At 39.8% G+C, this 67,897-nt stretch overlaps 1 long non-coding RNA gene across 1 annotated transcript; it reads right to left on the reverse strand.

Moving 5' to 3' along the window:
* Positions 1-21,103: 21,103 nt before the first annotated feature.
* Positions 21,104-57,242, reverse strand: LOC102552513 (uncharacterized). Its single transcript, XR_597398.4, has 4 exons — positions 56,566-57,242; positions 48,247-48,343; positions 47,221-47,473; positions 21,104-21,430 (listed from the first exon to the last, which is right to left on the reverse strand). It is a non-coding gene; the product is annotated as an uncharacterized LOC102552513 (long non-coding RNA).
* Between the last annotated feature and the right edge of the window lie 10,655 nt (positions 57,243-67,897).

Raw genomic sequence — 67,897 nt, forward strand, 5'->3', positions numbered from 1 at the left:
TTCTTAAACAAAGATTTATAATGCGCTTGTAAGATGCTTTGAAATTGAGGAAACAATACATTACAGAGATCGTACTGCATTCATTGCAGAGATGTGGGACATTTAACATATGCAAATTGATATATGCCATACACTATATAAACTGAACCGAAGACAAGAAGCACATAGCTGCCCAGGACTGATAGCACACACTTGTAGTATTGGCATTTAGGGACAGAAACCAGGGCATCAGGAGTCACAGGCATCTTTGGCAGCATGGAGAATTGGAGGACGATCAGAGATGTATGGGACCTCTCTCTCAGAAACAGCCAAAAACAATGGGAAATCAGAGTTATGTAATTGTCTTAGTGGATGCAGGAAAAGCCTCTGACCACCCCTACCTTAAAAACCATCAGTGATAAAAATACTGAAAACAAATACAAGTTTCATTCATACCGACATGACTAAGGTTACGGGTGTCAGGTGGACAGTTATGGTAATACTGAGTGGGAAGGGCAGAAGCGTCATTTCTAAACTCCCCTCCATGCAGCAGCGTTGTCCACTAACACAACTCTAGCAGATGAGCTTGTGGCCCCAAACCCTCCTAACGCTCGAAGCCCAACACTCACTCAAAGCTTATGTACTTCTACCAGCGTTTTTGTGAACTGTTGAACTTGTCGTATCTTTGTGGTCTTCGTGATTTCTTACCCTTCCGGATGTCAGCCACCTTTTGCTCGTGACCTCCGATGGAGCTTTAAACATCATTGACTTTATGCTTGTTTCTCTTTCTGCTTTCTGAGAGAATGCAAGTGTTGACTCTTCAGCCCTCCACAGTGTTTGACCCAACACTGACTGCTGGATTCCTCTCCTGTGCTATATGCTGGGCTACTTCTGGTCTGACTTCACTCTCTTGGTTGGAACAAATTGTCTTCATTACTCTGAATGAGTATCAATTTCCCACAGGTAGTGTACTGTTCTGCTAAATTTTAGTATTCTGTATTATCCTTCATTTGAACTTAGACTATAGTTAGAACTCTAGTGAACTGTCTTGTATCATTATCTAATTACATATTATCTAATTATGATCATATATAAGCATATAATTATAGATTTATATAATTATGGAATCATTATATGTTGCCTATGTATTAATCACTTCCCTGGTGCTGTGATAAAATAATATAACCAGAAGCAGCTTACAGAAGAAACGGTTTATTTTGACTTTTGGTTTGAAAGCTGAGAGATCCTTCTTCAATCACAAACACAAAGCAGACAGCGACAACTAGAAGTAGCTTGAGGCAATGAAGTCCTCAGAGCCCACCCTCGTAGGCATACTTCCTCCAGTAAGGACACACCTAGTTTCTGAAAAAGTACTACTAAGAATGGACCAAGTGTTCCCATACCAGTCTCTAGGGGACATTCCTATTCAATCTCCCACAGCTATTTTCAAAGAAAAAAAGAAATGAGTATTCTCAATAAGCTTTATACACTAGCCCATTGTATATTTAGGAGTGGTGTGTGCGTACATGTGCGTGCGTGCGTGCGTGTGCGTGCGTGCGTGCGTGCATGTGCGTATGCGTGTGCGTGCGTGTGTGCGTGCGTGTGTGCGTGTGTGTGTGTGTGTGTTATATTTTTGATAGTGACCACTTATAATTAGCCATGCTTTCCTAAGTTTGATTTTTAAGTCTGTCAGACACTCTGCTACTTTAAAATCCTTAATCCCCTGTAGCATATCACACACCGCGATATTTTGTGGTAAATGACACACATGTGGAAGTTATGTAGATTCGAAAAGCTGGAACCAGAGTATTACAAGAAACTGCTTCAAGGAAGGTTAGGATACTAAAATGCTACCAAGTGTTTGCAAAGCCTAGAGTTTTCTGGGGATATTGACTTAGGTGATTCATACAGACTTGTTTATCGGAGGCGTTCTTACAGCCTCACTAATCACAGGTATCTTCCAGGTCTCTGAAAGCTGGACAGCCTTTCCTGTAGAATTACTAGTGCAGAGAGTTTTATAGCAAAGGCTGTTAAATTGGCACCAGGTTATTATTTTCTGACGGTGTATTAAGATTCATTAATTGCTTTTATTTGGCAGAAAGTCATTGTTTTTAGTTGGTGACTGGCTTCCTGCATTGATTGGCAGCCGCATTGCTATGGCAACACAGAAACTAGGGTGCTTCCAGCCAGGGGAACTTCATTTTGTGTAGAAGACCTTGTCACAAGGTTTATCAAGCTGAAATTTTCAAAAAAGAAAACACACTCAGAAAATGTAGTTGAAAAGCGACTAAAACTTATTGAACGATCACCTATTAGCTGGAAAACCGCATTCACGGTGGGTTAGATTACAGCGAATATACACGTCATGAGTCCCGATTATTCTTTGTTTTAACACAGAAGCTTAGGCATGCTCTGGGTAAATAAATGAGAACAACTCTTTTGATGGTACTCCTCCATTTCAATCTGTAAATATGAAGCGTCTTTAATCCGAGGGAATAGAATACATTCTATTCGTCTCTTGTGAAGAAAGCATGGAAAGAAGCCAAGGAGCTGATGTAGGCCACTTTGAGCAGTAGGCAGATATTTAGTGCTTTCAAACACAATTAGTGAGGATGGCATACAGAAGCTGCATAAAAATGCAAGATGGCAGCGAATAAGGAATGAAGGGAAATGCTAATGATCTGCCTATCTCTTGCTCTTGCTCTGAAGCAAGCTTCTGAGAGAAGCTATGATGTGCATACAGAGAAGCTGAGAGGAGGTGCCCACTGTTTTTTCCTATAGCTGTTTAAAATTCTCATTAGAGAACACTTTGCATATAGACAAACAGCCACCTGTTCTCTGGAAAGTCCCCCAGTCCATTATCGCAAGAACTACATAGTAGAAATATAAATAGATAATTCTCTCTCTCTCTGTCTCTCTCTGTCTCTCTCTGTCTCTCTCTGTCTCTCTCTCTCTCTCTCTCTCTTTCTCTCTCTCTTTCTCTGTGTGTGTGTGTGAGTGTGTGTATGTGTACCACCTTAAGAACATATTATATGTATTACCATTATTTTAAAAAGTTTATATATATACGTGTGCGTGCGTATGTGCATGTGTGCATGCGTGTGTATGTGTTTGTGTCCACAGAAACCACAAGAGGCCTTTGGGACACTGGAAACTGAACTCCAGTCCTCTGCTAGAGAAGTAAACACTCAACTACTGAGCTGTTTCTCCATCTAGAAAATAATCACAATTATTTTAACATTCACTGTACAGCTGCTCTAAGACCACTGAATATGTGGACAAGAAAGAGAGACTTAAAAAATAATCACAATGAATCTGTGTTTAAGGATAGTTAATTTGGAGAGAGATGGCTCAGCAGTTAAGAGCACTGACTGCTCTTCCAGAGGTTCTGAATTCAATTTCCTGCCACCACATGGTGGCTTACAACCATCTGTCATGGGATCTGCTTCTCTCTTTTGGCATGTCTGAAGACAGCAACAGTGTACTCACATACATAAAATAAATAAATAAATCTTAAAAAAACAGAAAATGCTCACAGGCCTGGCTACAAGCTAATTTTTTAAAAAATAAATATAAAGGATAGGTAATTTGAAGGAAAGATGTAATGTTAAGAAATATAATGGGATGTCCAGTCTCTTATGGAACATAGAAACCATCTTATAATAAACAGAGCTTTGGGAAGCATTCGTGAAGTTATTGTATGTGTATAACATAAGTGAGTTTTTCATGGAGAAATCAGTGAAATTTGGTGACTTCTCAGTATTCATCAATGACCCAGAAGCAACAACAAGGAGGCTGCTGTCTGAAATATCCTTTTCAGTACAGTCTAGATAGAAAATGTTTGAATTCCTGTATGGCCATATACTGTGCTCAGTTATAATAGTGGTAAATATTCCTATATCTGAAAATGTCTAAAATTAGGAATATTCTAGACAATAGGGCTCTTCAAGTTCCTTTAGAATTATTTGGAAAATGCTCACTAGTGGAGATATGTATACACACACACACACACACACACACACACACACACACACACACACATTTCCAAACCTCCATTTCCCTCTCCCTTTTTCTTTAGAGTAGGGGACCTCAAACCCCCATCTCCATCTCTGTATCAGCCGTTCACTCTGGCACATCAAGTTACATGAGGACTAAGTGCATCCTCTCCCATTGAGGTGGACAAGGCCCCCGCTAGGGGAAATAGATTCAAAGGCAGGCAACGGAGTCTGAGTTAGAGACATCCCATCTCCAATTGTTAGGGGACTCACATAAAGAGCAACCTGCAAATTTGCTGTATATATGTAGGGGGCCCAGGTCTAGTCCATGCATGCTATTTGGTTGGTGGTTCATCTCTCTGTGAGGCCCCATTGGCCCAGGTTCCTTGGTTCTGTAGGTCTTCTTTTGGTGTCCATACCCAAAAGAGGTTCTACTATATACCACAAGGACACATGCTCAACTCTGTTCATAGCAACTTTTTAGTAATAGCCAGAAACTGGAAACAAGTCAGATGTTTCTAACTGAAGAATGGATAAAAAAATGCAGTACATCTACGCAATGGATTTAGCTAATAAAAACAAAGACATCATAAAATGTGCAGCCGAATGGATGGAACTAGAAAATATCATCCTGAGTGAGGTAACCGAGACTCAGAAAGACATGCATGATATGTACTCACTTATAAGTGGGTATTAGACATAAAGTACAGGATAACCACGCTACAACAGACCCAAAGAAGCAAAGTAACAAGGGTATTTATCTCTCTTGGGCATGAAAAACAGACAGACCAACAACGCTTGGATGATCTTCTATGACACTGGGTCTTCAGTGTAGAGAGAACAGCTTGCACATTATATAAATACATTGCTTGTCAATTAAAAAGCCTATGGCTATTGGTTTAGGCAGGACATAGAAGGTAGAACATTGGTAGGAGAAAGAATTCTGGGAGAAAAGGAGGTCGGGAAATTTGCTGGGATGATGTGATGAGCTGGATGCATGATACCTGAGCGCAGGTAGCCAATCATGTGGCAGAAAGTAGGCTCAAGTAAATGGTATATTTTAAGTTATGTCTAGTCAGAGAATAGCCTAGCTATATGGTCAATGTATTTGTAAATATATTTTGAGTATGAATCTTATTTCTGGAAGCAAGGGGTTGGGAGTAAAAACCAGGGCCTGACTTCATCGCTTCAGGGAAAGCAAGCTAAGGAATGATTAAGTACTACAGAACCCATTTGACTTCAGTGTCACCTTGACCTTGCTAGATAGTCAGAAGAGCATCCTACTGAACACAAAATGACTTCTACCTTACTTCTCTTTCATTGGATTGCACTGGTTATATCTTCCAGAGAAAGTCTTGGTTATAGACTTCTAAGCAGTTTTTGAGAGCTTTACTGGTTATGCAGATAACATTCAGATATTTAAATTCACCCATCCTTGGATGAATCAAGCTAGCTGGTGTTCACTAGATCCTATTACTACCCTTCCAGTCACAGGATAGATTCCTTCCCGGAACCACAGAGATCCAACAGTTGGGACATACTCCAAAGGGAAGTAGATTTGAGGGAGGCAGTTGGCATTATACATCAAGAAGCTTAACCCTTGCAATCCTGTTAGGCATTTTTCTGGAGGACAAATTTTCTACATGTTTTGTAAGATGGGAAAAGAAGGGCTGGAGAGATGGCTCAGCGGTTAAGAGCACCCGACTGCTCTTCCAGAGATCATGAGTTCAATTCCCAGCAACCACATGGTGGCTCACAACCATCTGTAAAGAGATCCGATGCCCTCTTCTGGTGTATCTGAAGACAGCTACAGTGTACTTATATATAATAAATGAATAAATCTTTAAAAAAAAAAAAGATGGGAAAAGAAATACAGTTATATCTTATATTTCTCTTTTTTAAAGAGTGAATCTGTACTGAGTTTAAACTAAAGGGTTTTTTTTTTATCATGAATCTTTATTTTTCTGACCTAAGTCCTGTCTTATTAAATTCCTCTTGTATGGTTTCATACACAATTACTTATTTGAAAGCCAAACTTCACACTTTGCCAAAGACATTAGTTTTGGCAACAGACAGTCTTTTATTGGCTGCTTTCCTTCCCAATAACAACAAATAAATGAAGGAGGGAAAAGGGACTTGAGGAGACCTGGGGTGGAACAAAACATTAAGACTCTCTCCAAGCAAGTCCCTACAAAACACAGACAGGTTGTTTCATGCTAATGCTTATTTGGAGGCCCAGAGTTCTACAATTTTGTCTTGATTTCCTTCCAGAGGAAGTTGGCAGAATCCAAAAATTATTTTCCAAAATTCTGCCTGCTTAAACAAAAATGCCATTTTCATGTAACAAACATAAATCAAATGTCCCACTTAGCATTGAAACAAATACTGTTAAAGGGTTTCATTGACAAAAGGGTTCTACAAACTGAAAAACACTAGTAACCTTATTACATATTTTCAAAACCATATGACTTGTGAAATGTAGTAAGTAAATTTATTCCTGAGGGACAAAAAACTTTAAGCCACATGCATACTGCTTATGAAGGAATGATTATGTTTATGTCGAACCGTGGCACCATAAAATCATGGTGTCAACTTTCGACTTTCAAATTAAAGAGGCAATATTAACATACTTACTAAAGATCATGGGATTAAGTATCAAAACCATTTACCTCATTGATATAATAAGCAAAACATCTATAATATGTTAACAATGCTATCTAAATAGGTTTGTTTCCAAAAGACATTCCAAGACAATATGCTTTGTTTCTGGAAGAATTTATCAAGAGATAACAAATTGTATATTGTACGTTATATATTACACACTGCATATTGATATTGGATATTGAAACAATGTGGTTTTAGTTTAATATACTGTCCAGAGAAGGTCATAAAATAAGTAGAGAGAATATCTTATGTCTGTGTGGATGTGTCACCTGTCAATAATGAATCAGATGGCAATGACTTAGGCACTAAATAGAAAGTGGGACACTTAGGAGGAGGGAGAATTCTAGAATAGAGCCTGGTAGGAGATCTTCCTGCGAAGATATGAGGAAACAGTTGCATGGTTCCTAAGCACAGGTAACCAGTCATGTGGCAGAATGTAGGTTAAAATGAATTGGTTATCTTACGCTATGACTCTAGTCAGAGAATCTAGGCGTATGGCCAAGGAATTTGTAGATATTTTTTGAGTGTCTTATTTCTGGGAGCATAGGGCTGAGAGGAAGAATGTTAACAAAGCACCTTCAATAATGAATTTCTTCTCTATATTGAATATCTGGTTCCATTCTTTCCTAGCTACACTTCTTGATATTTTGTCAATATCTACTTGATTCTGAGAAAAGTCACCAAACTTACTTTCTAACATTCTAGAACTACAGAGAACATTCTGGAAGTCACAAAATTGGATCTGAGATAGAAAGGTGACTGGAGAAAGTGGAAGGAGAAGAAACTACAGTCAGGATGTAACATATAAAAGAAGAATAAGTTCAAAAAAAGATAGGTAACATACGCATGTATACTTCTTATCATTTAAAGATGTATTTGAAATTGACAAATTAAACGTTAGTTGATCTTAAATAAATGTATAGAAGAAATCAAACAATCTTAAAGATATTGTATTAAAATTCAATGCTACTATTTCTATTTGGATGCTGTAAGAAAATGACAACAACTAGAAAATGAACAACAATACCAACCAACCAGAGCTCCTAGGGACTAAACCACCATCCAAAGACTACACATGAGTAGACCCATGTCTCCACAGCATATGTAGCAGAGGATAGCCTTGTTGGGCACCAATGGGAGGAGAAGTCCTTGATCCAGCCAAGGCTGGACCCCCACCCCAGTGTAGGGAAATGTCAGAGCAGAGAGGTGGGAAGGGATGGGAGGCTGGGTGGGGGAACACCCTCATAGAAGAAGCTGGAAGTGGGAGGGGATGGGGGCTTAGGGGCAGGAAACTGGGAAAGGGAATAACATTTGAAATGCAAATAAAAATATCCAATAAAAATATATATAGTTAATGAATGAATAAAGAAAAAGAAAAAATATTTCATTTTTCTCTTTAAAATTTTTAATCTACATTTTCATATTTTTCAGCACCTTCTCAAAATTGACCCTATAATTGGTCATAAAACACGCCTCATCAGATAGATACAGGAAGATTGAATAATTCCATGCGTCCTATCAGATCACCATAGACTAAGGCTAGACTTCAATAACAACAACAAAAAAAAAACCCCATGAAATCTGAACAACTCTTTACTCAATGATTACTTGGTCAGAGAAGAAATAAAAAGAAATTAAAGACCTTTTAGAATTTAATGAAAATGATGAGACAGCATACCCAAACTTATGGGACACAATGAAAGCAATGCTAAGAAGAAAACTTATAGCACTAAGTGCCCTGGTAAAGAAATTGGAGAGATTCTATGCTAGCATCTTAACAATTCATTTGAGAGCTCTCCAGCAAAAAGAAGCAAACACACCCAAGAAGATTAGGAGGCAGGAAATAGTCAAACTCAAGGCCACAATCAACTGAAAAGAAGCAAAGAGAATGATGCAAAGAATCAACAAAACCAAAAGCTGGTTCTTTGAGAAAATCAAGAACATAGATAAAGCCCTAGGCAAACTAACTAAAGGGTACAGAGAAAGGATTCAAATTAACAAATTCGGAAGTGAAAAGGGAAACGTGACAACAGAAACTGAGGCAATTCAAATCCTACTACAAAAGCCTATACTCAATAAATTTGGAAAATCTAGATGAAATAGATGATTTTCTAGGTACCATGTACCAGAGCTAAATCAGGAGTAGGTAAATTATCTAAGCAGTCCCATATCCCTTTAGAAAATAGAAGTCATTAAAAACCTCCCAACCAAAAAATAGCCCAGGGCCAGATGGCTTTAGTGCAGAATTCTGTCAGACCTCCAAAGAAGACCTAATACCAACACTCCTCAAAATTTTTCATAAAATACAAAAGAAGGAACACTCTGATACCTAAACCACACAAAAAAACAACAAAAATCAAAACCTCACAACTATTTTGCTTATGAATATCAATGTAAAAATACTCAATAAAATTCTAGCAAACTGTATCCAAGAACACATCAGAACCATCATTTACCGTGGTCAAGTAGGCTTCATCCCAGGTATGCAAGGTTGGTTCAATATACAAAAATTCATTAACATAATCCACTATATAAACAAACTCAAAAAAATTACATGATCATTTCATTAGATGCTGAAAAAGCATGTGACAAACAACACCACCCCTTCATATTAAAAGTACTGGAGAAATCAGGAATTTAAGGCCTAGACTTAAACATAATAAAAGCAAGATACAGCAAACCAACAGCCAATATCAAATTAAATGGAGAGATACTTGAAGCAATCCCACTAAAATCAGGGCAAGACAAGGGTGCCCACTCTCCCTGTATCCATTCAATGTAGTAATTGAAGTTCTAACTAAAGCAATAAGACAACAAAAGGAGATCAAGGGGATACAAATTGACAAAGAAAAGCTAAGGTATCATTATTTGCAGATGATATGATAGCATACATAAGCAACCCCAAAAATTCTATCAGAGAACTTCTACAGCTGATGAACAACTTTAGAGAATTCACAAGAGGACTCTTGAGTGGCCACAAAGCACTTAAAGAAGTGCTCAAAGTTCTTAGTGATCAGAGAAATGCAAACCATATTGACCCTGAGACTCCTCATTGTACCAATCAGAATGGCTAAGATCAAAAACTCAGGTGACAGCAGATGCTGGCAAGAATGTGGAGAAAGAGGAACACTCCTCCATTGCTGGTGGTGTTGCAAACTGGTGCAACCACTCGGGAAATCAATCTGGTGGTTCCTCAGAAAATTGGAAATAGATCTAAAATGAAGACCCAGCTATACCACTCTTGGGCATATGCCCAAAAGATGCTACACCATAGCAAAGGGCGGTGCTCCACTTAACATTAAAATTGAATAAAATTATAATAAAACTTGGAGGTATCTTTGAAATAAATATTGAATTCTGACTTTAAGTAATTTGATTTCATTGATATGAGCATTAGCTCTCTTACTACGTGTGCAGGATTTGTTGGTTCACATGGAGAAGATATAAACAACAACAGTGAAGGAGATCCACACATTTTACCTCATTTCTCAGACATTCCATGTTGGATCATGTGGATGCCCCTAATATGTCATCTCTTAAAATTTTTGCATTTGGGCCATGAAGATGGTTTCCCAATATTTTTTTTTTCGGAGCTGGGGACCGAACCCAGGGCCTTGCGATTGCTAGGCAAGCGCTCTACCACTGAGCTAAATCCCCAACCCCATGAAGATGGTTTCATTTGGAAAATACTTACCTTGAACCTACAAGGGCATAAATGTGATGTCCAGCACCCATGTAAAAAAGTGTCTTATTAGAATTAGGAGACTGAGACAGGCAGATCTGTAGGGTTTGTGGTCAGTAAGCCTATGTGCTGAGTTTCAAGAGAGTTAGAGGCTTTGTCCCAAATAGACAAATATCATCAACATGGACAGTGTCTGAAAATTGGCATGTGGGGCTGTCTTCTGCTGCATACACATATATGTACATATACTAGCACACATATGCAGGCTATATACACATGTGAACTTGCAAACACCACACACACACACACACACACACACACACACACACACACCATTAAATTCCTTAAGATTGAGCTTTAAATAGCATTATGAGGAGATAGATACAGTGGATGTATTTTCCAAGTCTTCACATTGATGTAGCAACAAGAAACCTTCTAAACTCATGCAATGATATCTACAATTCTCTGTTGTAGATGTCAAGTACGAGTCTCCTATTTTAAGCTGGGTAACCATCTGTACTGTGTGATTAACGACAGTTATCAGCAACATGTCCCTATGTTATACTGCAGCACGGCATATGACTGTGAAGAATGTGTTATCTATTATCATTCAGAGAACAAACTCTGGCATGGTGGCATGAATAACATTCCTTTATCAGATGCTAATTCAACTTGCAAGTCTTATGAAACTGTTGTGCTGGGTTTCGTAATGATATACAAGGGTTCTCTTTCCTGCAAGTCCTCACCAGAATCGGTTGCCATTATTCTTTTTCATGATAGCCAGTCTTCCTAGGATGACAGACAATCAAAGAGCCCATGAGATCGTTACTCGCCTTGGCTTTAAGGTGCATTTCCTCATGATCACTGAAATTGAACTTTTTCCATGTGCCCCTTTAGACGTGATACCATCTTTGGAAAATGACCACTCAGTACCTTTCCTCCCACTACGTAATGGTACTTACTTTCTAATACTGAATTGAGCCCTTCAGGAACTTTGCAAATTAACTTCTTAGCTGACCTATTATTTGAAAATACTCTTCCTATAGGTTGTTCTCTTTTCACCGGAAATTGTCTGTTTGACATTCTGATGTGTTAGAGGACTGATTTGATCTTCTTTAATTCTATTTTGTTATAGCAGTTCAGACAAGTCAGAGATTGTTCTGTTAGATGAAATAAAGCAGTCTCGGAACACTAAGCATTGTATGATGCCACTTGTAGGTGAAATGTAAGAAATTGACCTCTTAAAAGTTCAGGGGTAGAATGGTGGTTATTGGAGGCTGGGAGGAAACAGCATAGTAGATGTGAAAGGTTGGTTACTGTCACCGTAAGGTGGGAAGGTTGGTTAAGCTATAGCTAGTCAGGAATAAAAGTCCTGCTGTGGCATTTATTATAATGGTGACTACGAAGGCCAGCAGTGCACTGCTTATCCCAGAATGAAGAACAAGAGGATCTTGAATGTTTGCACTATGAACAGATAACATATGTTATATAGAGCCATCTGAAATATATATCTTATTTATTATTTGTATATATTATATACTTATTTGTACATATATTCTAACACATACATATGTTAGGTACTCTTTGTATCATGTTGAATATGTTTCATATTGAATGAATTAATATATATCTCTATATAAAATCTTCTTATGTATCAGTTAAAATAAGTTAAGTTTTCCTTCCCACAAGCTGGTGCATTTACCAGTCCTTAACCACAGATTCACAGGCCAGACTGTGGCTTTTCTTCTAAGGTGACATCAGTAGCCACAATTTTGAGTAGTTTGATCTGATGATTAAAGACTGCTTAATGCATGCCTCTGAATTGTTCGCTTTCGGAGTAAGAGCCTACAGTGCATAAACACGAGCTTTGTTTACAGTAACAATACTTTACAAGAGGATTGGTGGCAGGAAGTTACAGATAGTGTGCCTATTTTTGACCTTCTTTAGATCTCTGTCCCCTCTCTCCATACACTTAGATGACACTCTTGGATTCAGTGCTGGTTCTCAGCATTCAAATGACAGGCAGAGAGACAGGTCGGGCACGATCGCACTGCAAGGTGTGAATACTACTGAAAAGTCTACTAGAACATCTTTGGCTTGTGGGCAGCTGAGAGCACGTTTCACAAATGCCTGGCACGGACCGGCACACCTCATCTCCTTGCTCCATTGTGCTTTCTTATCATGTCCTGGCAGAAAGAAGAGATGGAATTCTTTTGAATGAAGGCCCTGGACTGTGAAATTTGTAATATATGGAATCCAGGTTTGCTTTGGTGCGGTAGTCGATTGCAGGGGCCAAGCATCAGTGATGTGCTGCTGGTTTGCGAGCATAGGCTCAGGCTGCAGGGCAGATGCAGGACTTAGTCTGGCATGGTAGGCATTTTCCCCATCGTTTTCGTTTATTCACGTGTCGGGCACAACTTCTTGCTGCTCAATAATAATCTTACAAACTCACAAGTTTGTAAAAGAATAGGTCTCTGAGGCTTCAATTCAAAAGTGGTAGAGCAAGGAAGGAAATGGCACATCCATAATCCGTTCTGTATTAGATCTCCAAATAATATAATAATAGGGATTAAAGATAGGAAATTAGCAAGTTCCACATTTATTTTTTTTAAAAAGAGACCACTGGGAAACATTGCAGACACTATCTTTTAGAGAGTATTTGAGATTGGATATTAGCTTTTAAAGGTGCAGTGGCCCTCGCAAATACATGACCTTGCAAAGACTTGCTTTTGGTGGGTTATGATTTTTTTAAAGGGTTTTAAATAAAAGTCTTCAGATGTCAGCATCCAAATGGATTATCTCTCTTTTTTAACTTTTGGGGTGATTTTTGCTCCTGCTTTGCTTTCATACATACACACATATATACACATACATACATATTTGTATGTGTATATATGTGTGTGTGCATGTTCATGTATGTGCATGCATGCATGTGTTCTTGCATATGTGCGTGCATGCTTCTGTGTGTATGTGCCTCTGTATGCTTGTGTGTGTGATGTGTATACACATGTGTGTATTTGTATGCACGTGTATGGGTGAATATGTGTATAATATTCAAAGAGGGAAGAATTAAATGCATTGCTGCAGAATTTTACAGGAGCCCACAGTTAAGAGACTAAATGTCTAAAGAGATTATAGACTTAATTTTTTTAAAAAAGATTTTGGTGCTTCTAACATTGTATTCTGTTCTGATATTGGCATGATTTAGAAGAGAGGTTAGAGATCAAAGTGGTAGGTTTATGTGTCAAAGTTGACAAAGGAGAAATCATGCTGGTTAGTTCCCGCCAACTTGGCAGAAACCGAGACCTAACCTGGGAAGAGGAAATTTCAGTGGAAGAATTGCTTCCATCAGATTAGCTTGCAGACAAGTACTTAAGGCATTTTCTTAATTGCTCATTGATATAGAAGGGCCCTGACCACTGTGGGTAATGACACACCTGGGCAGGTAGGCCTAGGCTATATTTTAAGGGTAGCTGAGTAAGCCGGGGAAGCAGACCAGTAACAGCTTTTCCCTTTAGTTTCTACTTCAGTTCCTGACTCCAGATTCCTATTCTTACCCTGATTTCCTTCCCTGGCTCCCTTCACTGATGTACTGTAACCTGTGCCATGAAATATAATCTTTCCTCTCCACCCTAACAAAGAGGATAGAGTTGCAGTGAAAGCCGAGGAGGGTGGAAATTTAATTTAAATATGTGATAAAACATTAGAAACCTTGACTCAACATAATGTGTGTTACATTTGGCATTATTTCATATTAAAGATGTTTAATCAGCAAATGTAAGAGGCACACCAAGAATGCAGGGTAAGCAGAAGATACTTTGTAACATATGGATATCAACAATTTTATGCAAATGAAGAGAAATATTAGATGAAAGCTAAGTCGAGAATAAGATGACAAAGTTATGGACGTCTAAAATGATTATACTCACTGAGTACACTAAAATGAGGTATGTATGTACGGAAATCACTTCTATACTTTTTACTGCTTATTCTCTGAATTTTATTCTCCATTATAATTAGAAAAATATAAAAGATAGTAAAGTTGTGTGTCTTTCCATAAACAAAAAATAGTGGCAAATGATAATTTTCCAAGAAGCTAATACATAAAGATCATTCATTTTTATAATTAAAAATATATTTCCTCCATGCAGTAAGGAAAATAAAATTGTTCCCAGCCAATCACGAATAGAAATAATACATATATAATGTGACTGTCTAAACACTTTGGGTAGTAAGCATATGGAGATGTTTAAATTGAATATGATCAATGTCATATGATTTATAAGAAGCAATCTCTTATTTAATTTTAGCTCATTATTTCATCGTGACACTTTTACTTAATTATATTTTGTATAATTATAGTTCAAGCTTCAAGAGTGCTGAACCTCGAAAAGAACACAGAGGTTAAACTGAAAAGAACATTTTGTTTTGAATGATTTATTTGCAACAAGCAAGCAAATCCTTTCTGTCAGTACTTGTTGGGAAGTTTGATGTATTTCTGGCTTCTAAGTTTTTATTTTAAGCTGAAAGAAATATGCTGTGAGTTATTATAGCACACATAAATTCCTTTTGGCAGGTCTATTAAACAGGCATTTTCTATACTCATTGTATCACCAGTTTAAACTTCATGTTATAAAGAAATAATATGTAAAATAATTATGAGTTGTACTAAAGACAATTAAACCCAGGAGGTTTTTTTCTATCTTTGTGAGGATATTTTTACTTATTAATGTTTTTCCATCTCAATCCATTTCTATAGACAGAATTTTCTGCTTCTGACACACCTAGATTTAGAAACAAATTTACATTTTGGATTGGTATGTTGTTCCCAAGGAAAAATGTTTTCCTAAGAATATGTTTATGTGAAACTCGCTTAAAGAGAGTGACAGGCTAGTGGGTAGGTATGTATCAAAATGTTAATTAAGACTGTGGTTTCTGTGATGCTTCTCTTTCTTGTCACAGTGGCTCTGGGACCTATGAGAACAACTAGCACTAACTCTTTAAATATTTACTGAACTGGGAAAGAGTAAAATTGCTAGTGGCAGATAGGGATTTATTCACTCACCCAAGAAATAAATACTGAGCAAAGGCAACCTGCCAGTCATTGGGCTAATGTGAGCCTTCTTAAGTTTGCTTTGTTAGCACTTTTGTATCGAATCTCCGATGAAACTTTAAAAGCCTTCTCTGTGTAAGATGTGCTGTAGTTAGTTTTCTAGTCACTGTGATAAATTATCTGACAGAAGAGGCTTAGAGGAAGGAAGATTTATCCTGCCTCACACCTGAGCAGTGAAGAAGGCAAGGGATGGGAGCAGTGTGGGGTAGCAGGAGCATGAGATGGCTGGTGACTTCTGTTTACATTAACACAATAGGGCAACTCTGGCTGGGATGAGGGGTAAAATGTGTCTGGTATGATGTCATTTATTTCTTCTAGTGACGCTCTGCCTTTTAAGGTTTCCAAACCAGTACCACCAACTTGATACCAAATGTTCAAACACACAAGCCTGTGAGGGATGCATTTCATATCCATACTGTAACAGGAAACAAAGCTAAGAACTCACCAATCTATTTCAGATTTCCCACCCATGCATTTGGATAAATTAATATCATCAATTTCCTGGACCTTTCAGGAAACAACCTTCCTCCTTCATCAATAAATCTGAAAACTATTGGAGACAGACAGTAGCAGTTTTCTTTTAATTCTTGACTCTGTAAGGTCATGCCCAGATCTTTCAAAGTGATTATATCTAATTCAATGAACAACCTAGGTCACAACTTAGTGATATAACCAATGTTCCCAATATGAGCTGTTATGAGAAACATGGCTGCCTACTGAATGGATGAGAATGACTATGTTGCCACAAAAAATAAGACTATTTATGGGAGCTATTGGAGTGGCCAATCTGGGAGATGAAATTGAACATTTTATTTCCATTTAGGAAGGTATTGGATGACTAGGAGTTACATAGAGGGGTGTGGGAATACACGGTGATTATGGCTGAAGAACAAAATACTCAAAGGAGGAAATGTGGAGACAAAGTGTGGAGCAGAGCCTGAAGAAATGGCCATCCAGAGACTGTCCCACCTAGGGATCCATCTCACATACACTCACCAAACCCAGACAATATTGCGGATGCCAAGAATGTTTGAGAAAACACTAAAGCAGCTGAAGGGGTTTGCAACCACACAGGAGGAACAACAATATCAACCAGAACCCCCCCCCCCCCGCCCCCAGAGCTCCTAGGACTAAACCACCAACCAAAGAGTACGCATGTTGCGATCCATGGCTCCAGCTACATATGTAGCAGAGGATGGGCCTTGTTGGGCATCACTTGGTCCTGGGAAGGCATGGTGCCCCAGTGTAGGGGAAAGCCAGGGCAGGGAGGTGGGAGTGGGTGAGTGGGTAGGTAGGGGAGCACCCTCATAGAAGCAGGGTGAGGGAGGATGGGATGGGGGTTTCTGGAGAGGAAACCGGGAAGGGGATAACATTTGAAATGTAAATAAATAAAAGGTCCAATAAAAAGAAAAGATAAAATCAAGTTACAAAGCAAAGGGCAAATCCTAAGAAGGTTTAACCCACCCACCCTCCTCATCGCCTGGGGAAAATATGAAAGGGCATTTTAGGTGCAAAAGATAAATCAGTTAGAATTCAGTTTGGAGGAGTTCTCTGGAGAGTTGAACCCTTGATTAGGATTGAATCATGAGTTACCAGGAAAGAGTAATTGGCTGTTCAATCAGTGAGACTGAAAGATTTTCAAGCGTAAAAACTGGAGGTAACGTGACAGAAAATCTTAGAGCTTTTCCAAATGGAAAGGGTTTTCTGTAGACAGTCAAGTCTAAGACAAACAGCAGGGAGGAGGTTTGGAGACCCTTGACTTCTAGCAGTATTTAAAAGGCTATGTTGGAGAGTACGACTAAAGAAAACCTTTTAAAGATTTTTCCCCATAACTTTATAAACTCGTTGAACTGTAGGTAGCCTAGTTTGTACCCAGTAAATAAAAATCCCTCTGTAAGAACCTTCTGTGAGTTTCTCTCCTCACTCAGGTTTTGTCTGTGCCTCCTTTCCTATCCTCTGGTGATTAGTCATTATACTTTAGGACTGACCAGTTTTTGTTCCCCTAACAAAGGTGCAGCCTCCGTTCCTTGCACACAGAGTTGAATCCTTCTGTCATTCTTCTTGGTACAAATCAGGTATAGACTTCAGCTTTAACCCCAAGCAACTTTCATTTTCTAGTTAGAGATGGGTATAATTAATTGCACACTATCTACCAAGTCCCAGCTTTGTCAGGGGCCTGACAGAGTTCAAGGAAACCCAGCTCACAATTTTATACAGCCACAGGCAACACTTATAGTTGAAGAAAATGGCAAAGGGAGCTGAGTTCCAGACTTCCAGATCCACATGGTCTCTCTGTGGCATATCGGAGGGAGAGGCAAAATAATGAATTAAAGTTATGCTTAGCAATTAGTGTTTCAAGATTTTTTTCAGAAGTAATCTAGTTAGATAATGACTATACATTAATCACCAATCTGATATTTTTAAATTACTTAAAACTCTTAAAAAGTGCCTGTATACTTCCATAAACTGCAATATGTCACCTCTTTCCTAGTAATGCTATTACAATAATCATCCTATTTCATTAAGTACAAGTACACATTATTTTTTTTTAATCCCCTAGGTATTAAGAGGTACTAGCTTGTTTGGCCAGTAAAGTTGTGTACTTTCGAAAGATCCAACAAAACCGAATAAAAGCACAAGCTTATGTTGTATCTGTTGCTGAATACATGGCTGTTTTTTTTTTAAATTAAATCAATGTTAAATTAGCCAGTTTCTTTAAAAATTTCCTACATTACATGAGCCTGTTGAATATGTAAAACCACCAGATTCAATATAGTTAGCACTCCGGCAGGCTGGGATGTTCGTAGCCTTAGTGTTTGGAAATTCCAAGAATGTCTAACTTACAGAAGCACTTACCATTAAATAAATATTTATTCTTTCACACTCTGGGGCACATACATGCATAGATGATTCACTTTGATCCCATTCGTCTCCTTATCCTCTTTTATCTCCTAGCCCTCCCTGCCTCATCTCTTCTTCATACTACTATGACCTCCTCCTCCTGTTCCACCTCTTTCTGTGTGAGATCCCTGCTGTATTCCATTAGAGTCAACTACAAGAACACGAGACAGGCACCTTATCAGAGGCTATGCCACTAAAGACCATTGCTCTTCCAGGAACTACTCATTGCTGACCACTTCTTGGGGAGGGGTGGGACCTGGTGAGACCCTCCTCTCTCTATGACTGAATGTTGGTGAATCCAATCTTTCAAGGGTCTTGTTTAGGTAACACTGCCACTGTGAGTTCACAAACGCAGCAGTCACAGCCTTTCCAGAAGATGACATTTATTTTAGAGTTTCATCTTTACACATCTTAACTAAATTAGGTCAGAGTTTATTTAATGGAAGAGATTCCTTAGTACTATGAAGAGGTAGAAAACACCCATACTCACACTCACAGACACATTAAATGTATGTGTACTGATACTGGTAGATATATAGATAAACTGATACTGGTATATATATATGTATATATATATATATATATATATATACAACACACACACATATATATACATATATACACATATACATATATACGTATTTATGTATATACATATATACCTCAATGTATCATGCATTGTTAATATATATCAACATATATGTGTGTGTATATTATATAGATTCAATTATTAAAATTTAGTCTTATATCAAGCATAAATAGAAGAACAAAATTGGCTAGTTAATACCAATCTATTCCCTTGTGTGTGTTCATGTGGCTATGCATGGGTACATGTATGTGCGTATGCATGAAGGTCAGAGAGCAAGACCTGCTGTAGTTCCTCAGATGCTTCAGGGATCTGCTGGTCTCTACTTTTCCAGTGCTAGGATTACAAAGGCAGTCACACCTGGCTCTTTTTCCTCTGTGGGTCCTGTGCATTGAACTCAGAGTCTCCTGCTTTCTTAGCAAGCATTTTACTAATTGAGTCATCTCCCCAATTCCCAAATATTTTTATTTTAGTAGCTATAAATGCCCAGTTGATTTGAGTTCAAAATACCTAATTAGATAGGCAGGAAAACTGGCCAACTAAGAGTGGTCTCTGCCATCTTGTACCCAGTGGAAATATGATCTCTATGACCCATGAGGTCATTATAGAAATCCTCACATGGTCAGATCATGAAACCAATAGAAATAAGCAGCAGTAGTCCTTATCACTCAAAAGGAACTTTTATCTTTATGTGCTACAAAAATGGGAGCCTGGAACACAGACAAAAGATAGGACACCAGGTAGGAGTGGCTAAATAAAGGGTCCCTAGAAGCTCCATTACCTGGGAGTAAGCTAGAATCAAAATGGGAGATCTGATTCTATCATAGCTCCAGGGCCAAACTGTGAGATCAGTGTATAGGAGACCAAGGAGGTGTTTTTAAATTCAGGTTACAACTGTAGCTGAAGTGTCGAAGATCTGTGAATGACATTTCCTTAGACTTTCACAGGAAATAACAAGCAGATTGAATGTGGGCGATTTATACCTTGGGTTGTTGTATCATCTCATATATTATATTATGTCATTAGCTATTTATGTCTGCCATGGGCTCAGGGGTTAGTTTCCCAATAGACTAGTAGAACAGTAGGTAACTAATTAGTTGTAACAAGTTACTGCAAAGTCTGGTTTCTGAAGACAACATGCGTTTGTTACTTTATAGTTCTGGAGGTCAGGCTTCTGAAAAGGACCCCCATTTGGCTGGTGCAGGCTGGTCTGTGTTCCTGTTGGAGGCTCTATGACATAATTGATTTAATTTCTTCTTCCTCTCTAGTAGCCACCTGCATTCTCTGGATTGTGGCCTAATTGCTAGAGAGGTTCAAACATTCTTGCTCTAAATCAACGATTCAAAAGACTTGATGCTGAGTTTCCCATAGAACCTCATCTGTGGGGGCTGCCATGTCTGTCCTCTGAGGAGAAGGTTGATCCTTATAACATATGATCTTTTCAAGAAGCAAAGAATATGACTCCCAGACAAGTAGGAAACAAACAGGAGTTAAAGTTTTAAAGAACTCAATGATTAATATGGGAACCATCAAATTAAATCCAAATTAAAAAATTGGATTTGCATAAACCTAAATTCTCTGTAGAGACAATTCATTTGCATTGCTATAAAAAGCATTGATGTCAGAGTTTGTATCTTTTAAAATATTATTATTGGCTGTGTGTGTTGTGTATATGTGTGCATGTTCACAGATGTGCTCATCATGTGCATGTGGCCCCTTGCATGAATGGAAGTTAGAGGACAGCTTTCAGGATTCAGGTCTCTCTATTTGCCACGTGGGTCCTGCAGATTGGCCTCAGGTCATCTGACTTGGCGGCAACCTTTATTTCCAACTCAGTCATCTCGCCAGCCTGTATATGAGTTTTGGAGTGTTTCCTTTTTTTTTCTTTTAACTTTATTACTTTGACATTTTATCTAACTGTGAAGTTCCTTGCCTGCATATGTTTTAAAAGATCCTTGGGCCATAAGGTTCTCAGTAGGTGCCTGATCCTATTAGCTGCCATTAAATTGATTTAGCTTCTCTTGTTCTTCCCTATCAAATTAACTATTGAGTCGAAGTAGTGCTGACATCTACTTACCTTTGTAGCTTCGCATAACTAAGCGCAGGAATAATGCTTGGTGTGTTTAAAGGAACAACTGAAACGCATCACCAAAGCCATCGATATGAGAGTAAACGCAAAATAGGGCCTTTGCCGTCTTTAACCAAAGTGTCTGCTTTTCTTATAAAAATTGGGAGAGAATTGGATTGTACCAAGTGACCTATGGATCTGTGCATTCCGATAAATGTCAATGCCTAGTAGATGAGATCATGTTCTTCCATTGGGTCTCTCTATTATCACCAAAGGTAAACTTGGGTCTCGAATTGCACATCAGCCGCATTCCAGATGAGTCTTTCCAGGTGGTTAGTGTGTCCTCTGTATTTTATGCACGCATGAAATCACTTCTTTTTGTATATCTGTTTCAGCGGAGTTTGCCAACAAAGAAGCAGTATGCAGCACAGCTCCCTGGTACCTGGGAAGTAGAAAAGGATGAAGAATAAGCTACGTACTGTCGCATGGACTTCAGTTTAATGTCTGTTCCCTAACTTCTGCTACATGGAGTCAGATCTCTTTTATACTGGTGTCTCTGTATGTTTAACACAGTTGTGTCTCTGTTTTAATTATTTCGTGTATTTCTTTTTCCTCATGCATTTCTCACGTTCATTTCATCCTAACCTCAAAAAATGTAAGATCCATTCATTTCACATTTTGAGCAGGTATAACTCAGTAGATACTACAGTGTACGTAATGAATTAAGAAATTATCCTATTACTACTACAGCTACTACTGCTAGTGTTGCTGCTGCTAATAATAATAATAATAATAATGATAATAATAATATGCTAGTAATAATAATAAAATAATTGTTATCATTGACATTGGAGATGGGTTTGTTTACTATTTAAAAAGGAAGGATGAAATAGTTTGGGGTACATTCTGGTCTCACGGGAGACAAAACTGTATGTAGGAACAGAAGTTGAGTGGGCACGATGGTAACAGGAGAAGAGGGAAAGTTCTCATTTGGGGTTGAGTGATTTCTAAAGAGTGCCATTTAGTTTCTGATAAAATATAAAACAATTGAGAAAAAAAACCCAGGGAACCAGTAACTTTCTACGGGTGGCAAGTCAACTGTTAAAGTTAATAATTTGGCTTGAAACTTTGAGAGAGCATTCTGAATGCGAGTCAACATAAAATGAGTCCCGTTCTTTGGGCAGTCCACCTCTGATCAGAGGACCGCACCTTTCTTTCCCTGCAGCCTAGCAGAGACAGCCTTCCATGAAACCTCCCTTTCCCCTATGTCTTCAGGCATAGTTTAAGTGTAAATCAGCAGAGCTCACACCCTTCCAGGTTTTTCATCTCAACTCCCAAGCCTCCCCTGGCACCTCAAACGTCCAGGTTACTGGGGAAGGATTCTCTGGGTCATCCCTCATGCTGTGAGGGATGGGACTCTCCGTCAAAACTTTATCACTGTTAGTTTATCCCCTGCTTACCAATGATGGAAACTCTTGATGTCCTACTTAAAGAATGGCAATATCAAAGTCACCTACTGTCTTTATTTCTGAGATATACTAATTTCTTCCCATTTACTAGATTTTCCTTTCTGCCTGTCTTCTCTACCAGATCTTAATATGAACCCCTCCCTCCACCCCACCCCACCCCAATTTTAAATACCATCTTAATACGATGTTCCAGACATTTCTGGTATTCCATCTCTTTCCTAGACACACAGATGGTATTTTGCACTTGAAACTTTCATTTGGAGTTGCACAGATATCCCTCTTGCCCATCACACCTTCCTCACCAAGTCTCCTTTATCTCCAATCTCAAGAAACACTGGTAGTATTCACTTTGCTTTTTCTTTGCAGAGCAGGGCTCCTCTGTAATACTAATTTTCTAACCCGAATACCCTGTCCGATATCTTTCCAACTTGTATATCTCACTTCTCTTCTTTCCTTCCTTCCTTCCTTCCTTCCTTCCTTCCTTCCTTCCTTCCTTCCTTCTTTCCTTCTCTCTCTCTCTCTCTCTCCCTCCCTCCCTCTCTCTCCCTCCCTCCCTCTCCTCTCTCTCTTTCTTTCTTTTTCTTGAGTTATTTTGTTGTTGTTTATTTGGTTTTTTTTGATGACCCAGAACTGTATGACCCTTGTGCCAAAGACCAAAGGGGTGCCAAGACACTGGCTGTAGACCCAGTCTCATTGTAGAGCTTCCAAACCATGACTGTGGACCACACAACACTGACATCAGTCAGCACTTCCTTCACGGATCTTGGCTCTTCTTCCCCAAAGGCTTGTTGGTCCTGAGTCAGTACCACCATTTCTTCCTTCTGTTCATTGTTCTATGGCATCCTAGTCATCTACTGCAAAGGTCATCTTCATGCCAGTTGTCCAGAACTGGTCTGTCTTTGGAGTGATATTAATTTAAAGGGGCTGGAGAGATGACTCTGTCTGGAAGCACTAGCTGCTCCCCCAAAGGACCTGGGTTCAGATCCCAGCACCCAGCATCTTTTAAACTGTCTGTAACTCTAGCTCCAGGAGATATGCATATGCATATATGCAAAATAGCCATATACAAAATAAAATAAGTAAATCTTTAAAAAATAAAAATGTTTTTAAATAGATATATAAACTTTTTTCTGAGTATTGTTTGTTTCCAGATTTTCTCTCAGCTAGTAATGCAGTCCATTTATTTTCTAAATATTATATTGTAGCAGTTTTTGATTACACATTATAGATTTTAAATTTCTAAAACTTCAATATAAGTTTATATTGAAACTTCAATATACAATTAATATTTTATATAATTGAAGCAAAATATAGCACATGGAAATATAAGTGCTACGCTATGGATAAAGCCCCACAGTAAGTTCCTTGTGTAACACTTTGGCTCCCACAGTGATGGCAGTGAGGGATCCTGTAGCCCTTTAAGAGATGAGTAGGAAGTCTGCCCAGTGGAGACAAGATCTCCACAGAGACTGTGGGCTCCTAGTCCCTTCCTCTCTTTCTGGTCTGGTTTGGAAAGTAAGTAACTCTCTTGGACATGTATTTCCTACTACCACCATCTTTTGCCCTCCTCAGAACTGAACTGATGCAGATGCCAAGCCTTTGTTTCTTCAACCATGAGGCAAAACTCAGGAACTTTCCTCAGACATTTCAGTACATTAACATGAAGCTGGCTAGTGAGACACAGCCGTGTACAACGAATGGAAAGCGAAAGCTCAGGGGTGCCCTCTCACTAAAAGTCAAACATTATCAGCAAACTTTAAGTGTGTTTTTTAACACATGCACAAACTGACACATGCAAACACACACACACATGTTCTCATATACACAGATACCCACATAGACACACACACAGTTGCATACACACACGCAAAACTTTACCGTCTATGTTTTCTTTTTTAAAATAAATATTTATTCAAATTGATTCATCTAGTTGGTGTATGTGCCACAAATTCTTTCCTGTTATGTGTGACATTGTTAGACTATTCCAACCGCCTCTTTAAGCTAATCTAAAAAAAAAAAAAACAAAAACAAAAAACAAAACCAAACCAACTTCAGTACATATTCATTCTATCAGATTCATTCTAGAGGACTTTAAATAACATATTCAGTTATTACTCTGTATTTGAGTAGTAGCTTGAATTGACCAATATGGAAAATTGATGAATAAAAGTTGATATGCTCCTTTAACACGTAATTAAATAATAGAATTAATTTTGAGGCAAGGTAAAGTGAAATGAAACAAAAATACTCAAATTTTGAAGTACATGTATATGTTTCTATGAACTACTTTTTTTTCTTTTTTTCGGAGCTGGGGCTATGAACTACTTTTAAGCAAATGGTCAGAAGAAGCAAGCTGGAGTAGCCATTCTAATATCAAATAAAATTAATTTCCAACTAAAAGTCATCAAAAAAGATAAGGAAGGACACTTCATATTCATCAAAGGAAAAATCTACCAAGATGAACTCTCAATCCTAAATATCTATGCCCCAAATACAAGGGCACCTACATACGTAAAAGAAACCTTACTGAAGCTCAAAACACACATTGCACCTCACACAATAATAGTGGGAGATTTCAACACCCCACTCTCATCAATGGACAGATCATGGAAACAGAAACTAAACAGTGATGTCGACAGACTAAGAGAAGTCATGAGCCAAATGGACTTAACGGATATTTATAGAACATTCTATCCTAAAGCAAAAGGATATACCTTCTTCTCAGCTCCTCATGGTACTTTCTCCAAAATTGACCATATAATTGGTCAAAAAACGGGCCTCAACAGGTACAGAAAGATAGAAATAATCCCATGCGTGCTATCGGACCACCACGGCCTAAAACTGGTCTTTAATAACAGTAAGGGAAGAATGCCCACATATACGTGGAAATTGAACAATGCTCTACTCAATGATAACCTGGTCAAGGAAGAAATAAAGAAAGAAATTAAAAACTTTTTATATTTTAATGAAAATGAAGGTACAACATACCCAAACTTATGGGACACAATGAAAGCTGTGCTAAGAGGAAAACTCATAGCGCTGAGTGCCTGCAGAAAGGAACAGGAAAGAGCATATGTCAGCAGCTTGACAGCACACCTAAAAGCTCTAGAACAAAAAGAAGCAAATACACCCAGGAGGAGTAGAAGGCAGGAAATAATCAAACTCAGAGCTGAAATCAACCAAGTAGAAACAAAAAGGACCATAGAAAGAATCAACAGAACCAAAAGTTGGTTCTTTGAGAAAATCAACAAGATAGATAAACCCTTAGCCAGACTAACGAGAGGACACAGAGAGTGTGTCCAAATTAACAATATCAGAAATGAAAAGGGAGACATAACTACAGATTCAGAGGAAATTCAAAAAATCATCAGATCTTACTATAAAAATCTATATTCAACAAAATTTGAAAATCTGAAGGAAATGGACAATTTCCTAGACAGATACCAGGTATCGAATTTAAATCAGGAACAGATAAACCAGTTAAACAACCCCATAACTCCTAAGGAAATAGAAGCAGTCATTAAAGGGCTCCCAACCAAAAAGAGCCCAGGTCCAGACGGGTTTAGTGCAGAATTCTATCAAACCTTCATAGAAGACCTCATACCAATATTATCCAAACTATTCCACAAAATTGAAACAGATGGAGCCCTACCGAATTCCTTCTACGAAGCCACAATTACTCTTATACCTAAACCACACAAAGACACAACAAAGAAAGAGAACTTCAGACCAATTTCCCTTATGAATATCGACGCAAAAATACTCAATAAAATTCTGGCAAACCGAATTCAAGAGCACATCAAAACAATCATCCACCATGATCAAGTAGGCTTCATCCCAGGCATGCAGGGATGGTTTAATATACGGAAAACCATCAACGTGATCCATTATATAAACAAACTGAAAGAACAGAACCACATGATCATTTCATTAGATGCTGAGAAATCATTTGACAAAATTCAACACCCCTTCATGATAAAAGTCCTGGAAAGAATAGGAATTCAAGGCCCATACCTAAACATAGTAAAAGCCATATACAGCAAACCAGTTGCTAACATTAAACTAAATGGAGAGAAACTTGAAGCAATCCCACTAAAATCAGGGACTAGACAAGGCTGCCCACTCTCTCCCTACTTATTCAATATAGTTCTTGAAGTTCTAGCCAGAGCAATCAGACAACAAAAGGAGATCAAGGGGATACAGATTGGAAAAGAAGAGGTCAAAATATCACTATTTGCAGATGACATGATAGTATATTTAAGTGATCCCAAAAGTTCCACCAGAGAACTACTAAAGCTGATAAACAACTTCAGCAAAGTGGCTGGGTATAAAATTAACTCAAATAAATCAGTTGCCTTCCTCTATACAAAAGAGAAACAAGCCGAGAAAGAAATTAGGGAAACGACACCCTTCATAATAGACCCAAATAATATAAAGTACCTCGGTGTGACTTTAACCAAGCAAGTAAAAGATCTGTACAATAAGAACTTCAAGACACTGAGGAAAGAAATTGAAGAAGACCTCAGAAGATGGAAAGATCTCCCATGCTCATGGATTGGCAGGATTAATATAGTAAAAATGGCCATTTTACCAAAAGCAATCTACAGATTCAATGCAATCCCCATCAAAATACCAATCCAATTCTTCAAAGAGTTAGACAGAACAATTTGCAAATTCATCTGGAATAACAAAAAACCCAGGATAGCTAAAGCTATCCTCAACAATAAAAGGACTTCAGGGGGAATCACTATCCCTGAACTCAAGCAGTATTACAGAGCAATAGTGATAAAAACTGCATGGTATTGGTACAGAGACAGACAGATAGACCAATGGAATAGAATTGAAGACCCAGAAATGAACCCACACGCCTATGGTCACTTGATTTTTGACAAAGGAGCCAAAACCATCCAATGGGAAAAAGATAGCATTTACAGCAAATGGTGCTGGTTCAACTGGAGGTCAACATGTAGAAGAATGCAGATCGACCCATGCTTATCACCCTGTACAAAGCTTAAGTCCAAGTGGATCAAGGACCTCCACATCAAACCGGACACACTCAAACTAATAGAAGAAAAACTAGGGAAGCATCTGGAACACATAGGCACTGGAAAAAATTTCCTGAACAAAACACCAATGGCTTATGCTCTAAGATCAAGAATCGACAAATGGGATCTCATAAAACTGCAAAGCTTCTGTAAGGCAAAGGACACTGTGGTTAGGACAAAACGGCAACCAACAGATTGGGAAAAGATCTTTACCAATCCTACAACAGATAGAGGCCTTATATCCAAAATATACAAAGAACTCAAGAAGTTAGACCGCAGGGAAACAAATAACCCTATTAAAAAATGGGGTTCAGAGCTAAACAAAGAATTCACAGCTGAGGAATGCCGAATGGCTGAGAAACACCTAAAGAAATGTTCAACATCTTTAGTCATAAGGGAAATGCAAATCAAAACAACCCTGAGATTTCACCTCACACCAGTGAGAATGGCTAAGATCAAAAACTCAGGTGACAGCAGATGCTGGCGAGGATGTGGAGAAAGAGGAACACTCCTCCATTGTTGGTGGGATTGCAGACTGGTAAAACCATTCTGGAAATCAGTCTGGAGGTTCCTCAGAAAATTAGACATTGAACTGCCTGAGGACCCAGCTATACCTCTCTTGGGCATATACCCAAAAGATGCCTCAACATATAAAAGAGACACGTGCTCCACTATGTTCATCGCAGCCTTATTTATAATAGCCAGAAGCTGGAAAGAACCCAGATGCCCTTCAACAGAGGAATGGATACAGAAAATGTGGTACATCTACACAATGGAATATTACTCAGCTATCAAAAACAACGAGTTTATGAAATTCGTAGGCAAATGGTTGGAACTGGAAAATATCATCCTGAGTGAGCTAACCCAATCACAGAAAGACATACATGGTATGCACTCATTGATAAGTGGCTATTAGCCCAAATGCTTGAATTACCCTAGATCCCTAGAACAAAGGAAACTCAAGACGGATGATCAAAATGTGAATGCTTCACTCCTTCTTTAAATGAGGAAAAAGAATACCCTTGGCAGGGAAGGGAGAGGCAAAGATTAAAACAGAGACTGAAGGAACACCCATTCAGAGCCTGCCCCACATGTGGCCCATACATATACAGCCACCCAATTAGACAAGATGGATGAAGCAAAGAAGTGCAGACCGACAGGAGCCGGATGTAGATCGCTCCTGAGAGACACAGCCAGAATACAGCAAATACAGAGGCGAATGCCAGCAGCAAACCACTGAACTGAGAATAGGTCCCCTGTTGAAGGAATCAGAGAAAGAACTGGAAGAGCTGGAAGGGGCTCGAGACCCCAAAAGTACAACAATGCCAAGCAACCAGAGCTTCCAGGGACTAAGCCACTACCTAAAGACTATACATGGACTGACCCTGGACTCTGACCCCATAGGTAGCAATGAATATCCTAGTAAGAGCACCAGTGGAAGGGGAAGCCCTGGGTCCTGCTAAGACTGAACCCCCAGTGAACTAGTCTATGGGGGGAGGGCGGCAATGGGGAGAGGGTTGGGAGGGGAACACCCATAAGGAAGGGGAGGAGGGTGGGGGATGTTTGCCCGGAAACCGGGAAAGGGAATAACATTCGAAATGTATATAAGAAATACTCAAGTTAATAAAAAAAAATAATAACAATCAATACAAGAAGTGTGTATACATTCAAAAAACCAGAATGGTCTGATCTAAAAGGAAGTTAATGAAAGAATAAACATTAAATCAAGTTTTTTTTAATGTCTGTGAACTACACAAATAAAAGATTAATAAAATACAAAAAAAATTTTTGTTCATCTTTTTTTTTACAGCCCAGTCATTATTCCCATCCAGTCTACCCTCCGACAGTTCCTCATCCCATTTTCCTCCCTCCCCTGTCTCCAAGGGGATACCTCCCACAGCCCTACCCATCCAACCAGACCTCCCCACTCCCCGGGCCTTCAAGTTTCTCCAGGGTTAGGTGCCTCTTCTCTCACTGAAGCCAGACCAGGCAGCCTCTGCTGTATATGTGTCAGGGACCTTGAATCAGCTAGTGCATGCTGCCTGGTTGGTGGCTCAGTGTCTGAGAGATCTCTAGGTCCAGGTTCGTTCAGACTGCTGGTCTTCCTATGGGGTTGACCTCCTCTTCAGCTTCTTCCAGCCTTTCCCTAGTTCAACCACAGGGTTCCCCAGCTTCTGTCCATTGGTTGCGTGTAAATATCTGCATCTGACTTCATCTGCTTGTTGGGCCTCTCAGAGGGAAGCCATTCTAGGCTCCTGTTTGTAAGCACACCATAGCATCAGTAATAGTGTCAGGTCTTGCAGTTTCCTTTTGAACTAGATCACAAGTTGGTCTGGTAACTGGAACACCTTTCCCCTTACTCTCTTCTCTACTTTCATCCCTGCAGTTCTTTTAGACAGGAACAATTATGTGTCAGAGTTTTTGCTTATGAGATGGCAACCCCATTTCTCCATTTAATGCCCTATATTTCTACTGGAGGTGAGCTCTACAAGTTCCCTCTCCCCACTGTTGGGCATTTCATCTGAGGCCCCTTCCTCTGAGTCCTGAGAGTCTCTCACATCCCAGGCCTCTACTACATTTTGGAGGGTTCCCCCCACCTCCTATTTCCCAAGGTTACCTCTTTCCATTCTTTCTGTGGGCCTCAGGGCTTCCCTCCTGTTTCCCCCACTAATACCTAATCATGTTCCCCTTTCCCATCCCTGACCCCTCTCCTACCCAGATTACCCCCACCCCCGGTGATTACTTTTTTCTCCCACGCAAGTGGGATTGAGACATCCTCACTTGGGCCCTTTAGATTGTTAACCCTCTTGAGTTCTGTGGATGGTGTCCTAGGTATTCTGTACCTTTTGTTGGCTAATATCCACTTATTAGTGAGCACATATCATGCATATCCATTTGGGACTGAGTTACCTCACCCAGAATGATATGTTTTCATTAAAAATATAAAGCGCTATTTGATTATGCTTTGCTCCCCAAGATAAAACCATGTTCTGTGGCTACCAATCTTTGATTTATGAAATCTGCCAGGCGATTGAAATGTTAACCACATTTTTAAGAGAGATATTTCAAACTGCATATTCTCAAGGTTGATACTACAGGGAGACTGATATTTGAGGGATACAGGACAGAGAATTCCTTAGAGTCCTAGGGTAGGACAGACAGAGTAAGGAGAGAAAGAGGCCAGAGGGATAGAGTGAAGCATTTACAATGCGACTCACAATGATTAGAGAGTTGTGTAAGTGAGGTTGAGAGTCAGTGATGGTGTGAGGGACAGGGAGATTTTAGATGCCCAAAATTCCACCACAGGAAGAACATTGAGGGGCCTGGAGGACGATGTTTGGAGCAAGAGATGACATATTAAGTAGGTATGTTATGTTCTTCCTACCTTCTCCATCCCAACTCTAATGAGTAAGAAGTGGCCACAATCTTTGTAGTATATTGCAAGGGACAGATGTAGCTATGGAATTAAGAATAGACATATGACATACTGAGCATCTCATAGGGTTAACACTACAGTCTCATTCACTCTGGTCCAGAGACGTTTTGGGAGACAATGATGCTATAGCACAGGCGTAGTTTTTCCGTCTTTGGTGTGAATTTACCATAACAAAACCACCTCCTTGTATACAGGAAGAAAAATCAACAAGACATATATGCACTCTGAGGATGGTCTCCAGATGGAGATCCCCCTAGTGAGGTAGGCAGAGGGTCATCTAACTGCTTATTTTGCCTGGTTCATACTGCCAGCCTGTTCCCACTATCTATCTTATAAGGTTGCTGCCAGACTATCCCAAATACCCTAAAATACAACAAAAATTGCATCTGAGAGTCATCTTGGATGTGAATCAATCAGACTTTCCTCCCAAGGAAACTAATTATTGCTGAATCCATGTGAATGATCCTGGAATATGATAACTTCTATAAAATAGCCGAGAATGTTTTGGTGAATAATTCCATAAAAAAGAAACATCATTATACACTAAACTGAGGGGGGTCAAAAAACTGCTAGTTTGACCATTACCAATTGCATTGGGAACTCACTTAAATATATATTTTACAAGGATCCACTCAATCATGATCCACATTTATCCTTATGATAAATGATCCACAAATTCCAATGTTAAAAATTACAGTGGTTAATTTAACTAGTCTCCATTCTGAGTAATAATGTAGACTATAGTATTATGAGGTCACCTAGAAATACCATCAGAGAAAGTAATTTTCCTTAATAACATATACATTTAAAATACTTAATCATAACCTTATTGGAGCACAGTTATTAATATGGCCACTTTGACTTATATATAGTAATAAATGTGAAGAAAGAAAATATCAAAATTATTCTCCTTGCAAAATTGTTCGGCAGCCTCATGAGGCTTAATAATAATTAGATGTGCACAAATGGAAGAATATAGGTCCTGTTAATAAATCTATCTATATGATACTTTACTTCTTTACTATTTTGCAGAGAATAAATTTTGTCCTATTGCTAAAAGTAGAATATGTGGTTAGTTTGTTATTATTTTTTAAATAGGCATACATACATACATACAGTAGAAAAATTAAAGTATAATTACATTCGCTTTGTAGTAGCGATTTGTGCCAGCAATTACTCTGCAGGGAAAAAGAGTGGAAGATTGCAATATCTACTGATCTTGAGCTCATAAATATTGAGGTGATGTCTCGAGGCTTTACAAATAAGAAAGACATGCTCTGTCTCATGTGTTCTGTGATTTATAACTTCAGTCTTCCATGAAGCTACTTGAAGCAGAGGCATTAACTTACACTTTCTACAGAGTCTGTGTTAATCCCAAATGCATTTATTTGATGCCCTATGCATTTTACTATGCTACAAGCTACTCCTGATGCACAAGATTCTCATAGCAAGAGAGCTTAGGCTCATGCACATCTCATAACTCAAGAAACTGTGGGTGCTAATGCCATACAGCCTTAAAATGGAAAAGTGAGAGGAACAAACGCTTTGGGCAAGCAGGGAGAGTTTTTAACAAGATTTTTCACTGTCTCCCTTTAGTGCCCTGCTTCTGGTAACTAGGAGAAAATGTAAATGCTCAGACTTTCTTTCATTTCCATCCCAAATTTGTATTCAGAAATCTCATAAACAAAATAAGTGAGGAAATGGGGGTTTCTGTGTCAGAGAACTTACCTAGCAAGTGAGAGGGTTACATCCCATCACCCAAAGGGTTAACATGGCCAATTATCAGATTCATAAAACAACCCCCAGTGTGCCTTCACATATGGTGAAGTGGTTTTGAGAGAGCAACTGCATGTTATGCCCTGATGAAGCCTTACACATTGTTTGGACACTTCTCTTACAAAGTGAGGATCCAAGGGCCATCCGTCTTCACCCACACTCAGACTCTGTAGGCAAGCTCAAAGAAAACATTTCTCACCCTTCAATCTAGGCTATACCTCTGCATTAGAAGGCAGAGGCTGTGGCAGGCAGGCACAGCCCAGTTCTTGACCTCAGGATGTGGAGCCAGGCACACTATCAATTATTCTGTGCTTTCCTAATCTGGGTTTCCTCTCTACCCTTCTCCACATCTGACCCAGGAGCCTTGATGCCTGAGGAGTGAGAATGGAGTTTTATGTACAGGATTACAGTAGCATGATTTAAAGTTACAATTGGGCGATTTTATATTAAGTAATATCTTGATTGAAAGTAAAGTTTTATTTTATAGATTTTTATTCTAGAACTTCTCCATCCTTTTTCTCATCTCCAATAGGAATAAACTTTACTGAAAGAAGAAAAATACCTTAACTTGTCTTGGACAAGTTTTACTAAATGGGTTCTCCCCCCCCCCAAACAACATCTTCCTCTTGCCTGGTGGGACTTACAGAGTAGAGGAGACTTTCCTCTTACAGCAGACAGACCCTCAAGGTATTAAGAGGTGAGGCTGTTGCGTTCATGTGTGCTTGCAGCTGATCCACTGTGGATTTGCCTAATGTCCTAATTTCTTTGTGTCTCAATTCTGTCTGTAAAATGAAGACAACCCCAGCAAATTTTTCACAGGGTCATTTTCTCGTTGGCATCTGTAAGATTCAATAGATATATGATTAACTACTCATATTCGAAGCCATGCTTTGCTAATTTTCAGATATATCAATATATCAACATATCAATATATCGGTACTGGAATACATGACTACATCAATATGTCAATATATCAATCAAAACCTGCCATGGTTTATCTTCTGTTTCTGGCAGTTTTTTTTTAAGTGATGGTATTAGTGGTCATTTTTGAGTGCAATGTGACTATGATTTTATTCTGAAATTTTCATTTTTTCTTTGTTATTTCTGTGAGGAACTCACCAGAGAATCATCATAACCAAACTCCAAAAAACAACAGCAAAAAAAAAAAAAATCCTGATATTTGTTAACAATTCTTTCAATCACTGAGATTATTGGAAAGGGCATAAAATATTGACCCGCTAAATTCATTATTAAATTAGCATTGGGATTGAATAACTTAATAAGGCACAGGGGTAAAAGACAAGTAGGTCTAGGTTCTACTTCCTAGGAACTTGCTCAACAAATGAGAGTGGCGATACACTGATCGCAAGAGCAGTCACAGCAGGTAAAAAGGGTGGGAAAATTCCTAGTGCATTATGGGGCCTTGGAGAGTCAGAGAATGTGGCTCAGAAGGGCTGATATTTAAGCTGGCTCATTAAGGACGAGTAAAGTTCATCAGGTGGATGAGTTAGTAAATTTAATTAGCAGAAAAATAATTAGGAGAGATTAGTTTGCTCAGCACGCAGCTCAGGATGGCATAAAGGATTGTGCGCGAGGCAGAACCTGGATATGAGGCTGGGAGTGTGGCTTCATCAGGGTCTGGCTTGCCCAGGGTACGAAGTCTTACAACAGTTGTCAGGTTCCGGCTAGAGAGATGGCTTAGCAGTCAGCAGTACCTGCCGCTGCTGCTCCCCAGGACGCAAGCTCAGTTCCCATCATCCATATTAACTTCATAATTGCTGCTAACTCCAGCCCTTGAGGATTAGCGGCCCTCTTCTGGTCTCTCTGAATACCTGCACATGCGTGGTACACACAGAGTCACATAAATAAGATTAAGACATTAAAAAAAAACCGCTTTGATGCAATTTTTCATTTGCTTGTTTTGCATTAAGGTAATTGAAGGTCGCCCCCAACATTATGGTGTGAGAGAGTTTTACTTCGAAAGTATATCGGAGACGCCAGGCAGAGTGTGAGCTGAGAGTTTCGAGAGTAAATTGGAGGCTGGCAAACCAATTAGGGCAGTTATGATTAATTGTTTAATCACTCGATGAAGTGAGATTGAATTAGAAAAGGGTTAGGGGACAGACAAGTGAGACTCAAAATGAGTCAGCGAAGCAAAGCCTAGGAACGCAGCAGGGGGAAGTCTGGAAGTAGTGTGGAACCTTGCCTGCAGCTCAGGACCAGTGATAACACACTCACCAAAATATGGACATCAATACAAAAGTTATTTCACATGATAGTTCACCATGAAGTGCATTCTTATCACCTATCACCTCTATGCTACATGGTTCAAGAAATAGCTGCAGAGAGTTGATTCTTTTCCTTTTTTTTTTTTCAAATTTAGAAACATAACTGATGTGTCATCCATTCTTCAGACTTTTGTACTTTTCATAATATAAGTGATTTGATTTAATTGCACTTGGGCTGCACAGTCTTGACTTTCTCTCCATGACGACACATTAACATTGAACCACTCTCCTGAAGGTTGGTCTGCTTCATCGCCTTGATGAACTCTGTCTTACAAAAAAAAAAAAAAAAAAAATCAGCCGTGCCAACTATCTCTTGAACTGTCTGTATATTAAATCACAAACAGACCTTGTTTTGGGCTGTCAACTTTAAATTCTCTAAGAGTTTTCTCAAGGCCATTGGCTTGTGGTCTGTGGCCACATTATTCATTGGTGTCTTGTGTCTTGACATTGTGTCAGGTTTCATCATGAAGAATGATCAGGGAGAGTGCAGACTCAGCTCTCAGCTTGACTTTCACACAGCTCTACTGATCCTGGATGGTATTAACCAATGGTCACCATAGCTGATGGAGGGGCCGTGCTCGAAAAAGGAATGTCCCTATTGTATTCTGCTTTTGGTTCAGCCTTTGACCTTAAAAAACAGTTTTACTTGACTGAACTTCAGTTTTACCATATAGCAATGGTCTTTGCTAGGTAAAAATTTCCAATTCCCTGATCTGAATGCATGGAGGTTTGATTACACTGTTTCCAACTGCTTTTGGAGTTGCGGGTTTAAAAATCCCCCAGTTAGTAGGCAATGAGAATTTAGATGAGAACTAATAATTTTATGGAAAAGCTATTTTGCGCAAGAGACTAGAATAGGCTACCTGCAGAATTTCTTACAATAGTAAGATTAACTCTAGGTAAAAATGAAGAGTTATTCAAAGCAAGGGCTCCTGTACAAAGGGCAGCTTGAAGCTAGGCAATAACAGCCATGCCATTTTGATAGTGTCCAATTAGGCAAGAGCCGTAGAGCTCATCTGAGGATAATTTGAAGCAGATGCCAGCATTAAGACACAGATGTGGGACATTTTTCAATGGCACTGGAACATGTGTGCTATAGGATAGCTGATGGCTTCATCATTGCTTTTCTTTCTATGGGATTGCCTTGGAAAAAGACACGAACATTCAGCTAGCCCAGCTTTCATATTGTTCCCTGGGGTAGGCTTCCTTTAGGTAGCCATTCCTATAGAGCCGAGGTCATTAGATTCTGGTGTATTCCATCTCTATGCACCTTGGTGACCTCATATCTCGTATCCCTTATGCGGAAGTTATAATAAAATTTACACCTAGAACCAGCTCCAGATGGACAATCCCGATACCACAGGGTGTTCCTCTGTCAGAGCAGTAGTAGCTCTTCACCCTATGGCAGAGGCTTACATAGGTAATTTTAGATCATCAAATGTCAATGCATCTTAGAGCTGATCTCAGTGAATCAAACTCTTCACACTGACATATTTTTTTCCTTCTGATTTTTATTCTATGGGTTCTAACATTAAACTGAAACTTTAACTTTTTTTCTATGATTAGCATCGTTCTTTTTGAATGTCAATCTTTGGCTCTTAAAATCTCCACTAACTTCCTAACTTGCTCTGTCTTCATCCTGCCACATAGAACTTAAGCACAGTGCTCAGAAGGATACTGGACTCGGGGTTGGAGAAAGATAGAGGAGTATTGTATTGAAGGGAGGATGGCGATGTAAATATGCATTTGAATCAATTGAAAATTATTCTAGAAATATAATATTTAAGGTCCACTGAGAATCATGAGTAGCTGCAGAGAGGATTGGGATAGCTGACTGAGAGAGAAAAAAATGTCAAGGTTAGCTTACATCAAAGTCAGGGTCCTCAGACATGATGTATAAAGTTCAGAATTCGAAGGACAGTAATGAATGGATTTCTGAAAGCTATCAGATGAAAGCGAAAACAGATGACCTCCTACCTAGTTAATAGAGGATCTCGAAGTCAAGGAGAAACAAATGGACTTACAGTATCCCCAGCAGAATGGCATACTAAAAACAATGAAGAATGAAACATCAGACCTGGTCCTGACACCAAGCGTGTAGCTACTTCAACGCTTTAATGCTGTATTTTTCTCGGTTTTTCTAAGCCTCAGTGTATTTATCTGTAAAATAGGCACAATTAAAATAGCGATGCCTGTGATGGGCTGTGGGATTTAGGGGCTGATGGATCCGTGTAAGCCAGATCCCACAGTAAGCAGTAGCCAGTGTCTGTGCCAGCAATAATCTTTCCTGTTTCTGTCTGGTTGCCAGAGGCTGATGGTGCTGGAGCAGGCAGGATGACCTTCTTTCTGAATGCTTTCAAGGTTTTCCAAATTAAATGGGCTTTGATTCATTTTAGGATATTTATTACCTCTTTTTTTTTAAACCTTAAGGTGTTCTTTCTGTATAGAGACAGCTCTGGTTACAGCTAGCAGAATCAGGTATTCCTACGGCTGCTAAAGACACATTCTCTCCTCTGTGCATCTATGTCTGCTTGAAATGATCCTTTATGCTCATCCTCCCGGGAAAGCAATTGTCTGTTCCACAACAGCATTACCAAGCGTGCGTATATAGAGTTATTATCCACCATAACCAGGCTCTTTTTAAGCATTATTTATTTCCAAAAGAAGAAAGAGGTTTTCATTTCAAAACTCGGCGGCTGATGATTTTCCCTAGGTAAATTATCTTGCGCTGTTCATGTAAATTCTCATCTCATTATGTCTTCCTGTCTTCCCGAGCCTGTCATTGTGCAGTCCAGTCACTGCATTTCTACTTCGTGTTCGGAATTATCCTCACATTTCATTAATGCTGGGTTTAAATCACCCGGTGTTTTACAGACAGGGTATTGTTGACTGGAACCTGCTCTCTCATTCTTTCTAAGTCTGAGTCAATAATGAGTCATCAGAATTTGCATTATGTCAAGATTGTATGGCAAAACTTCCAAATAAAACTTGTATGTAACTAAATGATGATGGTGGTGGTGGTGGTGGTGATAGTGATGGTCTTGGTGTGATGATGATGGTCATTATAATGGTTGTAGTGATGATGGCGATAAAAAATGTGTGTGTGTGTGTGTGTGTGTGTGTGAGAGAGAGAGAGAGAGAGAGAGAGAGAGAAGGCCTGTTTGTCACACCATACATGTGGAACTCAGAGGACAACTCTCAGGGATCAGTTCTCTCTCTCCACTATATAATCTGAGAATTGATCCCAGGTCCTCAGGTGTGTATAGAAAATGCTTTCTACCTATGCAGCCATCTCACTGACTCTAATGTGCACAATAAAATGCTTTTCAGCAAGCAAAAGGTAACATCAGTCCTGAGGAGAGTAAACAACTGTGACAAACACAAAATTAGGAGGCACCTTGGCTTAGAACAATAACACCCATTCTACTGAACCTGTGCCGTGCCCTGTGCTGGGCTGTGGCTGAGTGGGTACTGAGGTGGAAAGATTAGAGGCTGCAATTCTCTCCCAGGAATCTAGAGATTGAACAGAAATATGGGAACCCTTCAGTGGTCACAAAAGATCAGCACCCTAGAAATGATTCTGAACTTACCTCTCTCACTACCTCTAGATGTGTGATTGCTTAATCCCCAAATGCAAAATTTACTCATTCTATCTTTTATTCATGGTTTGTTCATTGTTTATTATGGAAAATCATTTTTTCCCAGTTGCCATAGATCAAATCCTTCCCCTCAAACACAGAGCCTACAGTGGTGAGCTGTTATACTATGGCAGGGTAACTGCTCCAAGGGACGGCTGAGAAATTGAAGCACACATCCAGGGACCTGGGAGATGAACTTAGAGGCCACAATTTCAAAGCTTTTAAAGGATGAAAGAAAATGGGTTGCTTAATTTCACAGTCTATGATGACAGCTCCAAAATACAGAATATATATATATATATATATATATATGTATATATGTGTGTGTAATGAAAATACATAATAATTGAATAATCTAATAATATATAGTGAAATTTCATCTTTAAACCTGTATATTTCATTTGCATAAGACACACACACTTCGTGGCTGAATCCATTTTTTACTGTTGTATCGGGATTCTTTAAGAATATAAACGCTCAGACTGAAGAGATGGCTTAGCAGTTAAGAGCAGATACTGTTCTTGCAGAGGACTTCAGTTCTGTTCCCATTATCCTAGTTGGGTATCTCCTATCTACCTATAATTCCAGCTCTGGAGGATCCATCACCTCTGCTTGCAACTGCACTCAGATGCACAGACTCTGTCTCCCAGCGTGTACATGATTAGAAACAAAGATTGTAAAAAAGCTAAATGACAAGTCAATAAACCACAGCACTAATACCCATTTAAAACTTGCACCCGTTTGTCACAGGCTGTTTCTCTGGAGGAAGAAATGTTTTTCCCCCAGATTTAGAGGACACCAAAGACCAAAGAAAAAATTCTATGCCTCCTGGAAGAACCAGTGAGTTTACTGTTATGGTTAACAAGACATGAGATTTAAAGGATACCATACCTCTCCAAATGGTAATTTACAGACAACTAAGCTACCAAAGAATGAATCCTGTCTATTGTTACCCCATACATGCCTGGTAGGAATCTTCTAAAGGCTTGAGTCTCTTGAGCCTTGGAAAGCCCTGTGAGGCCTCCATCCTTTTTCCATACTGTTCCTCCTTCCATGAAGGAATGTTAGTGACCTTGTTCCCCCAGGGATCTCGTTGGATGGTCCTGTGTTGATTGAAGATGTCTAATCCAGAATGCTCCTGCCAATTTTGCTGATTGTACATCATCAACTCTTCTTTTGGTCTGTGTAGCTACTACAAGCAAAGTCCTCACACTTTTTTTTTGGTTTTTTGTTTGTTTGCTTGTTTTTGTTTGTTTGTTTGTTTGTTTTTTCCTTATTCCATGCCCTTTTCCTTTTGGATGCCTTCTGAGGGTCTTTGCTGGACTTTCTAGATCATTAGGTTCAGGATAGCCTCTGGGCATCTCTCCTAAAACAATCTCCTACCTCAGCACAGGAAGCAAAAGCGGGCCCTTTTTGAAGACACAAGGGAGTTTGACCGCTTGGTCATTTGTGTCAGGTGAGATTCGAGTTGTATGGGACCTCAGGCTTAGTCAATAGACTTCGGAGAGCAAATAGCACACAGAGCGGTCTTGTTTTTGTGAGATGGCACTTGAGGCATTAGGCAGGGATTATGGAGGAATAGACCTGAGTGTATGTGCATTTAAAAGTAGATTCACTCTCTTGACTTCTGTGATGGGGATTAGGTAGTCTAATACCAGACAGGCTGACAGGTTTCTAGCTGCTCAAGTCACAAAGCCAGACACCTCAGTGATTCCAATCTGGTGCTGAAGGTCTGGAAGATTCCACAGAAGCTGCTAATCTTTATCCATGTGGAAAGGCTAAAGAAATTGAAGTCTTCTGTCAGCTGAAAATGGCAGCCGGAGAGGAAGAGGAAAGGAAAAGGAAAAGGAAGGGGGATAGAAACATTAATAAGTGAGGGCAAGAGGACAGGTAACACTGCTCGTTCCTTGGACTTCTTTCTACCAGTAACAGGACACTATCTGGGGGCTGTGGCGGAAGAGGGACATTTCTTGCCTTCTCAGTTAACCATTCTTAGAAATTTTCTCACTGAATTACCCAGAGATAGATTAGTTGATTCTACATCTTGTCAAGTCGAAAACTGAGACTGACCATCATAGTTACTCATTTAAAAATTTGGGTACTATTACATAATATAACACAATCTTTAAAAATATTTAATTATTTTTGTGTGTGTGTGTGTGTGTGACAGAGAGAGAGAGAGAGAGAGAGAGAGAGAGAGAGAGAGAGAGAGAAAGAGAGAGAAAGAGAGAGAGAGATGGAGAGAAAGGTGGGTGGTAAGTATTTATTATTTATTTATCTATTTGTGTGTGTGTGTGTGTGTGTGTGTGTGTGTGTGAGAGAGAGAGAGAGAGAGAGAGAGAGAGAGAGAGAGAGAGAGAGAGAGAGGTGACAGTGGAAAGAGGGAGTGAAGAAGAGACAGAGAGACAGTGACAGAGAAAGAGAGAGAGAGAATGCATACATGTTGTACATATACAGGGTATAAGCTGTGTATGAGTAGGGGCCAGAAAGAGCATCAAACTCTCAGATTTGGAGTTACTAGCAGTTCAGGAACACGGATGCTGGGGTCTTAACTTTGATCATCATGATTGCTGGGCATGTGCTGTGCTCTCGACTGCCGAGCCATCTCTTCAGTAGTCCCACCACCAGCACATTAACTGACTTTTCAAAAGATTATGCTTCTAACAAAACTTAAGAACTCTTCAAAGACATTAAAAAGATGTATATATAGCTTATGAATTTGCATTCACTTAGTAATTCACTGAGAGTATCTGAGAAAAAAGTTATAATAGAGCTTTGGGGGGATTTTTATGGCCACCACTATTACATCCAAGAAATGTAATTTTATCATAAAGCTAGCACTTTCTTTCAAAAAAGGCATGGATGCAAAGGACTCCCCATATGTGTCCTACAGTAACATTTCACATTCACTGTCTAACCAGACTTAATAACCAATGATCCACCAAATACACCGATTTGTGGTTCTGCTTCAAGTATTTACTTGGAAAAAAGATACTAGAGTTACAATAAATAAACCAAATTTTCTTTGTTCTTATTTCCAAGTGTACCACATGACTGTGAACACCAGCTATTGTATTATATTATGGTGAGCAATGTATTGATGCTAGACGGTACTGAAGAGGACCATTCAGAATGGTTTCTCTGTAATTCAGATAAAGCTTTCTTTACATGTTCTGATGTTCATCTCGAGGTCATGATATCATTTTGTGCAGTCATTAAAAGCTCTCATTCTTGGAGAGTGTGAAGAAAAATAAGTTCCTGTATCATGCTTGAAGTAGCTGGATAAAAGGAAGGACATTTACTTATTTACAAAGTATATGCACTGATGGGATAAGGATTAAAAGTTGATTTTCAAAGGACACATTGGTATGGGGCTTGTTGGCCAGGTGAGTACTGGGTAATTAAGTAGAAATTTGGTCTCATAAGTACAGGCTTATGAAATGACATTTTGGTGTTTGTCAGAATATGCATGAGGGGGAAGAGAGGTGGCTCAGTGGTTAAGGTCACATATTATTCTTTCAGAGGAGCCAACTACGATAGTTAGAACCCATGTGAGATAGCTCATAACTACCAGACACTCCAGGTCCTGGAGATCTGACACCTTCTTCTGGCATCCTCAGGTACTCAACCAATGCTTACCAACCCACATAAAGACACAGATACAATATAACTTAATAATTACTACTACTACAACTGCTACTGCTACTACTACTGCTACTACTGCTACTACTACTACAACTACTACAACTACTAAAACATTGTAAAATATGTGGAGGATCTGATAAGAGAGATCCTGTTATGCTGACAATTTGCATATGTAACTTATCTAGGCCATGGTCAGTGACTTTATAAAGGCAAAATACACAGGTAGGAATAGGGAACTGAACTTAGTTTAAATAATGGTATTATTAAATAATTAAGGTATAGCTAGCTGTTTTCCTGCTGGCCCCAAGCTCCAAGAATAAGGACTCGGACTCTCAAACTATACTTACAAATATCTAGGCCATATGGCTAGGCTCGTTCCCTGACTAGCTAATAATGTAAAATAACCCATTTGCACTAGTCTACATTCTGTCACGTGGCAGGTTATCTGTGCTAAGCTACCATGTGTCTGTCCTCCTCACATCTTCTCCAGAGAAGAGCCAACTGCCTTGTGATTCATGTGGAGAATTTGAGAAAACAAAAGGATATAAAACTTATATACCATATGTAACAAAAATTCTCTATAATTCAGATAAAGCTTTCTTCCACTTCTGTTCAAATAGAACAGAACAGGCAAATAGAGGATACATCTTAGTACAATGGTGGATTGCATTGCACATACATGCAAAATTATTTGAAATCCATCTAGTGTTAGCATTTTATTTATCATCAAAATACTATAGATTATCTGCAAAGTGGAACAATGATCTGCTAAATCAGTGTCCTGTAACTGGTTTGATGATGTGTCTATTGGATGCTTACCTTTCTTTCTGGGCATAAACACGAATGTGTGGTGTGGGAACTATCATTTTACAAACAGCTCTAGAGGGGAAAGAAAGATAAAGGTGTCTATATGAAAACTGTGGAAATGAGGATATTCTGTGCATACTCAAGACAAAGCTAACAGGTCTGTGGGTCTGTGTGGGTGACCATTGCTTATGTAAGTCATTTAGGTGGGTATGGATGCAGTGACCCTTGAAGGTGATGCCAAAATGTGGAGATGGGGCGAAGGGAAGGAGGCTACAGTCTGTGCGTAGCTCTAAGACATCCTCACAGCAGCCCTAAGGACAACTCCCCTGCAAGGATGGTGTAGCCATAGGCCATAAAGGAAGACTCAAGGAGGAAGCCTTGGCAGAGAGAGCAGGTTATCTGAATAGTGAACTGCAAGATAGCAAGGGCTGAGGTCCAGGGTGAGAGCTGAGGGAAGGAAGGGAGCAGAGTTGGCTTTAGAGAAGGTCTAGGCATTTGCTGTTTGTTCTTCACTCAATGCAAATGAAATGCATTGGGCAGTGGTGCTTAGTTTGGCTATCACTGGCCATTTTCTAGCAAGTGCTGCTAAAGCCAATAAATGTAACATGACCCCACTAAAGCAGATCCATATCCCTTTAACACGGCTGAGCTCCCATTATCCTGGAGAACGCTCTGCATGGCCTCCTTCAGTAATTCAGAGTGACCTACTGCAGCTTTCTTGGTCTTTCTTATCGTTTTTTTATCATGGCCGCCTTGCTAGGCCTAGGTTTATTCTATTAATGATCCTTGGTGCTGTTTATTTATAAATAATAGATCAATTGCTTGCAGATGAGACTTTGCCTGGTCTTTGTTCCCATGCCAGCCTGACTGTTTCGGGTATATAGTGATTTAAGCTGCTTAATAAGAGGGGTACTGTCCTCGAATGCCGTTCTGGAGCCATAGTCTATTTAGGTAAATGGAGAAGTGCCATACTGTGGGAGGAGAATGAGACAGATTTAAGGGCGTGATGTGAAAGTTGATGGCTGTCCTTCTCTCAGGCACATTGCCTCATGGCTACTCGCTATTGTGCTGACAGAAGTTTGCTCTCCTGTACTTTAAAATCAAAGCTGGTGCCCCGACTGTCGCTATTGACCATGGGCCCTTTTATCTTTGTTAACTTCCTGGAAGATGTTCTTCTGAGGGGCTTTGCTGACATTGTTTTCAGTTGTCACTGTGAACACACAGGTAGACACTGAAGTGCAGAGAGAGGAAATTCCTTCCTTTAGGAGGCTGAAGGTTGGCCGTTAAGCCAGGTCCACACTGCTTGAGAGGAATAGCAAAGGCTTCATTCCAGTATCAAAGACCCAGGGGAAGTTAAAACCTACGGCTTTGAGAGCTGAGAGGCTGACCTGCTTTTCTTATTTGGACTATGAAGACATGTGGCTTCCTTTGCTTTACTGTGTCTGTAAATGCTTTATTGTATATGTGACACATTAGAATGTCACTAGCTTTTACATTTTTTGACCAAATTTACAGACATCCAGTCTTTCTTTCTGACTATGTCTAAACATGAAGATGAGAACCCGGATCTCCATCAGTACTTATTAGCCACACAGATCTTGAGGTGTTCATGGCACTGTTCTGATATGAGTCCCTCTTCATTGGCCTGATTGACACGCTACATTATATGTCATTGAATGGAAACATTGTCTTTACTTTGATTTCCATTTATGCCCAAGTGCACATGTACAGAAAAATAACAAGACAGGATGTGAATTCTTAAGCAGCTCATTCTTTTTTTTTTTTTTTTTTCTTAACTTGAGTATTTCTTATATACATTTCGAGTGTTATTCCCTTTCCCGGTTTCCGGGCAAACATCCCCCTCCCCCTCCCCTTCCTTATGGGTGTTCCCCTCCCAACCCTCCCCCCATTGCCGCCCTCCCCCCATAGTCTAGTTCACTGGGGGTTCAGTCTTAGCAGGACCCAGGGCTTCCCCTTCCACTGGTGCTCTTACTAGGATATTCATTAAGCAGCTCATTCTTATTAAAACACTTCAACTAAACCTCAGCCATAATGCTATTAAAACTGTTTTTTGTTGTTTTTGTTTTTGTTTTTTCTTTTTCCAAAACTGTAAAAGGGACAGCAATCTGGAATTGAAAGGGTTTCGAATTTGATACTGTCCTCTTGTACAACTAAGCTCAAGACAGTGTTAGATAAATCTGCATTGGGTTGATTGACAAGAAGTCTAGCTTTTGATTTTTCAAGTTTTAAATACCTGATCACATCTGTAGATGTAGCTGTGGGGACACTTTTAAGAGATGAGAATATTTGTGCAGGAAAAAAATTTCAGGATTTTTGCAAAGATGCACTTCTGTATGAGAATAGGTATAATTTTATAACTTGCATGGCATTTGAATAACCACCCTTGGAAGGTAAAATAAACAACATTTTAAAGACTAAGGATCAAAATTTGAATGAGAAAAGTGAACTAATCCTGGAAGATCTATTTACTTACCTTTTATTTCTTATCCAGATTCTCATGTACTTCATTTTACAAACCCCCCCGATTCCTTAAAATTCACTATTTTGTGATTAAATAGGTTTTGAAGATTCAGCTTCTTTTCCATTTTAAAGTGTAATGGCAAGTTCCCATCAGTACAACCTGAGCTAGTAGGTCTACTCAACATTCAGTGAACCATGAATCCCAAAGCCTGAGTAACAATAAGGGTGGTTGATTTCTCTCATGTTTTATTTATTTGTTTGTCTGTTTTTACATCCCAATCACTGACCCCCTTCCAGTACTCCCTCCCACAATGTCTCTCCTGTTGGGGTAGAAATCTCAGCTCCTGTCTGGACAAACCACACCAGGCCAACATGGTTCTACGTGGAAAGGATTAATGAAAGGATGAGACAACGGAGAGGGGTGAGAGATAGAAGAAGAGTAGAAAAGGAAGAGGAGTAGAGGCCAGCCATGAGCATGAGAGAAGGGGACAGGAATGGGGAGAGAAGGGACAAAGGGAGAAGAGGGGAAGAGCAAGGGAGCAAGAGAGAGAGAGTGAGGAGGGGGCAAGCAGCCATTTCTAGTATAAGGCATACCTGGCTATTGTCAGGTAACAGTGAGGCAGAGCATACTGGGCTGTTGCCAGGTAACTGTGGAGGTGGAGCTTAGAATACTAAACACCTCCCACCATCACCCCTCTCAGTAAACAAAGTTAGGGCTTCTGGATGCTGATACTCTAGGGAAGCCTGTGTCATTTGACTTTACTTGTTTTAATTTTCCTTTGGCGATATCATCTCCATAAGGTGCCTAGGTTGGCTCAGAACTTTCCTCTGTAGCCCAGGTGACCTTCCTGCTTCCTCCTTCAGATTGTAGGTCACTTTAGATTACAGCCCCCTTGACACCCAGCGGAAAACCCTTGAACGTAAAGGCACCTGGTTTTTGTTTGTTTTTGTTCGTTTTTTCATTGTGGTCTTAAGATCTAAGGCAAAATCCAAGATCACTGATGTGATGCCGCTCCTGAAGCTTGCTGCCTTTCCTCAGGGCAGTGATGGGAAAGCAGCCCAGAGGGCAAAGACTATTTCTGTTCCCCAAAGGGGAAGTTGAATTCACCTGACCAGGCTGCCCTGCTCCAGGATGCTTTGGCGTCTTTTGTCACACTTGTCAGTTGCTTCAGAGAGTTCCTTGTCATTTTAATGGCTAACGGTGCCCTTATGAAAGATGACTTTTATTTTTTCCTCACAGAAGCAGGTGTAGTGTGGTCTATTACTCATCCCCGTTGTTCTCAACCAGGGGCTGGAGTATATTGGATTTGCTTCAGAGTCGTGTGAACTTAGAAAACATTCTTTTTCAAGGAGAGTAGATTGATCTTGTAGATGGGCACACCAGCACCATCAATCACACCAGTCCGGCTGGTGGTTGATTTCTGTTCTCTTGTACCATCCACCCATTCTTTGCCTCTGGTTCCATACAGTGTAGGTTTTAGAAATTTCTGTTTTATTTTTTATTGGTTATTTTACTTACTTTTCAGATGTCCCTGCTTCCTGGTCTCCCTTTCTTACACCCACCACCCCATCCCTCCTCCTCTTTGCCTTTAAGAGGGTGCTCACCCACCCACCCATCCACTCCCGCCTCACTGCCCTAGCATTTACCTTCGCTGGAACATCACGCCTGCACAGGATGAAGTGCCTCCCCACTCACTGATGCCAGATAAGGCAATCCTCTGCTGCATGTGTAGCTGGAGCCATGGACCCATCCACACATACTCTTTGTTTGGTGGTTTAGTCTCTGGGAGCTCTGTGGGTGGGAAGGGAACGGTTGATGTTGTTCTTCCTATGGGGTTGCAATTCCATTCAGCTCCTTCATTCAGTCCCCTAATTCTTCCACGGGGGTCCCGGGCTCAGTCTGCAGAAAAAATGGAGCAGAGACTAAAGGAAAACCATCCAGAGACTGCCCTACCTTGGGATCTATCCCATCTGTAGACACCAAAGCCTGACACTATTGCTGATGCCAAGAAATGCTTACTGACAGGAGCCTGGTATAGACATCCTCTGAGAGGCTCTATCAGCACCTGACTAATATAGAGACTTCTTAAGGGAGAGAAACACAGTGAACTGAGGAACTGCTCCACAGGCCAGGTTTTGAGAGTTCCAGAAGAGGGTAGATATTATATGGGCAGGGTTCAACCTTCTTTCTTTTTTTCATTATTAATTACGTTGTTTACTTATATTCTAGATGTTTCTTCCCCCCTTGTCCCCTCCTAGAATTCTTCATCCCATTTGCCTCTCAGAGGGTGACCCTCCCTAGTCCCCCCTCCCTGGGGCATCAAGTTTCTACAGGATTAGGCGCATTCTTTGCAAGTGAGGCCAAATAAGGCAATGCTCTGCTGCATATGTAGTGGGTGCCTCAGAGCAGCCCCTGTATGTTCTTTGGTTGGTGGCTTAGTCTCTGGGAATTGAGTCTGTTGTCAACCTTATTTCTTTCATGGCTGGTTAGTTGAAATATTATTGATGTTTTCAATGTATTTTGATTGATTGGTCTAAAATCCCCTATAGTTTATCAGTTTGCTTCCTTAGCTTAAAGACATAGACCTGATTAGTGAGTGAAGAGTCCTCTATAGATGTCTGTGTGTTTCTTGCCGTATCTCTCTCCATTCTCCATATTATTTTGCTACTTACCTGGATGGCTTCCATATGTCCCCCAGGCTGATCACCTCGATTCTATGTGCTCTGGAGAAGCCTGGCTTTTGTGGGTTTTGTCAGTGTGTTCTTGATCCTGTATCCAAGCAGACAGCAGAAAGCATTGGAATGAGTGTGGGGGTGAGAGGAGAGGAGAGTCGAAGTATGTATTACTTTTGTCTCCTTATCCTCTAGACGGAGACTTGGATTTGGCTGTGTTCCTCTGCTGAAGGTTACAGTTACTGCTCCACAGATGTCTTTGTATAGATCTCCCCAGGCACTACTCAGTGTCGAGTGCAGGGAAGAAAAATTTAGTGTTTTCTCTGCCAGGCGTGGGCTTCTCATGGTATGATAGATTTAGGTCAAGCGTAGGGGACAAAACCACTCTAGGACATCTTTCAGTTCTCACTAAGAAAGATACGGTTCACCAAGGCAATTTAGGCAAGGGCCTGTAACAAACCTTGCAGAAAGGGAAAGCCAGAAACATACACATGGAGTCAGTTCTTGCCAGAATCAGCCCAGCTCTTGGCCACACTAATCAGGTAAAGATAGATGTGTAATAGAGTGTGCTGATAGGAGACCACCTAGAAACATAGTCCACTGCTGTCAGGAGAGCTCACTGTGGTCATTAGAGTTGAAGAGGTATCCCCTAAAGCTGCCAATAAGTGTCATCATGTGACATTGAAAACAATATCCCAACTTAATTTTTAAACATGAGGAGATAGAAAGTCAACATTGATGACCTTCCTATGAAGGTTCTTTAAGATTCCTACTCCCTCTTCCTGGCTGATAGTCATCCCCAGCCTTCTCTGGTCCTTGTTTTGTTTTTGTTTTTGTTTTTGTTTTTGCCACATTACTTTAACTGGTCTTCAGGTGGTCTTCTCTAACTCTCCCTGTATCTCTTCTTTTAGTGATCCTTACTTGGATTTAGGGACTTATTCTAGTTTCCTTCTGCGTCATGATAAAACACTCTAACCAAATGCAACTTGGGGGAGAAAGGTCTTCACCAATACACACACTACAGGTTATTCATCAGTGAAGGAACTCAAGTCAGGAATCTTAAGCAAAACCCATGAAGGAAGGCCGCTTACTGGCTTGCTCTCTCATAAGTACGTGTTTAGCTAGATTTCTTATTTAACTAGGGACAGCCCAGGATCAACTACCCAAGAATTTTACTGGCTGCAGTGGGCTGGGTCAAGCCAATCCTGCCCAGACATGTTCCCAGGTCCCATCTAGGCAAATAGTCTTTCATTTCTGATGATCCTAGCCTGTCAAGTTGCCAGTTAAGCTAACTACAATTAGACTACTCTTATTTAATACAACCTCATTTTAGTGAATTGTATCCTCAAATCATGCTTTTAGTTAAAGTGATGCTGTAAGGTTCCAGATGGCCACAATTACTGGGAGACACCATTTAACACAATGCTACTTCTACCTCCATGAGAACCTGGTGAAGAAGACATACCCAGAGCTTCGATGGAAGGTTCTAAAGGCTATCCAGCTAACCAGTCCCCATCAGCCAATGTATCTCTTTGTTATCTCAAGGGCATTTGACTTAGGTTTTCATCACTATATCTTCATATTTTCAATGTTTCCATTTCAGTTAGCACAATTTTGACAATCTAAAAATATGTTCATATCTGTAAGCAATAAATCATGTTGGTGGCAAAGAAATATGACAACCCTTACGAAAATAGAAACCCCCTACATGATTTTGTACTCATAATAATCAGTGATTTTGTAATCAACCATGATATGGGATAAGAATTTCAAGGAGATATCTTTACTCCCCCGTGTGCCACAGTTTCGCACTAAATTCCCAAGGTGTAGAAAGGATTTGCTCTGTCTGCAAATGAATGGATGAAGGAAACATGGCATGCACAGATACTCAGAGTGAAAGTTAAATCCAAATGATCCAAATAAACCAGACACAAAAAGAGAATACTACATGCTCCCACTTGAATGAGAAACACAGAAATGTCAATCTCATAGGTGAACAAAAAGGCTGTTTTTAGATGCTAGGAGGGAGGAGAAATGAAGGGAACGTCGTAAAAGGTAAACAATTTCAGATACGGGCTGATTATATTTTAGAGATCTAATATATGTTTCCTAAATGTTTATAGCTATGAAACAACACAATAGCTATTATATACAATAAAACAGAAACAACTGTTAGGATGGCTGCATAATAAAGAGATGGTTTTTGCACACATTCTTTAGAAATATAAATGTATTCACAGTGCAGAGGCTCTTCAAAATATTAAAGATGGAAATGATTTTATAACGCAGAAATCTCCCTTGTTGAGGAAACCAAAAGGTCTAGAAAATGGGTCCCGAAGAGAGAGAGATAGCTGCCCCTTTCTATTAATTGCAGCATCATTTAAAACAGCCACAGCCACATCCCACACGTCCATCAGCAAATGAGCAGGTAAGTTCATATGCCTATGCACAGCATAGAAATAGTATTGGGCTTCAAAAGGCAATGAAATCCCTCTCTGCCTTTGCTACAATACAAATGATCTTAGAAGGCATTACACCACATGGAATATGGGACAAGCAGGGGGAGTACATGCTCACACTCACACCAGAAAGCTAACAGTTTAAAGCATTGGAGCAAAGGCTTTAGTGATGCTAGTGGGCTCTGGGAGGAAGAAGAGTTGGAAGGTATTGGTCAAAGAGTATATCCCAGAGGCTGGATCTGTAACATAATGTGTGCAGTTCTATTACTGCACCATGTGCTTGAAAAATGAAGAGGGGAAATCTTGCTCGATGTTTTTTACAAGAAAAACTAGGGAGGGGGACCTTTGAAAGGTAATGGTTAAGTGTAGGGCATTGTACACGATCACTTTACCTCCATATATACTTTTCCCACATGTATCCAAGTACATACATAAACCCTGTGCACATCATGCCTCAATAAAGTGCAAAGTCTCATAGACTAAACACAGTAACCTAAAAACAATTAAGAATGAATACTGTTGAAACTGATGGACACGTTCTTATTTCTACATTCCCACTCTGTAATGGAAAAGTGTGTGTGTGTTGTCTAGACCATGACGCCCTATGTACCATTAGAGAATGTAGTTCGTTTTATATGATAACTTATATGAACACTTAAAGAAATAAAATTTATCATTATAACAAACTCAAGGAATTATTTACTCATGATGGCTGCTACTCAAGGGTCTTTAAGCCAATATTATTTTATTCTATAGTCTTTAATGTATCAAAATTCATTAGCATGTCACAAATGACTTGCTCGCATCTGCATCTGTCATTAGCACTAAATGTCGATATGCTAACACTTAGAATTCCTCTTAAAATCACTATTATAATTACTTTTCCATGCTGCATTAAAGTAGCTGCATTTAATTTTTAGGTAGAAACAGGTCGAGTGGACGTCTTGAGGTATCTGTCCTTAAAGCTCATTTGTGTTCAGAGTATACATATCATATCTTCGACTAATGGTGTTAGTTTTGGCAATTGAATTAATTAAAAGCTTGATTGCATATTTTACATATATTTTAATCAAATATTTTAACTGCTCTATAGCAAATATGTACTGAAGCGAGGAACTAAATTATGTTTACAATTCTTAGTTCTTTTGCCAAATGTTTGGTGACATTAACATGCCGAGGGAAAGAAAATGAAATTAAGCATCAAAGATAAACACCAGAAAGTCACTACCTAATGCTTAAACACGGAGACCAAGTGTGCCTGAAAACAGCCCTTACTGATGGCATTTCTTCCTCTCTCTTTTTTCCCAAGCCAGTCTACCCCTTCCCTTAGGTTCCACATAAAACACTTTTATCAGGGACAGTGATATTCAGTCAACATAATGATACCATCAGTTTGGTCAAATACCAAAATCAATGCCCTTGCTATTTGTCTGGCGTCTGTGTTGCACAAGACAGGGTATATCTGTCGACTCCATAAATTCGCGATCAGGTAGCACACAGCAAGGCCAGGAGTAGATTCCCAGAGAAGCAAAGGCAGGATTTTTATTTGATGGTTTTATTCTTGTGCTGCACTGGGGTTGTGGAGATGCATAGCTCCCCTCCATTACCCTTGGTATCTTCAGAGAACATGCTTCAGTGGCCAAGAGCGACCATCTGCTAACCAATAAATGACTAATCCATTCCCAGGGCATCGCTAATACACTGTGGTGTATTACAGAGTGTGACATCACCCAGGGATCTCTCAACCTTCCTTGTTCTGGGATTATAGGGTATAATACCCAGTTTATTAATCACTTTTCCTCTATTAGTTTAGCTTCTGCTGTGATGATGATGATGGTGATGATGATGATGATGTGTTGCACACTGGACCCCATCGTTATACGAAGGTTTCTTGTTGAGTATAACATTTAAAGTATTTTGAAAATTAATTTTATTTTTTTATTATTATTTATTTACGAGTGTGTGTATGGGCACTCGTGTGTCATGGAATATATCTGGAGTTCAGAGAACAACTTGCTAGATTGAGTTCTCTTCCTCCGCCATGTGGGCCCTCATGATTGAAATCCAGTTGTCAGGCATGGTAGCAAATGTCTTAACCCATGGAGACATCATTACGGCCCAGGTATAGCATTTTAGTAGCTGATTTTTTTTTGTTTTTTTTAAACCAGATGTTTATTTTGTGTTATTTATTTTATTCCATTTCACAGTAAAAGCCCAGTTTTCTTTATTATTTTTTGAGTCTAGACAGGTGAAGCTCACAGAACTAGCTCACTGGGTAAGTGGATGGCACACTAGGGTCTGATACTGGTCACTATGGTGTCAACTCTTCAGTTTTCCCACACACAGCCCTGGTACTGGCTCATAATGTCGGTGCTGCGGGGGTGTTGTTTGTATGGTTGTTGCTAGTGACTGACATCCATGATGGTGAAAATGCTGACTTGGTGGCATGTTCCTCTGTGGTTGGTTGTGTTGCTGTCGGTAGATGATGGAGTTATAGTAATTGCTAGTGGTGGGGTGTGATTTTATAATCATGCACGTTATCTTCATATTTTTTGGTGCTTAGTTAGTGGGGAGGGGAAACTTAGGCTATTTCTGGAGATGCCATGCTGGGTAGATAGCTTAGTATTCTTTTCTCCTGGGTCCAGAGCAACCAGAAAGCTGAAATATTTTTTTTTCCTGTCGGCAAAACTGCTGCTCATATCTTTATCTTCCCTTTACTTTTGAAATTTGCTAGGATTTGAGTTTCCTGGTGGCAGAAAGTCAGTTTTAATTATTGCTGAATTTTCAAAACTCAACAAAGTACCAAGAAGTCTGAGGGTATTCCATTACCACATTGTCAAGTAGAGGCATCTTCATGGGGCTCTGGATCTCATATCCTTGCACAGGTTCATTTACATGTCTGTCCTAGTGAATAAGGAAGGACACAGAGGTATTTTCTTGAGTAGGTCCTGCCCTCAGTCTCACTATGTCCTCTGGAGCACCTCAGGTACATCAGTGGTGACCTCTGAGATTACTTCTTGACAAAAGTTATGAATCTATATTCATATTTTTAGAGAAAAACTACAGTCATTGATTAGGAAGACTTGCACCGTTAAATCACCATTAATTGCACATATACGCTCATCAGCTCTGCTTCTGTGGGGGCAGAATAATAGAAGGCTGTAAGAAACTCAATAGATGTAAAATTCAATAGTTATGTGTCTGGTCATTTTACACCATATGCATTATTAAGAAGCATTTTTCTACTTTTAAGAAGAAAACTAATCATGCTAAAAATGTCCTCAGCACCCACATTTATGCCTGGTAGAAACAAAGAACACAGGACAGTCTGTTCAGTGAACTGACTTTTTTTTAAACTCGTCTAAATGTACTGAATTTGTGGATCTTTGTCCATCCCTGAGGGATTATAGTGTCGAGTAAGAAGAGATCATTAGTATGCTGTGGTAAGCTCAGTTAAGGTTTTACTTCAAAGATGCAGGGACAACCAGCCCCATAAGCAGATTGGCTTTAATGATTAGAAGAAAGAGTACATTCGTGCCAAGGTGTTTCTGTTGGCACCAACATTGACTTCCTTTTTTGCAAAATTTTAATTTGCATTCCTAATTTTAAATCTTTTATTCAGTTCAACATTTGGAAATGCCCCCGCTGGTTTGCGTGCTCGCTCCTTAGGGCAAATCTGATCTTCCTCGTCATTCCGCATCTGTTCCTCAACCTTGTCTTCTCCCTTGCCATTTGCATTCTATTGCCCAATAAGTCCGTTCTGAATTCTGGCCATCCCTAGAAGTCACTTGCCCTTCAGAGCGCACATCATCACCTGCACCACTATACAGTTTAGATATACAATGCAGAATAAAGGAAAAAACCTTCTCGTACATTCTACAGGGTTCAAATGCCATTGCTCATAAGAAAAAAGACTCCCTTACCTACTGACTTAATCATAACAAAAAAATCATAAGAAAATAATTATAAGTGGAAAAATGGGAGAAAACTAGAGTTTCTAAGAACTGACATGAGCAATGAATTGGAATAGAAATTTGAGTGACTATGGTCAAAACGCTGAGATGCCTGTACTGGAAAATCTTCCCTTGAAATACCAGCATGCTGGATTCTTCTATTCCTACCCCTGACCTCAAGAAGTTCTGTCCTAGCAGTATCCGAGATGTCTTTGCAAGCACAGTCAGGGCAAGAATCCAGAAAAAGCAGAGTAGTCGAGAAGGAAAGTCTTTGTTCTGGCAACACATTTTCACAACGTTTTCATCCATGCATTTCCATCAATATTTGAATTTCATCTCCAGTATGATGCAAACGGCGTCACACCATAGCGAGGCTGGAGCCTAAAGAAAGGCTCCATCACAACCCATAGCCAGACGTGCTTAAATGACTTGCAGGTAATTTCCATACTTTGCACTGAAGCTTTCAAACAGGATTAATCAAAGTGCTTATGAGAAAGTGTCTGTACAAATTGTGGATATAAAAAAAGTTTTTTTTTTAAAGTGTGGAGGTGTTATTTTGTTATTTTGGTCTTTGTACAAATGTTAATGAGGTTCTCTATATTTCAGGTGATACATTCGGTGTCTCTTTGTGGTATTTAAAATGACATCTTCCCGGGGATTTTGAAAGTGTTTAATTATACAACACTGAATACAGTGCATGGCTTGCCAATAGAATATTGTTTATTGCAGTCTCACAGAATACATGTCAGTGAAAGAATTTCCAATCTGGAAAATACATTTCCACTTTCATTGTGGCAGGTGAGGGAGTTTATATCTTAGCTTCAGATGCTATTTTAGCCACTTCTAAAGAACAGCACAAGGAGTTAGCAGGAAGTCAAGAGTCCTAACTTTAACTATAACAAGTTTAATCAGATATATAAAGAGAATTATAGTGGTAATGTACTGAGTCCACTCTCAGTTCCCAGAGGGTGTGTGTGTGTGCAGCTCTGCACACACCCAAAAATTCTGGATTCATGAGAGAGAGGGGTGGGGAGAGAGAGAGAGAGAGAGAGAGAGAGAGAGAGAGAGAGAGAGAGAGAGAGAGAGAGAGAGAGAGAGCTTTATTTTTAATATTCCTTAAATAGCTCAATATTCCTCGGTTAGCACCCAATTGGGTTGGTGCTGCTTCCCTAACTCTTTTTTTTTTCTTTTCTTTTTTTCAGAGCTGGGGACCGAACCCAGGGCCTTGAGCTTGCTAGGCAAGCGCTCTACCACTGAGCTAAATCCCTAACCCCTTCCTTAACTCTTACATGTTGATGGGCTCTTAAGTCGGATCTCTCTGCTTCCCTATCTTAGCGATTCTGCTCCTTCTCTCCTGCATTTTCTCTCGAAAATCCTCAAAAGTCACACCTCTATCTCCCTTCCCAGCCATTGGCCCTTGGCTCTTTACTGATCAGTCAAAACAAACAACAAAAAAACCAATTGTCGGCAGGGATTTGCAGCAGACATGCAAATTCCCATGTACGTAAGCACAAATCAAACCCCTAAAGAGTAGGTCAGAAGAACAAAATAAAAAAAAAAAGAACTACACTTAAAAAGGCAGGGAAAGGAGTCTGTGCAGAGAACCGCAGTGATGGGATTCCAGCGAGGAAATAAATACTTAGAGACTTCCCTTCCTACGAGGTAGATACCGTTCTCTTTATTCTAGCTAGCAGTGAAAACAACGTCTGTCCCTGTTTAACTGAGCTAGTTCATCAGCGTGAAGACAATGTTTCCATGCACAAGCATGGTTTCTAGGCAGGACAGAAATTTAGGACCACGTGTCTACCTCTCTGGAGGAAGGGGTAAGAGCCGGCATTCCCCTGGATTTTTAATGACAATCTGTCTGACACTGATTGTTATCACATGGCCCCAGTTCATCCACTTACATAAATCTTCTCTTACTAAGAATTGCAGCTCTTTTCCAAGCTCAGGAACAAGGTCCCCACCAGCTTCATGATGATGAGATGACAGAAAACCAATCTTTTAGAGTCTTGCATTGATTACTTATTATGCTTATCCTTCTGACCTCCCTTCTTTATCCCCTTCCTCCTCTTTTCTATCTTCTCCCTGCTTTTCCTCCTCTACCTTCTTCCATTAAAAAATAAATAACTGCTGTCCCTTGATAGTTTGATCAATGCTGGGCACTCTCCTCTTCTGGAGTTTATAGCCTCTGGGTTTGCTCTGTGTCTGTGGAAATCCTTTGTGTGTCTTTTCTTTGTGCTACCATCTCAACTGAACCAGCATTGTTCTTCACAGGATTCTCTTCCCTCCTTTCATCTGTCATTGTTGAATCACATTTCTTGTTCTTATCTGTCCTATTGCAAGCTTGGGGTGTAATGGCTTAGATCAAGATTGAATGTCAAAACCCCAGCATTTAAGAACTCGTTCTGAACCTTTGAAGGGGTGACACCCAACTGAAAGAAGTTATATCTTTGAGGGTGTGCCCCTGAAGGACGATGTACTGGAACTCTGGCCTCTATCTCTTCCTTTCATTACTTGGTCACTATGAAATGACTACTACATGAGTCTCTATCCTGAAAGCAAAACACAATAACAGTACCAAATGATTCTATGCTAGAACCCTGGAAATTGTGAGTCACAATGGGCCTTTTTTCCTTTTAAGTTATCTTAGATTTCTGTCCAAATGGTGGATATTTGAATAACACATGGAGTCTAGACTAAGAGATAGCCACATGGTATTATGTGAACATATTTCAGATTCATCATGTCTAGCTGCTCTACCAACATTTTAAGTTTCTTGAGGCTTGGATTTCTGTCTGCAATTTCTAGTCCTTATATCTATAGCACCTAGATCAGGGCTCATCTTGCTGTGTGTGAGCAAGAAGTGTGACAGGTTTCCACACAGTCATCAGCCTTACTCCTTCTTAAAAGTTCTACATGACCTTTCTTCGCTTTTCACCCCCTTTCTGACTGCAGCCATTCTTAAACAAACTTTATTTATTTCTTCATAACATATTTTCCTCATCTAAAGCCAACTTCCTCTCCTGTGTGCATGGAGAAGTAGGAATTAAGGTGAGAGTTTAAACATTATTTTTTCTATTCTTTGAGATTATAATATAATCAGAATATTTCCCTTTTCATTTCCTTTCTTCAAACCCTCCTTTCTCTCTTTCAAATTAGTCTTTTTTTTCATTAATTGCTGTATATATATAATATATATACATATAGATGCTGTTACATATATGTATATATACATGTATACATGTATATATTTATATACATGTACACACATTTCCATCTTACAAGTCAATCAAACTCATCAACTTTGTCACTCTGTCAAAGTCTTCTCCCCCTCTACTCCAGAGAAGATATGTCAAGTCTTCTGCTTATGACACACCTGAGTTCTTGGCCACATCCTCATTAGCCTTTTAGAAGTAATAGCTTCATCAGTATTCTCATTGTTCTTCAGGAGCAACATCTTTACACATGATCCCTCTCTTTTGAATACAGGGTACTTGTTTCCGCAAGCTTAATGGCCAATCAAATCTTACCTATCTTTGTATGTATTCATCTTCTGGGCTGGTCATCATCTGCTCTGTTTATCTGCTTCCTTTCTTCTCCCACATTCTCTTGCAATCCCTGGTCCTTCTGGGCTGTCATGGGAATCTACAAACAGTGTGAACTTCCTTGTCATCTGTACCATAGCCTATTTATGCAGTATAATGCCTGACTCCCACATAGATGACTCTCTAGATGCTAAAATAAAAGTGATTCAGTCCTGGAATTTCTAAAATGGTAGAATCTGTTAACATCTGTTTTACTGAGTTCCTCTTTAATTGATCTTTAGACAGTTGATGTTTATTTTCTATTCTTCTCTTTGGCTATATAGTTTTTAATCTTATCTTTTGGACAATCATACCCATTTTTTTCTGCTAATAATTCCACTTCTAGAAATTTTGCTATATCATATTTTCTATTATAATTTTAGATGAGTCTTGGTTGATGATTTTAAGATCGAAATGTCAAATATATTACTTTTCTTAATCTTAGACTCATGTAGTGAGCTGTTCATGCTGTGTATTCAAGGTCTAAGTGAGCATGTATATCACAAAATTCCAACCCCAATGTTTCCTACCACAATGCCCTTCTTCTCTGCTGCAGTTGACTTTGTCCACATGTCTAGGCCAGAAAATGAAGAGCTTGCTCTTTTGTTTCAATCCTGTCTTTAAACCTTCCATCTGGTTGATTAATGTTCTCTGAAGATTCACCTATTAATAGAGTTTGTCTTTTCCTTTTCCTTCTCTGTGACATTATTTACTGAAGGTTCTTTTCATTAGAAATTGCTTAATTAGTTAAGAAGTCTTCTGTGACAGTAGTTTTCAGTCTTAGCCTTACACCGTAATCAATTAGAGAAGCAAAGATATACTTAAATCCCAGATGTTCATCCCAAACACTTGACTGTTGTATTAGGATCTGTGGAGAGGGGAATTTGGTATATAGGTGTAAATATTGATGGAAATTAATGTCTATCTTTATAATGCTGCTGTTGTCTTTAGAGTGTACTTGCTTAAAATCTGTACTGCTGGCAGTCCCTGTCATCATATGTTGTAACTAACTATTCTGGACTGAAGCACATGGTCAAGTTTGTATCTGGAGACTAAAGGAACCAGGTAGTTATTGAGCCTAACTCTAAAACTAGCTGAAGACTATCTGAAATTTTAAAGAAAAGAGATATTGAGGGATGTTTTTATCTCTATGTGCCTTTTTAATAATGGCAGAGTTGGCAGAGCTCCCATCCATGAGCAGAAAAAAATTATGTTTTATATACATGTTACATAGACTATGTATAGAGGGAGGGAAATACATATCTTATGAGGAAAGTATTTTAAATATTTAAAGAATAAGTTCATATTCACATACTCAGTAAGTTCAGGATTCCAAAGGGCCAACTCAGACCTAATTTGTGACCTCCTCAGTTACATAGGGCCTACATGTGATCAGGTAACATTTCTTTTTTTTTTTTTTTTTGGTTCTTTTTTTTTTTTTCTGGAGCTGGGGACCAAACCCAGGGCCTTGCGCTTCCTAGGCAAGCGCTCTACCACTGAGCGAAATCCCCAACCCCTCAGGTAACATTTCTATGGACTAAACCAATATCAGTATTAGAGACTCGATGATCAGACATACAAGGTAGGTGCATCATAAATACCTGTTGTTCTGAGAAAACACACAAAGCACAAGGAGAGGTATTTAGAGCTCACAGTCAGTTCTGAGGCATCCAACATCTCTTCCAAGGGAAAGATCATAGCTAGGATTATTTTCCATGTTCTCAGAACAGGATCCTAGTTTATACCTTTTCAGGGTTAACCTGCTCACTGTTCGACTTGGCAGTTTCCCTAATGACCTCCTCACACTTTTCCTGGGAAGAAATCCACATCCTTAATACCATTTCTCTATTGGAATGGTCAGAAGCTTCCTTTTCATCCAGTCCTTGTTTTGTGGGAGATTAACAAGGCATCTTTGCTATCAGCCCTTAGCTGTTACTCTGTTTTCCCTCCCCACAGTCTGAGGCTCTGCGTTTCTTGGCTTCTTTCACAGCTTTCCTCTCACTCTGTGGACTTTCTCAAAGTGTAGGGTCATAAAGCTCACCGATGCTGCACTTTGGTGTGCAGAGATCTTGTAGTTCCCTAGGGTACCATCTGCTGCTCGGAGAGAAATTAGACTTCAGCTATATTTGCCTTAAAAGATGACTGACTGACATCTGTTAGCAGTCTCTTTAGTATATTATTCTGTGATATTAAATACTCTGCAAAGCTTCTTGATGTTTTTAAAAGTTTTTTCTCAGATCATTTTAAACGTAAGTTTAAGGAGGTGGTCTCTGGAATCTTATGACCCTGGGGATGGAGTGAGGCCCTGAGGTATGTGATTTTGGGTTAATCTGTTTTAGGTGGACCATGTGGGCTCTCATTAACACTAAGATGCTCTTAAAGGTTTACCTGTGATCCCATGATGCTCTATGTGATGGTTTCTTTGTATTAATTTCAGGACTTCCCAGAATTTTTGGGACTTTCCTCTCTCTCTCTCTTTTAATCACCCACACTAATGGTCTTCAGGATAACCCGTTACAGGTCTACATTCTTCTCTGAAGTTCTGAAACTCTGGTGCTTTCATTCTGTTGAATGCATTTGGATTTCTTTCAAAATGTGGGTCACACTCCTTATATATGAAAATGTCTATTGCTTCTTATGCTAAGCCCTTCAGAGGTGTGTGGCTGAGTGATGGTTATGAGTTGTAGCAGTCTGGGTCTTATTGCTGTGAACAGACACCATGACCAGCATGAGTTTTATAAAGGACAACGTTTTTAACTGGGGCTGGCTTACAGGTTCAGAGGTTCAGTCCATTATCATCAAGGCAGGAGCATGGCAGCATTGCAGCATCCAGGCAGACATGGTGCAGGAGGAGCTGAGTTCTATATCTGCACCTGAAGGAAGCCAGGAACAGACTGAGCATCCCCAGGCATCGAGGAGGAGGGTCTCCAAGCCCACCCCCACAGTGACACACTTCCTCCAACAAGGCCACACCTTCTAATTATGCCTATCCCTGGGCCAAGCATATGCAAACCACCACATTAGTCTCACATTCTCGCTCTTTCCTTATTCTACCGGACTTCTCAGTGTCTATCACTGGACAGACATATCCCTGAACCTCATTTTTTCCAATACACCCAGCCAGTGTCTTTAATGCTCACCCAGAATATTGACTACAGTTTTACTAAGTTCTGTAACTAAATTCATGATGTCCCCTTACCTTCTTTGCCTCTTAATTATATCAGAACAAAATAAAATTAAATTTTTCGAGATTCCCATCTATTCCACACATGTTCCCAGATATCTCAGTCAATATCTCTTACTCTAGGCACTGTCCTAAAATTACTTATGAGAAACATAAACACAAGGAAAGGAGGAAATGACCTCTAACCTTCCTGTGTTGTCACCCATCTGTGGCTCTCATATAGACTATCAACAATTAGTGTCAGTTTTGCCTCTAAATTCAAGATTTGAGCAATTCACCTCTCCTATCTCCACTAGTACTTAACCATCCTGTTCTAAGCTGGGCCTTGTGCTTTGAATAACACTTTCTCCACAGCCTTATTACTGTTATTATTGAAGAGTTGCTTCTTAACTGCAGATGTTATTTTGGCAGTTCTAGAGACTCAGGGTGGTGGGGGATTAGCTTCAGGAAGTGGATCGCTGGAGTCATGATTATGGAAGCTTTACCTTAGATCCTTCCCCATCCTTTCTCCCCTCTGCTTCTCTACTTTGAGGCAAGGTATTCTGTCACAGGATCCTACCACCACAATGTTCTACATGAACCAAAGATCAAACAGGATCAAGTATTAGGGAGCTGCAGCTCAGACACTAAGCTTAAATAATCCTTCCTTAAAATGATGTCCTCCGGGTCACAGTGATGGAAGTCCGACCACTACACTTCTACACTTCCATTCCTTGGCTAGTCTTCCTTCCCTCAATATCTACCTCTATATTTTTGTTCCTTTGACATAAATCAGAGGCTGTCCTTGTTTAAAGAAATTAGTCCTATTGCTCACAGGAAAATTATTCCAAGGTGATACCCTTGCCCATCCAACCATCTATGAGACTCTCTGTCTCTTCACTATGCCATTCTGATTCAGAACAACAACCTTTTTTTTTTTTCTCTTTTGTGAACACAGAATCCACTCTCTACTCTGATGTTGGATCCTGTTGGAAGATGACTCTCTGCATTTGACTTTAAGAGTTTACGCTTCAGTCTTACAACTGGAAACCAGCATGGACATCTCTGTTAATTAGAACATTTCTCTAACATTTAACCTACTGCTGGCACATGGTCACTGTCTTAGGATTTTACTGCTGTGAACAGACACCATGACCAAGGTGACTCTTATAAAGGACAACATTTAATTGGGGCAGCTTACAGGTTCAGAGGTTCAGACCATTATCATTAAGGTGGGAGCATGGCAGCATTCAAGCAGGCATGGTGCAGGAGGAGCTGAGAATTCTACATCTTCATCTGCAGGCTAGTGGAATACTCACTTTTTGGCACTAGGATGAGGTTGTAAAGCCCACACCCACAGTGACACACCTATTCCAACAAGGGCACACCTCCAAGTAGTGCCATTCCCTGGGCCAAGCATGTTCAAACCATAACATTCCACTCCCTGGCTCCCATAGGCTTTCCAAACATATGAGTCTATGTGGGCCATACCTAAACATAGCATAATGCAAAATACATTTCCTCTGACTTCAAAAGTCCTCATAGTCTACTGTAGTCTCAACAATGTTAAAAGTCCAAAGTTCAAAGTCTCTTCTGAGATTCATCAAACTACTTAACTGTAATCTCCAAAGCAAGACAGGAAACCATCAGGGCAAACTCCAAACTCTGCATCTCCATGTCTGACGTCAAAGTGGTCTTCAGATCTTCAACTCCCTTTTCATCTTTGTTGGCTGCAACAAACTTCTTTCTCCTGGATTGGTTCCATCCCCTGTTAGCAGCTTTCCTTAGTAGATAACCACTGCTCTGGCATCTCAAATATCTTGGGGTCTCCAAAGAATCTTCAATGTCAAAGCTTCTTGTTTCAGTGTCTGGGATCCACACATGATCTTCTGGGCTCCTCCAAAGGGCTTGCTACATGTCTTCAGCTCTGCCCTCTGTAGCACTCTAAGCTCAGGTTGATCCACTCCACTGCTGTTGCTGTTCTTAGTGGTCATCCCATGGGATGGGCAGCTTCAATATTCTGGGGTCTTCCACTGCAACTAGGCTTCACTAATAGCCTCTCATAGGCTCTCTTCATGGTGCCAAGCCTCAACTCCTTTGCATGACCCCCTCAGTCCTGGGCCATCAACTATAACTGAGGCTGTACCTTCACCAGTGGCCTTCCATGGCCTCTCACAGTGCCAAGCCCCAGTCATTCTTCATAACCTCTTCATGTCTTCAAAACCAGTACCACCCGGGTGACTCTTACACATTACCAAGTACAGCTGCAGCATGGGGTACAACCTCCACTACTTCTGGTACACAGCTTCTTTGTACTCTCAGAAGATTTCACCTCCGTGATACTGGTCTCTTTTTAATCACCACTAATTTCTTAGCCCCACCTAACCAGCATCAATTGTCTCAATAGTTCCTTCTATTTTTCACTCTAAACCCAGAGCCATATGGCTAAAGCTGCCAAGTTCTGCTGCTTGTAGGAGCTGGAAGATGGCCTCCTTGTTCTATTACATTATCACTAGCTTTCTGTTTTCCAACTCCTTCACTGCCTAAGCTTGGCTAACCTGGATCTTGCTCTGTGGATTGACCTTGAGTTCAAGACTTCTCATGCCTGTCTCTTGGGATTAAAGGTGTGTATCACCATGCCTGAACTTAATCTTTTCTTCACCTAGAACGTGCTCTGTCCCAGGTTGGCCTTGAACTCATAGATCTGCTTTGTTTTATCTCCTCGGATTAAAGGTGTGTACCACCATACCTGGATTTAAATTTAGCTAGGTAGGGTCTTTTTCCAAAGTCCCACTCCCTTAATTTACTATCTCCTAGAATACAAGATTTGGCTCCATTTCACTTTCTAGTGTCCCTTTAATACTCGAACCATATATTTTATATTTTTCTTTTCTAAGCTTGCTACACTTGTCCAAAATACTTCTTATGGGATTTAACCAGAGAACAAAGTCTCTACTGGGCTATTTTTTTGAGACTTCCTTTGTCAATGCAATTAATCTGAGTCTCTTCACGTTAGCCTCAGGCAGACTCTTCAAACAAGGGCAAAAAAGCAGCCAGTCACATTCTTCACCAAATTACCACAAAAATAGTCTCCAGGTCACATTCTGAAATTATTCTCTATTGAAACCTCTGGGACTGGGTCTGCACAGTTCAAATCATATTCAGCAACAAAGTCTTCCTTGTTTCTATTATGATGGCTCACTAAGGCCCATATAAAGCGTTCCTCCACTTTCCAAATCCAAAGTCCCAAACTTCATTCTTCCAAACAAAAGCATGGTCAGGCCTATCACAGCAATACCCCAGTCCCTGGTACCAATTTCTGTCTTACTCAGGGTTTTACTACTGTGAACACACACCATGACTAAGACAACTTTTATAAGGACAACCTTTAACTAGGGTTGGATTACAGGTTCAGAGGTTCAGTCCATTATCATTAAGGTGGGAACATGGCAGCATCCAGGCAGGCATGGTGCAGGAGGAGCTGAGAGTTCTACATCTTCATCTGAAGGCTGCTAGTGGAAGACTCACTTCCAGGCACTAGGATGAGGTTGTAAAGCCCATGCCTACATTGACACGCCTATTCCAACAAGGCCACACTTCCCAATAGTCACACTCCCTGGGCCAAGCCTGTTTAAACCATGACAGTCACTGATGGTGGCTTCCCTGTACTCTTGGTATACAGCACCAGCCTTGCCCCATGTTCTTCATATTGATGTGCTTGCCTTGTTTTCTCTTCCTCCTTTCCCAACCATTCCAGAGCCTCTGTGGATCTTGGGAATATCTCAAAAATGTATTGGTAAAATGAATAAATCAATATTCAAATGATGGTGGAATTTTAGAATGGTGAATTTTCTTCCTTTAGCTCCTTCTTTGGTTTATAGAGTGTCCTTGAGCTAAGGCCTACCTGCATTTTGGAAGGAAAGAAGGAAAAGGTATAACACAAATTAATATCTGAATATACTTGGTGTTCTCTGTAGTATAACTGTATTTGAACAGATTAAAAAGACGGAACTATGTGGCTTTTACCTTGCCTAGGTCATGTGAATGGAACATGCAAACCCCCAATGGTATTTGATTCCCCCCACCATCTTTAAAACTTAAGTAATAAATCCTACCTCACAGAGGATTTTGGAGAAGCAAATAAAATTGTAGATGAAAAAATACTTCACAAAGTGTTTGCAATAAAAACAACATATTGTGTGCAAGCCCTTGTTAGAGCAAATCACCATAGAAAAGACTGAAAATGCAAAGAAGACTCAGTTTAAAGCACAGCCTCACATACAGTAGCCAGGGACACACCCAGAGAAGACACAGAGACAGATGTGCTAGGCTTCTATCCTGTCCTGTTCCTTTTTCTCCCTTCCCTTCTCTTCCACGCGCCTCTCCCTCTCCTCTTCCCTCCCTCAGACCTTTACAGATAAGCATTGTATAGTTGTTACTCTGACCTGTTAGAGTCTCTGTGGCAGTGGCTCTCAACCTGCCTAATGCTCCGACTCTTTAATACAGTTCCTCATGTTGTGGTGTCCCCTAACCCTAAAATGATTTTTTGGTTCTACTTTGTAATGGTAATTTTGCTACTGTCATGGATCATAATATAAATTTCTGATATGTAGAATATCTGATATGGAACCCCTGTGCAATGTTTGGGTGACCCCAAAGAGATCATGACCCACAAGTTGAGAACCATTGCTTCATGGTCTTGTTAATGTTGGCTTTCCTTTTCACAATCATCCCCTGTTCTCCACCTGGTCTGTCTTCCCCTTAAACTCTAAACCCTCAGTGTAGCAAGATACCAAGACATCATTAATGAAATGGCTTCTGTTCCCCTGGACAATCCTACTAACTGACAGTATTCACTGACAGTAAAAATGAGCAAAGCCGGGCTCGGGATGTCTCAGCAGGTAAGAGCACTTGCTGAACAAAAAACGAGGACCTGAGTTCAAATCCCGTACTCACATAAAAAAGCTGCTCATGATCATAAACAGGTCTGTTAGCCCAGTCCTGTGACTGCAAGGCAGACACAGGAGGATCTTGGGATCTTCTGACTTCTGACCTAGGCACAGGTTCTGTGAGAAACACTGTCACGTGAGAAAAGTAGGGTTGATAGAGCAGAACAGCTGATACCTTCTAGCGTCTGTGGATTTACACAGGTACATGAATTCACACACACATACACACACATACAACACACACACAACACATACACATATACTTCACATGCTGCAAACATATACTACATATATGTTACACATATAGACTACAAACACATATACTGCACACACATACATATGAGTGCATACATAAATATAGGCACTCACAAACATGAGACACAATACACTCACATATATGCACATACATATACTATGCACATGCATATGCTACATACATTATACGCAATACATATAAATGCACAGAGAGAGAGATAGAGAGATAGAGAGAGAAGAAAGAGGCAGACAGACAGATAGACAGGCAGAGTTGCCTCTCATAGATTGAGTGAAACAGAGTCTCACGTTGGCCTAAATAGTTCTAGTGTTGTGGTATCTGAGAGAGCCTTGTATTTATTACTCCACTCCACTGCCGATATGTTCATATAATAGGATGGGATTTGTTCTGCTAAGTCATTCACAGGGTTATGAAGGCTGAGAAGTGCCACAGTTGGCCATTGATAAGCTAAAGAGCCAAGGCAGCTGGTGACAATTAATAAAAGCTGGCCTAAAAGCTGGGAAGACAAGGGGCTACTGGTGGTGTCAACGATGGTGCTGAGGGTACCTGGAAGAGAATGGGGGACAAGAGACACGAAGAAGGATGCCAAGACAAGAGTCTGATCAAGACGACAATTTTATTTTTTCCCAAGGCTGAATTTATACCATAACAGGGGTAACAGAGGGAAGGGGGAAGAAAGAAACATTTACACAGGCCGACGACACAATATTCGTGTGTTCAGGGAATTGGCTGATGTTGACAGGATGTTAGAAAGGTCACAGGTTTGTCATATCTATTAGTCAGCAGGATGTTGTTTTTTCAGAAAGGTTACAGGTCATCACATTGGGTATCTTGACGGCAGATGTATTTCTCAGCAAGGTCAGAACTTTATCATATCATGATTCATCCTGACCACCAGATTTGTATTAGTCTTCTGCAGCTGGATGGGGATTTTCCATGAACCTAGTCATACTGAACTCTAACCATAATAATAACATCAATAATGGAGGGCTTCAAGGGCATCGCTCCCAACATGGTGGTAGTTTTCCTTTAATTGGAAGAGCTGGGAGCCCACTGTTTGAAGATAGGAGACAATACTTTTCTCATGCCCAAAAAAGCAGTTTGTCCTTTCTTTGCCTTTTAGGAAGGAGGAAGATGTCAGCTCAATTGGCTTGAGCAAATGCCTTTTCTGTGTATTAATCTAAATGCTAGTCTATTTCCAAAACACTATTGGAAACATGCCTAGAAATATTTACTATGTAAATGTGCATTCTTTAAGCAGCAAGT

Source organism: Rattus norvegicus, chromosome 20 (assembly GCF_036323735.1).
Source record: "Rattus norvegicus strain BN/NHsdMcwi chromosome 20, GRCr8, whole genome shotgun sequence".
Taxonomy (NCBI): domain Eukaryota; kingdom Metazoa; phylum Chordata; class Mammalia; order Rodentia; family Muridae; genus Rattus; species Rattus norvegicus.